The sequence below is a fragment of the Mus caroli genome, unplaced genomic scaffold, assembly GCF_978045245.1.
Source record: "Mus caroli unplaced genomic scaffold, Mus_caroli_1 scaffold_6, whole genome shotgun sequence".
In the NCBI taxonomy this organism is placed as follows: domain Eukaryota; kingdom Metazoa; phylum Chordata; class Mammalia; order Rodentia; family Muridae; genus Mus; species Mus caroli.
In genome coordinates, this window is record NW_028227261.1 from 50,086,348 (window position 1) to 50,158,436 (window position 72,089).

Here is a 72,089-nt window from a genome sequence, read left to right on the forward strand (position 1 = left end):
CTTGGCTGGTTTTTGTTTCTTTTAGCTAGTTGGTCTGGTCTCAGAGCTTGGTTTGTCTGGGAATCTTCTTTAGAGTCAAACTCTAGTTTTTGCTTTTGTTCATTTGTTTATTTGTTTGTTGTTTTTGTTTGGGGTTTTTGTTTTGTTTTGTTTCTGTTTGGGTGATGGTGGTTTTTTTTCCCAGTTGGTTGTTTAGATTGTTTTGTTTGCTTATTTGTTTGTTTTGTAGTTTTTATTGTTTACTCTATCCCAGAGGGCTAGAGAATCTGGTCAGTTTTAGGGACTTGAAGCTATTTCAAGTTTTTTTTTATCTCTCTGTTTAAGGGGCTTTGTGTAGGATGAAATGTTCTCATCTCTACAGAAGTTGTTACACAGGAAACGGTCAGATCTCTTCCAGTTCAGAGCCAAAGCCTGGAGAGTTTACACTGGGATGATCATTATCAACTAGGCTGTGTGGAAGAATCTCCTAAAAGTACAAAGCTTATTCCCCAACAACCTTTGGGAAGGTTCATGAGAGGTTTTTTCTGTCCTATAACTCACCATGTAGACCAGGCTGTCCTCAGATTCAGAGCCCCATCTGCCTTTGCCTCCTGAGTGCTGGAATTAAAAGCATATATCGGCACCACCCAGTTTTTTAGCAACAATCCTAATTCAACAAATCTCTGTCTCCTCCAAAAGTATCTCCTGCAGGGTCAGGGTCAGGGTCAGGGTCAGGGTCAGGGTCAGGGTCAGGGTCAGGGTCAGTGATTGATTAGGACTGTTGCCCTGCCCTAATTAAGGAGGCAGCAACAAAACTGGTCAGTCTTGTGAAACTGAGTATATTAGCTTCAGTAATCTCTCCACAGCTTTTCTCCTTGTCCATCTCTCTGTTGATAAGATAACTCAAAGGGCCATAGTCTTTATCTTGACCCATGGGAATTGCTTTCCTTGAGGATTCTCTGCATCTGAGCCTATGCCTTCCCATTTATATTCTTAAATGCTATCAACTTATTCTTCTCAGCTGGTCATGGGCTTCCTTTAAATATTTCTGATGCGCTGGGCGGTGGTGGCGCACACCTTTAATCCCAGCACTTGGGAGGCAGAGGCAGGCGGATTTCTGAGTTCGAGGCCAGCCTGGTCTACAAAGTGAGTTCCAAGACAGCCAGGGCTATACAGAGAAACCCTGTCTCGAAAAGAAAAAAAAAGAAAAAGAAAAAATAAAAAAAATTCTGGTGCGGTTTTGGCTTGAGGTTAAAACTCAAAGTCATGTTGCCATGGTCCCCAAGAGCTGTTCTGCATGTGAGTGGATAGATGGAAGGCTGTGGGTAGAAGGTCCACCTGTTGAGCCACACAGAGAATGAGCCACAAAGCAGGGCGATATGATCTCCAATGGTTGAGTTTCTAAGTGTCATCAGAACTTGAGGGATTTTCACCTTTAGAAGTGTAAGGAATCAATTCCCAGTTGATTCCTGCTCATCCCGTGGACTGGACTGGAACGGATATGGAAAGTAAAGCTTATGATTGCTCTTCTCACCCTTGTCTTCAGTGTCTTAACCTGTATCTCAGTCTCACTAGGAAATGGCATTTCCTTACATGTCCCAGGTTTCTGCAGGTACTATTTCCTGCCTTGGACTTCCTCATTTTTCTCCTTTATTTTACTAGCTAGTTTCTTCTTGTTCTTTACTATGTGTGACATTGCTTCCTTCCGATGTGACTCACCTCCACCTTCTCAAATCCCACCCCGCCTGGATCAGGACCTGTCATGCAACATGTACTTCCCTCAACAGATCCCTTACCATAAGACACAGCAATTGTCACTTAAATATGTCTGTGTTTCCAGGCAACCTGCCAGGACCATCATAGAAGTAAAGCCACGTCAAACTATTTTGTTAAATATCAGTGATGTGAATTCATTCTGGAAGACAAGCTGAAATGTCTACAACAAATGCTCAGATTTCACAGGTATAGAATTGTCTCCTGAGATGTGATGGCCCCAGGACACTTAATATTACTTCTGTCTTGCTGCGTCCCACCCCCACTACTGGACATGTGCTTCGTATTGGCCTTGGTGACTGCAATTTATGATTCACGCTGAAAGCACATTTGACTCGCTCATCTTTATAGCTCTTCTCTGAGAAAATTACCCAATCTGGCAATCCTTTTGGCCCCAAGGCTACTTGACAGATCACAATGAACCAGGCCAGATGGGAGGAGAAAATGAACTCCACCATCAAATTGTCCAATGCCTGAAAAATGTTGGCTTTGAGATAGTGCCATTCTTTGTATTGCCTATAATCAGAGGGCTGCACTCTCCTGTGCATTGCCTATAATCAGAGGGCTGAGCTCTTCACTGGGCCAAGGCAGTCAGGTCTTGGTGTTCCTGGCTGAGCTCAGTCAGTGTCCCACAGTGGAGCTCCCTGCCAGGTGGGCTGTCACAGCTGCGGAATCAGAGAAGTTGTGCAAGAGGAAAAAGAGATTTTTTCCAACTCAGCAGAAGGAAAAGCCTTAGAGAATGAGCTCAGTGCAAGTGGGAGTCGAAAACCAAGGCCAAAGGTCCAGAACTGAAGTGCGCATGGCAAGAAGGAGGATCATGGTGAATACAAACTACAGAAAGAACATGAGCAGCAAGGGAGAGACAGGGATGACTGTGGTGTGGGACACATGAAGACTCCCAGTGCTTTTCCACAGCCTGCCACTTCCCACAAAGCTTTCTTCAGAGTCAAACTGTACATTGATTTCTTTACAAAGCATTTATCCAGCATTTGTGCTAAGCATAACTCTTATTTTATTTTTTTTTTGTTTTTATCTGCTTATATATGTGCACACGTGTGCATCCATGTGTGTGGCCTTGTATATGTGTGCATTTGTGTTCATGAATCTGGACACATGTGTACCATGATGTACATGAGGACGTCATAGGACAACCTCAGGCTTTATCTTCCACTTTTTTTTTTATACAGACTCTCTCTTGGGTGTTTTTTGTTTTGGTTTGTTGTTTGTTTCCTGATGGATATACCAGACTACCTGGTCCATAAACTTTAGTGTAGTCTCCTGTTTCTACCTCCCAACTCCCCTCAGGAGCACTGTGACAGGATGTGTGCATGCCCAGTATCTAGCTTTATTTATGGGAATTAGAACTCAGTTCCTCAAACACGTGTAGCCAGTGCTTTTCCTGGTGTACCATCTCCCCAACCTCTAGTACAACTACCCCACATCCTACAGTTATTCTCATTCTAGAAATGAGGAAACTGAATTTCAAAGAGACTCACAAGGGGTCAAGGTAGCAGTGGTGCCTAGGACCATCTTATCTGAAGGCTCTGGTATGAGTTCCCTAAGTATAAACAAGCCGACCTGCTGAAAGTCACTCCCAGAAAGGGCGAATTCCAAAGAAGACACTGAGTCCAGACAAGCTGTTTGGAAAAAGTAGAAACCAGCAAAGCTAAGAGATGTTAAGGTCAACTGAGTCCCTTGGAAAGGACATTCTCTAGCCTTTTGAGCTGCCTACAGGCTATGTGGTGAGCTCCAGATCCCCAGCTTTTGTGAAGGGTCAGAGGTACTGACCTCGGGAAGACTGTGCCCCTCCAGCAACACTGGGAGGAAAGAGGGTCTGCGATGGGAGAGATAGAAACCTTAATTACTTCCTGGTGCAAATCTGAAGAGGATGAAGTCTTGGGCACTAGTTGAGGGTTTTAAATATATGGAATCGATAGAAATGTAGCTATAGTAGTAGTAAGTGACCAAAGCAAGCAGAAAAAGCAGAAAGGGCGGGCTTTCAGGTTACAGTTGTCTTTGAGTCATCTCTGCTCCCGTAAGTAACCCCTCACCTATATCGCTGTAAGTAACCCCAACGAAACTCATTGGTTCACCAAGTTGGACTTTGGTGTAATTCACACTTTGATCTGTAGTTGGCTTTTTTATCTGGGATGAATATGTTTTGCATCTCTCTAAGAGTAGTCTTGTCCAACAACACATGGCACCATCCTGGAATGCACTAAAAGGTGCCGGAGTCTTCTGGAATCAAGAATGGCCTGACTCACTTGGAATATCAGCTTCAACAGTGGGAAAATCTGATATCCTCATATGTTAAAAAAAAAGATATTTAAAGTACCTACCATATAAGATTTGGAGAGAAAATTATATGAGATAATACAGGGCCTGGGGAAATAACTAAGTGGGCAATAGTAGTTCTTGTGCAAATATAAGAACCTCCATCTGCAGGGTAAAGATAAGTCAAACCTGGCCCTGGCTGCATGTACCTATAACCTTTACACTGAGAGAGACACAGGCAGATCACTCGTGACCAACTATTCCAATCAGAGTGGTGAGCTAAAGGGTCAGTTAGAGAGCCCGTCTCGAATAAGGGGGATAACAACACAGCATGACCTCTGGTCTGAGTATGCACGCGTGCACACGCACACAGAGAGAGAGAGAGAGAAAGAGAGAGAGAGAGAATACATATAAAGGGAAACAAGCCTTATGCAACAATTATTCAGTATTATTATTATCATTACTATGATTGTCTGGGTACCAGCTTCTAGAATTCCATATACTATTATTAATTATTATTACTGTTATTATTATTATTTCTGTCAGCTGACAAGGAGAAAATTTTGCCTGGTATGAGAATGAACCAGCTATTATGACTCAAAGTCTTTAATCCAAGCTCTTGAGAGGCTGAAGCCTGGCTATCCTGTCTCATGTCTCATGCAACAAAAATGATAAATAATATACTAATGAATAACATAAAAAACAAAACCAAGAGTGTAAGTGAGAAGCTGCCCATATCAACTATTGATTAATGTTAAAGAGGAACCTCGAGTAGCCATTTGTCCTGGGTTTCTGTGGCAGATGCCAGCAGAAACAAATGACTCATACACACACACTGTAGGCAAGTCAAATCAGCTGCATGGTTGGGAGAGGCTGGGTCTCTTGAAAGGGTGATCCCTATATGTCATTCCTGGGTTTCAGCAGCAGATGAATGAAGATCAGAGCATGACCATTCCTGGGTATCGTAAATATGAGGGAGGGTTCAGCCAGAGGCATCTGGAATGTTTCAGACTGAACGAGGCCATGAGAGGAGAGAACCAAGAACCAAGAGGACACATAGACAAAATGGCTGAGGTTGTATAGGAAAGAGAAGCTGGGGGAGAGGAGGCTAAGCTCAGGAGCTGGAGGACTTGGGTAAGGTGGGAGGTGCCGAGGAGCCAGCACTCTCCTGCAGGTACCCACGGAGAGCTTGGTGGCCAGCGTCTGCTATGAGATGTTAAACAGTCACCTCAGTTAGCCTTTCATCCCAGCCACAGAAAGCATAAAGAGCACAACCTTTCAGTCAATAACCTGCAGTGTGGTTACTTGTCACACAAGCTATCAACCTTTCGCATCTGAGTAGACTCTGAGGTGCCCAAGCCAGGTGAACGAATGGAGCAGCCAGCAAAGACTGAGGCCATTGAGGGTGTGGCACCTGATTTGTGCTTTCCTGGCAGCTACAATATAAAGGAGCACCAGTCCGTGGTTTTCTCTTACGATAGCTCTAAGTGGGTTTATGCTGTGGACTCGGTCCCTCACAGGAGACATCCTGTGAGGTAGTGAACCATGCAAGGCAGTGCCTCTACAACCTGACAGAATAGACTGATCACCTTCCCAAGGTCCCTCCGGAAGACTGTGCCCCTCAGGCAACACCAGGAGGGAAGAGGGTCTGGGATGGGAGGTATGGAAGTCTGAAGAGGATGGAGTCTTGGGCATTAGTTGAGGGTTTTAAATATATAGAATTGGTAGAAATGTCTGGTAGAAATGTCACTGTAGTAGTAGTGAGTGACCAAAACAAGCAGAAATGGCAGTTAGCAGTATGGTGTGATTACCCAGGTAGACAACAGAGTACTGCAGTCAGGCTCCCCTCAGGCAACCAGCTTTGTAGTGACAGTCCACCAAGGTCTCTAATGGGCTTCCCATTGCAAATGGGCTAGTGAAGACAGTGAATGGTCAGGCTTGGCAAAGACTCCAGTTTTCAGTCTACAAGAGCCTGAGTGAAAGCTTCTGAAGACAAGTGTCCTGCTGGTCAGTCGCATGACACTGCCCACCTCACCTATATTCCTAAGTGCCAATTGCTTAGCTGGCGATGGGACAAACCTGCCTCAGTCATTTGCCACTTTTGCTTTCTACTTCATTCCCAAATAGCCCACTTAGTTTGACATTTTTATTCATATTTAAGGATAAGAAAATTAAAGATCCCTGGATAAATGGACTTTCTTAATTTTAAATGACTGATGGGTGAGGGAGGCAGAATCCAAATGGGGTTCCATGCTCTCAATGCATGCAAGCGTTACTGGTCCCTCCATTCACCTTGCTTAGGGACCTCAGAGTCTACTGAGATAGCAAAGGTTGATGGCTTCTTTGACAAGTAAAGACACTGCCAGTTATTGACAGAAAGATTATGATCTTGTGCTTGCTGCTACCTGGAAACAAACAAAACCCTGAAGCATAGTTTGGATTGATCAGTAGCTGCTGACATAAAGTTGTTCTTCCTCTGTTGATGATTAAAAACTTCGGAAACCACTGCCCCAAATGGATGCTCCAGGGTATAGCTTAACCAGCTTTCTATGAATACAAAGAAGGCAGAAAGTAGGGTCAGCTCTGAAGAACATGAAGACTTCATAGACTCTCTTCAGAGCCCAGACTCCTTTTAGGGGAAGAATCCAGTGTTTTGTTAATACCCAAGATAGAAAACTTTACAAGGGCCCAGAGTCAAAGGGCCCAGACCCAGAATTTTGGCAGCTTGGTCCTTCCCGGATTCTCACTTCCAGAGAAACATCTATCACATGCAGCTCTCAACATATAATACCTTACATGGAAAAATAGAGACTGATTCTGTCCTTATAATAGCCCTTAATATGTAATTCCTTACATGGAAGAAGAGACAGATTTGGGGTCACTGGAGCAACAGTGTCTCTAGCTGTGTTTCTCATGAAATAAGTAAAATGAGACATGGGCAAAATGTCTATTTCATACACTCAACACCTATGTGCAGAGCTACCCAAGGAATGTGCTTCAGAGGTAGGAAGGACAAGGACATCAGAATGAAGGCAGCCTGGGACAGTCGGGCGAACTCAACTTACTGATATCAGGGCAGCCTGGAGATCAGCGTGCTAAGGTGGCAGAAGGCAGGAAAACCAATTAGGGTTCAAGGCTCAGTTTCGCTGCTTACATCCTCCAGGTCCTTGAGTTTTTACTTAATTCTGCTGACTTCTCGTTGGCCCAGTATAAAATGAATTCAGGATTCCTGCTCTGAATCACTGCTGTGGGAGTGAGAAAACTTCTGCAAAGTTTCTGAAACCTAGCACATGCTCAAAAAGTAGTGACTGCTAATGTTTCCCAGATGCCTTGTTGGGCACTGGCCATGTACCCTACTGTCCGAGCTAACTAGTTTCATCTCTCTTTATGCCCCTTCCTTATCTACTACCTAGGGTATTAGAACCTTCCTGATTTATCCATAGGCACCATAATAAACTTATTAACAATGTAATAGCATCTATAATGGATAACGCTTAGTGAGGGGTTACAATGTAGTCAGGCATTGTGTACAATACTTGATATAATCTTAACGACTGTCAGAATAAGAACCCCAAGATCTCATATACTGATACCTAGAAGCATTGCCTTATTTGGCAAAAGAGACTTTGCAATGTGACTTGGTAAGAGTTTTGACACTCTGAATTACTGAGCAGGCTCAGTCTAACCTGCCCAAGACCTTAACTGTGAGAGGTTACTCTGATGAACAGCAGAAGAGATGAGTCAGAAGGCGATGTGACAGAGCTTACAGCATAGGAAAGGTGTGACATGTGGCTGACTTGGGAGATGGAAGCAGGGAGTCATGATTCAAGGAATAAAAGTGACTCTGGAAGCTGAGATAACCCTGGCCAATTGTAAAAAAGGAAACAGACACCCCAGTCCTACAACTACATAGGACTGAATTCCATTTCAGCAACAACTTGAACAAGCTTGGGAGCAGACTCGTCTGCAGAGGCTCCAAAGAGGAATCCAGAACTGCCAACACCTCGATTTCAGCCATGTGAACCTGAAGCAGAGACACGTTGGGATGCACACATGCGTGTGCCTTGTGCAGCATACCAGGGAGATAAAAATTGGGTGTTAACTTTAAGGTAGTAAAAGGAGTTATTAAAGTACCAGTCAATAAAAGAAATCCTTCATATAGCATTGTAGAATAATAGTCATTATAATTCCCTATTTGCTCATGAGAAACTGAGGCAAAGAAAGCTTAAGCTGTCCCCGGGCCCTGTAGCTCATATTGGAGGATAAACTTGATCAAAGTGACTCAAAAGTATATTCCCATAAACAGCCCCTGACTCATAGGATATGAGTAATACTAACATATGACAGTAATGAATGGATAGATGGACAGCAATCCTGGGTATGCAGATGTGCAGGATATGGAAGAATGTTGCTGCTTGTGCTACATTAAATGGATCCAATCAGTCATTTCAAGACGGATCTGAGCCACACACCTGAAGTCCTCAACTGAAGAGGCAAACACAGGAGGGTGGCTGTAAGCCTGATGCCATCCTGGTCTACCTAGATGCTTCCCAGTCATCCAGCAATATCCCTCTTCAAAAATAAAGTCCAATAAATGAGGTGGCTAGTCAAGAGCAGCATAAAAGGAGTCGCGTGACCCATGGTCTCTTTTGTGGTATGGTTTCTGTAGGACAAGCCTAGCTCTGCACTTAACTTGCTTTCAAAATGGAAGTGGTCCTCCTTTCTCGAGTCAGGAGATTCATCAAGACATGGAAATGATCAGAGTAAAAGGCCTACATGGTCCATTGCCATGAAACCCTTACTGAATGCTACTATGCCAGACAGTACGAGAAATTCTCAGGGATAGGGCAACAGCTGAGGTGAGGAAACTGTTGTAGACATTTGTGAGGATGCTTCACTGGGGGCATGCATGGGAGGACCCAAGGTCAGATTAGCCCACGGGAACAATCTAATCGGACCCATACCCTGTGTGTTGGCTGAGAGAGTGGGACTCCGGGAAAACTTCTGATAAAGGTTATGTCTGTGTGGTCACAGGCAGGAAAAATAAGCCTGGCCACAGGCAGTGGGAAGAAAGCATCTTTCTAAGATAAATTGCCTGTAGAATTGCCTGTCAGCATCCTTGTGCCTGATTCAGAGAATCACTAGGAACCCAGAGAGTAATCACTGGAGCTGGTAAGCAATACTCAGCTCTCCAGGACTGCCCTGAATCTCCAAAATTAGATTTAGATAGTACTCTGAGCAATGAGAAGTGACTGCTGTCATTCCTGCAAGGAAGAATTTAAAAATCAGTGTCCACTCTCTGTGTGACCAGAGACTCTACAGACTAGTGTTGTCCTGTGGAAATAAAAGGCCATCGTGTGTCTAATTTTCTAGTAGGCATATTAAAATAAAAAGCAAGTGCATGGGGCAAATTATTTTTTATAAATGTATATAAAACATATTAACATGGTATATTTTAAGTATTTCAGCATGTTATCAATAGAAATTAGTGAGATGTTTGAAATTGTCATTTGGCTTAAATCTGTGATGTGCTCCAACTGTGTATTTTATGCCCATAGATACAGCTTGGGACGGGCCACTTTAACTTTTTAGTGGCCACATGTGGCTGCAGTTACTAATCTGAACGGTGCAAATGAAGTGGCAGAAGTCCCAAGGCTTTTGGCTTGTGAGTGGCAGGGACTCCGGCCAACACAGGGAACGCACAGCAGAGGAAGATGCAAAAGCCAAGCAGCCTCCACCCCACCCGCCCCCCAGCCCCCTGCAAGCCGCTATGCTTCTGTGTTTGTTATTGCAGCCCGGCTCTCTTGAGCTATACAGACTTGTAGAAGAGAAAGCAAACTCCAGCAAGCCTGCAAAGCAAAGCAGGAGCAATAATGAGAGGCCTTTTATGAGATACTCAGGCACTGGATCTCATCCCGGAGGAATGTTAATGGGTTTTATGCCATGGTCAGGTTTAAGAGCTCACACTGGAGGCAAGGAAAATAAGAAGGGAGCTGGTACAATGGCCGAGCAATGAGGCTCACTACAGGAACAGAAGTGGGGGGGGGAGCTCATCTAAAGCTGTAGGTAGGGTTCCACATCAATCTGCATCGCAAGCCACTTGTTTGTGGGCCAGCCAATAAGGGTGATGTCCATGCGGTCACCTTCAGTTTTCTGGGGCATCATTATCACTTTCACCGCTGGCTGCAAGGCATTGTTACACAGATCCATCCTGGCAACAGGTTTTGCCTTCAAAAAGGTATGCTGGCTCCACTTCAAGGTCACTTTCCCAATTTAACACCATGTTTTCAATTATTTTACTCTTATTCCAGGATGTACTTCAAGCCTTGTAGCTTTGCAAAGCCCCTCAGCTGGAAGATAGATTTTGTTTTTCTTCCTACATTTCTTCCCACAAATGATGTAGCATTAAAAAAAGAGAGATGTAAAGGAAAAGCCAACGATTTCATTCTTTCTTCTTTTCCTTCCTTCCTTCCTTCTTTCTCTTTCTTTCTTTCTTTCTTTCTTTCTTTCTTTCTTTCTTTCTTTCTTTCTTTCTTCCCTCCTCCCTCCCTGCCTTTCTCCATCCCTTCTTCCTGCTCCTCCTCTTCTTTCTTCTTCTTCTTCTTCTTCTTCTTCTTCTTCTTCTTCTTCTTCTTCTTCTTCTTCTTCTTTCTCTCTCTCTCTCTCTCTCTCTCTCTCTCTCTCTCTCTCTCTCTCTCTCTCTCTCTCCCCCCCCCACCTTGCTTTCTCATAACACTGTAGCTTCTTCTCCTGAGAAGTTAGCAGAGACTGGGATGGGCAGAGTAGGCCACTCCCCTTGTCATGACAACATCCTATCCAGCATATCCTATGGGACTGATCAATTATACTTTAAGAATGTCATTTGCTTATCTTTTTAACACCTGGGGATGAAAGTGAGGTCAATTTGAGTCTGTTTCAAGCTTTCTAGTGAAGAATTTCATAAGCTTTTCAGCAAATGGAGACGATATCAGTGAGAAGCTACTTCAATAACTGATTTTGAGACGTTTTGTCCAGAGTACTCTCAACTTCGGTGGCTTTTAGATGATGTAATGAACCACGGCCTAGAGCAAGTCTTCCTAATATAGAGTCAGTCCTTGCATAGAAGGTAGGCATCTGAATGGGTTGGTAACTCTCATACAATGATGCAGAACACAGATTGGTCCAAGTTCTATCATCTACTTGCTGTATGATCTTATGAAAAGTCAGCAGGTTTCTGAGCCTTGGCTTCCTCATCTCCAACGTCAGGGTGATAATCCTAGTGTCTCTAGGGGAGCTGAGGGGATTGACTGGGGAAGCTGGCATCTTAGCCAGTGGTCCATAAAGCTCAGTTGAATATTGAGTAATGAACTGCGTGGATTTGAAGCCAGTATCCTTAGGATAACGACTCAGCTCCTGCATTTGCTAATTGCACGGGAATGGACAACTCTCACATGGCATCAGCCTGGAGTCTATAAAGTAGGATGAGGCCACTTACCCAAATTACACTCGGTGGCATATTCCACAGTTGATTTAGAATTCATATTCTAGACAGCAGTCTGAGTCAAGGATGAAGGTGCTGGTGGTTTGTTTTGGAAGTGACTGTGTGTGAGGTCATTGTGAGGGAGAAAAGAAGCCTTGTTGTGGTAAGTGCATATTGTGGTGGTGCTCTTCATGATGGCTTGCAAAGAACACCTAGTTGCATAATTCTCATCCCTTCAGTGGGTCAGACTTCTGGGAGAGGGGTTCATTCAGGCACTACACCTCAGGGCACCCCAGAGAAGAGGGAAAAGAGATGAGGAGCTTCCTCATCTACTTTTACTCTCTGACTGGTGCTTGACTAGTGGAAGCTAACTCTTCTTAGACGCATTCACCCCAGATTTTGATGTGTTCCCTAATATTACCGGATGATCTTGCCAATAAGAAAACCTTGTTAGCATTTCCTTGGGGTTCTGCCCAACAGTTTCCTAGCAAAACTCAGGTAGGTAGGAGCCTGGCTCAGTGCAAAAGGACTGTTTGGGTTCTCTCCTCTCTCTCTCTCTCTCTCTCTCTCTCTCTCTCTCTCTCTCTCTCTCTCTCTCTCTCTCTCTCTCTCTCTCTCTCCCTCCCTCCCTCCCTCCCTCCCTCCCTCCCTCTCCCTCCCTCCCTCTCCCTCCCTCCCTCTCTCTCTCACTGCTCTCCCTCTCTTTCTCTCCCTCCCTATATCCCCAGCTCCCTAACTCCCTATCTCCCTCTCCCTTCTGCTTTCTCTCCTATCATGTGTCCCTGACTGGCTTCTTCCCTTCTTTTTCTCTTCCTCTCTGCTCTCTCTTTCTGTCCTTCTCTGTCCCCTCCCTCTTTACCTCTACTCCCTTCTCCAGGTCCAAAATAAACATCTTTTTTAAGAGTTTCTTCTCTGATCCATCCAATAGCTGACTGTGAGCATCCACTTCTGTGTTTGCTAGGCCCTGGCATAGTCTCACAAGAGACAGCTATATCTGGGTCCTTTCAGCAAAATATTGCTAGTGTATGCAATGGTATCAGTGTTTGGAAGCTGAATATGGTATGGATCCCCGGATATGGCCATCTCTAGATGGTCCATCCTTTCATCTCAGATCCAAACTTTGTCTCTGTAACTCCCTCCATGGGTGTTTTGTTCCCAATTCTAAGAAGGGGCAAAGTGTCTACACTTTGGTCTTCGTTCTTCTTGAGTTTCATGTGTTTCGCAAAATGTATCTTATATCTTGGGTATTCTAAGTTTCTGGGCTAATATCCACTCATCAGTGAGTACATATTGTGTGAATTCTTTTGTGATTGGGTTACTTCACTCAGGATGATGCCCTCCAGGTCCATCCATTTGCCTAGGAATTTCATAAATTCATTCTTTTTAATAGCTGAGTAGTACTCCATTGTGTAAACGTACCACATTTTCTGTATCCATTCCTCTGTTGAGGGGCATCTGGGTTCTTTCCAGCTTCTGGCTATTATAACTAAGGCTGCTATGAACATAGTGGAGCATGTGTGCTTCTTATCAGTCAGAACATCTTCTGGATATATGCCCAGGAGAGGTATTGCAGGATCCTCCGGTAATACTATGTCCAATTTTCTGAGGAAGCACTAGACTGATTTCCAGAGTGGTTGTACAAGCTTGCAATCCCACCAACAATGGAGGAGTGTTCCTCTTTCTCCACATCCTCACCAGCATCTCCTGTCACTTGATTTTTTTATCTTAGCCATTCACAGTCAGCTATTGGATGGATCACAGGGCCCCCATTGGAGGAGCTAGAGAAAGTACCCGAGGAGCTGGGGGGATCTGCAACCCTATAGGTGGAACAACAATATGAACTAACCAGTACTCCCCAGAGCTCCTGTTTCTAGCTGCATATGGATCAGAAGATGGCCTAGTCGGCCGTCAGTGGAAAGAGAGGCCCATTGGTTGTGCAAACTTTATATGCCTCATTACAGGGGAATGCCAGGGCCAAGAAGTGGGAGTGGGTGGGTGGGGGAGTGGGTGGGGGAGTGTGTGAGGGACTTTTGGGATAGCATTGGAAATGTAAATGAAATAAATACCTAATTTTAAAAAAGAGTTTCTCCTCAATAGTGAAATACAAGGACAAAACAGAGTGGAGGAAATCAGCACTGAAGGAGGGGAGAGGAGAGCTTAGGTTGGAAACGTCAGATGTTCCCAATTTCTTTTGCTACTACAATTTGGAGCTGGTGGGTTTCGTTTCAAAAGCATCCCTTCATAATTACGAGTAGATCCTTGGCCTAACCCACTGGTTATAGCATCCAGCTTCACCATTTGCTGTCTGTGTGATCTTGAGAAAGTTGTTAAACTTAATGGTTGAGTGGCTTTCCCAACGGTGTCACGAGAATAATAAAAGTACTCATCACATAGGTTGGGAGCAAAGATTAAATAAGTCAAACACTTAGGCAGAAGCCATTTACATTTTAATTGTTTAATAAGTACCTGACTAGCATTAGCGAAAACCATGCCAGATGAAAGGTTACTTCTTCGACACCCACTCAAGGTGTTACATTGGCATGCCAGTGAGAACACAATGAGAACAAGAATGCATCATGGATATGGAGAGCAGGTACTAATTTGATCATCTGAGTTTCAGTTTAGGGGCAAGGAAACAGGAGTATAAACTCAACAGAATTGAATTAAACCCTTTGCTGCTATATTGGGGTCAGAAATGATACGTTTAAAGGAGTGTTTGTTTAAAAAGTAAGTATTTTGTAGCCCTGCCCACTAGAATAGCCTCACAGCAATTACAACTCCAGGACAGTGCACATGCCTAGCACCTAAACTATGGTTTACACATTCCACCCCCGCCACACACACACAGAGGAACCCAGGGGGGGCGCCTCCTGGAAATGGTTGGTGATTAAAGTCTGGAGCAAGAAAGTTCCAAGGACTCTCTGTTCCACAACAGAAGTAGAAAGGAAATCAACTGAGGGTACAATAATAAAAGGACTCAGGACCAAGACAAGGCTGTCTGCAATACGCCATTCCATTCTTAGTGTGGAACCCAACGCTCATGACCCAATAGGGAAAAGCAGTTCCGTGTCCCTGGGGTTCCCTGAAGTTCTATCTAGGCACCAACTGTGAAATTAGCACTTAGGAGCAAATACACAAGTGGGTTTTGTTTTATTTTGACTTAATTTGATTTTCCCCTCTACTATGAAATATATCTCAAGGTAATCAGATTTCTATAACTTGGGAACACAATAGCTTTTGGCTGAAGAACTCTGGGCAATAAATGGAGAAGATAAGAGAATGACAGGAAATGCCAATCAATGACAATTTTCTGACCTTGATGATACAAGCTGACTAGTAAGCACAGCCACAGATAAGACCATTAGAAGAAAGGTCAAGAGGCTTTTAACCTGGAGCTATCAGATGGTTGCCAACAGCACCCTTGATAGATTAACATCTCTCAAAACAGGACAAACATATTTTATGTGCCCTGAATTATCGCACCAACAGTGAAAAGGAAATACTCCTGGAAAAAATTGAAACAGAACCTGGCCTTGAATCCATTCAAAGCTTTTGAATTAAAGTTCCCTTTAACTAAGCAAGACAGAGCATACGTTTGAAAAGGGGGAAGGGAGAAACCAGCTAAATGACAATGAAGCAAACCGAGAAATCCAGAATGTGAGATAGTCCGTGTGGCCTGATCCCTTTAATAGGAAAACAGAATTAAAAGGAGGAAACCCAGAAAGACAGCAGGAAGGGAAACCTGCTCCAGATCACCAGAGCTTTAAGAAACACAATAACCAGATACCACATGTGTGGATGTCATTTAGGTCTTAATCTGAACAAACCAACAATCACATCCTATTCCTGGGATAATTGGAGGAATCTGTGTATGCTATTGAGGCATTAGGGGGACTTTCTTTCGGTGTGATGATAATCTTCTGGTTACTTAAGACACTGCCCATGCTCCTGTGAGTGAAATGGCGTGAGATCTGGGACTTGCAGAAGCAAACTACTGGAAAGAATTGGGGGAAGGGGATGGATATTGATGAACCAAGGGAGACAAAGTCTTGATGGGCGCAGTGACTGAGGCTGATGCTACTGCTGTATCTGAGTAACCCAGCACTGTCCTTCACAACGTTATGTTTCCACCACAGTGTGCATGTTTGGAAGTTTAAATACTAAATGTATGTTTTATTAAAATCATTTAAAGACGTTGAATTAATACAAGTGAAGCTCCTGTTTCATGGCCCGTCACTGTGCCATCACATTGTTAACCTGATGTGTTTCATCCCAGAAATGGTCACTGTGCTAATCTGTCATTCCTAAGGACATGGCTTGAGAGGGGAAATAAAGGTATTGCAATCAAGTTGGCCACTGGCAGGTGGTGTTCGATGTTGATTTACATCCTGAGTGAATCAACCAGGGGCTCCTAGAAAAGCAGATGTAATTGACATCAAATACTGCATTCTGGGCCGCTCCATGCCTCTGCCATTTGTGAAACAATTCATTCTCATTACTTGATTTCTGGGATGAAACACATCAGGTTAACAATGTTACGGCACAGTGACGGGCCATGAAACAGGAGCTTCACTTGTATTAATTCAATGTCTTCAAATGATTTTAATAAAACATACATTTAGTATTTAAACTTCCAAACAAAGTTATCCAACGATTTTAATGCAGAGAGTCTGTGTGGAGTCTGGGAGATCTTCATATTTGGTAGAGTTTTGAGTGGATTTGATGTGCGTGGTTTGGGCTCTCCACTTGAAGAAACACTTGTTTCACTGGGCCAGATGATATCATCATGGGTGGTGGTTTCATGGGACACCCAGGGAATAAGCACATTCTAGAGACAAATGGGTGGCATGTACGCGACCACATTCTTCCATCTCGGACGCTCTGATTTCTGAGGTCAAGTAATGAGAATGAATGGTTTCACAAATGGCAGAGGCATGGAGCGGCCCAGAATGCAGTATTTGATGTCAATTGTATTTTCATTTAAATGAAAACTGCTGTGGGAGTCAAAATGAAAGCTTTCTTGTTACAGACAGTGCAGCCATGGATAAATATAAATCCTAGGTTTTCAGGCAGCTTTGTGACTGGAATAAGGCACACACGGCAGTAACTGGTCTGATTATATAAGACATGTGCTTATAATAAGACTTAAACCAATATGGGCTCCCTCAGAGTCCATTTTGTAAAATGGTTCTTTCTTTCTTATCAACCCTATAGGAATATGTGCCTCTGCAGATGACTGGTTGGGGCAATACTCATCTCATGTGGATATACTTCTGGGGGGGGGGTCAAGTTTGTTGCCTCATGAGCCCAGAGCTGCCCATCCTCTGAAGAGTCCAAGGACATAACAGATAGAGAACTGCTAATGACACACCGCCTAAGAGGTCTTGGAAAGAAAGGTTGACTCCCATCAATTCTGTGCCTCAATTGCACATTTGCCTTGATGCAAACATTCCAGACAAATATCTTGCCTCTGCCTAAAATACTTTTTGTCCATTAGTCTGTCTAACCAAGTTCCCTCTAGCAATTAAGCTGCAGTTCAATGACCAGTACCCAAAAGACATAGATTACACAGAAGGCCCTCTGTGTCTTCCTGTAAATAGCCTGAGCTATCTCCAACATAATTTAATAAACCATTTAATTTTATTATCTACCCCATCATCATCCATGGTTGTATCACAATTATCTTACATAAAACCTGACAAAGGCAGTAAACTAAGGCAGTAAGCTAAATGGGTGGATGGATGGATGGATGGATGGATGGATAGATGGATAGATGGATAGATAAATAGATTCTTAGCTAGTGGATCTAAGTTTTGTTGTTGTTGTTGTTGTTTTTTAGAAATTACTTAATAAGAGTGAAATTTGTACCTGGGTTGAAATATTAGAATCATCTTGAGGAATCTCTAAAATATCTAAGGACTTGAAAAATGCCCTAAGGCAAGAGATGCTTTTAAAAGTCAGCGTTAGAAGTCTGAGAGATGCCCAGTACTTAAGAGCGCTCTCTGCTCTTACAGAGGAGCCTGGCTCCGTTCCCAGAACATACACAGCAGCTCACCATCATCTGCAACGCCATTATCTGAAGCCCTCTTCTGGCTGCCATGTGCTTATATACATAAAACACGCAGGAAAACACTCATGTACATAAAATAAAAATAAAGAAACCATCTGTAAAGTTAGTTTTTATATTAAGCAACTAATTATGAAACTCTAGACAAAATAACTTGTAACTCATTGCTACACAATTTAGGAAGAATTTTTTGAAAAATGGATTAAACACGATATGCATAGACTTTTCAAATCACAGATGCTCCCAGACTTTCCTACTCAAGCATTTGACAAATTCTATATAATGTCCATGAGACAGGGAAATATTGGCATGAGTACAATCCCAGCTAGGCACATTTAAGTTGATCGGATTTTTGTATAGAAAAATGTTTCAGTGGATGAATCAAGATCAATTCTTTGCTTCCTGCCTTTCCTCTTTATCAACTGAACAAACTGATCAGTTAAAAATTTACTATTTAGTTCATTCATTCATTCATTCATTCAGCAAGTGACTGCGGAGTACTTTTCTTTGTCCTTTTTCTGTACAAGATCAGTATAGAGAAAAGAGTAACGATGCAAGCAGCCCAACCTGTGAACAGGCTATAAAGCAGAATTTCCAGTGATAGACCTAGAAAATATTAGCAATCTGTGCTGGCAGGAGAGATTTTAGAAACTGTGGTGGGTGATAGAATCAAGGTGAAGATATCTCTATCCAAAAACATTAAGGGGAAAATGGAGAATGGTGCATTATTTTTTAAACATCCCCACTGGCAATTTAAAAAAAAAAGTGTTGAAGACCAGTAGAAAAAAATATAAATATTAGTGCTCTTGAAATACTGTAAAACAGACTAGGCAAGGGGCGCAGGGCTTGCTCAAAGGCACAAAGTACTAGATCAATCACTAGCATAGAAAAATATGGCAATAATTGAGGTTTATATGTTTTACAATAGAGCAATAGATGTGAGCTGGTTTGATAGGTCAGCTGGAAGAAAGACACATCCATAGAATCACCCACTTATCATCATTACAACAGTAGTAGATATAAATATACTATGGCAGCAGCATTGTGAACCTTATGGGAGTCTCAGCTTCACTGTTTATTCAATGTGCACAGTAGGACCTACCATAGTGTGGTTAAGGGTCTCCAGTTGTAAGGCTACACAGCAGAAAACAAAATGAGATTGTTGGTTCATCAAGTTTATTGAGAAGCTAATATATTCCTGTAACATATTCTGTTATAGAAAGCACTCCATACATGCATAATATACACAGGAAAGGGCAGCTCCTATTGCTATTTAACCAGCATAACTATCACAGTTATCAACCCTGACTCCAACAACAGAAACTATACCTTTTTAAAGCCCTCCACGGGGAGAGCTAAGCATGGGTTATTATAGTCAGCGCACTGTAAAGCCCTTCAGAGCTCTTTCCTTATCGAGGGTTGCGGAGATTTCCAGTCACAAACAAACTCTTAGGGTCTTGTCTGATGCTGGACTCAGAAGAATCAAGTATTTTCAACATCAAGTCAGATTAATCTCTGACTAGTCTGGCTTCTATTGAAATTCCTCACCTCTGAACTTCTAAGTGTCATTTGTCTACAACATTCAACATAGCACTTAGTCTTACCATCTTGGAGTTGACAGGTCTCTTAGGAGGATCTGAAAAAGCCCTGCTTGCAAGCACGGACTCTTTTGGAGTCAGACAGCCATGTGTTCAGAACTCTAGTTGCCTGAGCTTGAGGACTTTGTTCTTCATAAATTAAATACAATCAGGTGATGAACTAAGAAGACCGTGTTCCACTAAGCGGTGGTGAGCAACAGCATCCTCAGAAGCAGCATGCTCACTGGCTCACAGCTGACTGTTGGAAGGTCTGGCATGTGCAGAGGCAAACTCTTCCTTCCACTCCTTAATTCTTCTCTTCCCAGAAGTCTCAAGTGTTCCCTCTGGAGGCTCAAGATGTCTGTTTGCTTCTTCTTTCCTGTCAGATCCCTTCAGATTACTGCAGAGAGTAATCTTGTCCCAACATTAACCAACCATCAGAATTTGGAGTCTTAAAATCAGTCAAGAGCCAGGGTAACCAAAATAGTGGGTGATGACCTTATCTCCATCTCTGGTCCCTGAATACTCCCCAAGGCCCTCAGTCACTGTTTATCTAACACGTTACATGACCCCCTTGTCATTCTGAGTTCTTTCCTCATAGACACTGTCCTTCAGCAAATGGCACAAAAATATTAATACTGTGTCACGGATGTGGTGGAAGAAGCTCTTAGAGATGTTTTTCTCTCCTGAAGGGGCACGGGTTGTTCCAACATCACGCATCTCTGTGTGCTAGCCATCTCTGCAGTCATTCCCCAAAGCTCATGGGACTCAATGCATGAGGCCCACTTGTTTATTTATCTGCATTCTCTGCTTTTAATCCTCTTTCTCAACTAGGCTCTCATTTCAATGTCTAAATATTAAATGAGAGTTTTATCATTATTAAACACATGGCTGGTTCTTTTATGAATTGCTGATAGTTCCTTGAGAATTTCCTACATGGTTTGATCACATTCACATGCTCTGAGATCTTCCCAGAACCATACCCCTTGTTCTCTCCACCCAACTCTGTGTACTTGAGTCGTTTGTTTTTTGTGGTTTTGTTTGTTTGTTTGCTTGTTTGTTTGTTTGTTTGTTTGTTTAATCTACAAAGACCAATTTCTGAATACTTTTGGAAATGTGGCTTTCCACTGGACTATGATCAACTTTGCCATTGTACATTCTTAGAGAAAACTCTCTCACCTCAGTGAGGAGTGGAAATTTATGCCCAAGTCCCCTCGCTATGCTTGGATTTGGACTGGCTTGGTCTTGTAGAGGTCTTGTGCACGTTGTCAGAACCACTGAGTTCATCCTTGCAGCTTGCCTTGCTGAGTCCAGAGAACAGTTTCCTTGTCATCATCCACTGAGTCTGGCTCTTCTGCTCTTTCCACCTACTCTTCTGAAATGATCCCTGAGCTCTGTAAGAGGGGATGTGATGTAGATGTTCCATTTGGGAATGAGCATTCTGCAGTTTCTTATTCTCTGTATCTTGACCACTTGTGAGTATTTGCTAACCAGTGTCTACTACAAATAGAAGTTTCTCTGCTAAGAGTTGAAAGATGAACTAGTCTTTAAGTATAGTAAAAGGTCACAAGGAATCAGTGTAATATTATCTCTTTTTAGCAGAATAATAGTAACCGGTCTCCCCTAGGGCCTATGACCTACCTAGCTACAGTAGCTACCTACTACTATTCATGGTCCCAGGTTAGGGTTTCCTCTTGTGCCTTAGATCCAATCAGAAAATAGTGGTGCATGATACATGCACCACTATTGCACCAGAAGACATGTCTTGCCTTGTGTAGATGATATTACACATGTTCTTCAAGATTTACATAAATCATTTATTCGGTAAACTTTACAATAACCTCCCTTCAAACTAAATATTACTATTAAGATCTGTCTACCATGTGACCACCTAATTCGGTGGTTCTCACCTTCCCAATGCTTCCTAATCCTCATTCCTTAATACAGTTCCTCGTGTTACGGTGACCCCCAGCCATAAAATTATTCTCATTGCTACTCCATAATTATAATTTTGCTACCATTATGAGCCACAATGTAAATATCTGTTGCACAGAGTATCTGATAGGCAACCTCCATGAAAGGGTTCTGTGACCCCCCAAAGGGCTCAGCACCCACAGGCCGAAAACAACTAATCTAGTTCCTTGTTTTTAGAAGCCATGCAGCACATCCCTAAGATTACATCTTGTTCATCTCAGAAGCCTACCTTCTCAGTGATGTCAAATCGACAAGTTTTAAACCTCTGGCTTGCTGCACAAAGAATTGTAATGAGGTTCTTCACGTGCCTTCTTCATGAAATATATTCTGACATCAGTTGAACTTGTCAGACTTTCCTAACCAATTAAGCCAAAATGTGCCCAATGAAAGTCACTTCTTATGTTTAAACCATTAGAAGGAAGAAGGGTCCAGATTGATTGTCTAACACCAATTCGTAGAACCACACAAGGCCAAGTAGTCTCCGTCTCTGCCACCAGAAGGGGCTGAGGAGATCTAGAAATCAACAATCCCTCTCTCATAATCATAAATAGCAAAGAGATGCCTGATTACCAGCTTCTTGGCACTCTTCTGACGTAGATCCAGATATCAGGACCCTCTGATACATCTTCTGAAAAGTAAATTGCAGAATTATAAGTCTTTATGATCATGTACAGTAGCAAAGACAACAGAAACAGTAAAGAAAAGCTCTTGGTCTTGTGATAAACACTTCTACCTCCCAATGATCACTGCCGTGCATTTAGAGAGAGGAAAGCAGGGCATCCATGGAGCCCAAGAAACAAGGAAACATCTGGAAATTACAGATGTTTACATATTATCTCCTGTGGAGCAGTTGGACAGAAGGAAGCCGGGTGAACCCGCTGTATTATATTACCACAAAGCAGGGTGGGACTAGGGAAATATGAACATATACAAACTTAAGTGGTCCAAGAAATGCCAGCTTGCTCTTCAGAATAACCATACAAGTCAATTCCCCCCAATGGAGGTGGGCCCCTTCTCCACCTTCCTTTCCAATCTTACACAGATACTGTGGTTTGCTCAAGTATCCCCCACAGTCGCATGTTAATGAGTCAGTTTTTCCAGAGTGATGCTATTTGGAGATGATGTAACCTCTAAGAGGTGGGGCTAATGAGAGGTCCTTGTGACACGGTCCCCGCCTCATTCCATTTTGTTTCCTGGCTGAAAATGAAGTGCACAGTGTTGCTTTACTGGATGTTTCCAGTATGATTTGAGGCCTCATCACAGGTGCAAAGCAGCATGCCCAACTGGTCCTGGGCTGAAATCTCCAAAACTGTGGCCCAGCGTAAATATCTTCTCATTATCAGTTAATCGTCTCTCAGTTTCGCCATATCGATAGAGATCTAACACAACATAGTACCACCTCGCTTTGTAAAATTTCCAGCTTAGTCACAGGAAAGCTGATTGAACTTGACTTCTAACAGCTTTTTTTGGAGATTTTGACCCTACCTTCTGCCAAACCAATTCTCCTCAAGACGGTCTTTCCATTGCACTCATGAACTCTGGACTCAGCATTTGTCTCTGTCGTAGATCACCCGACGATCCCATCTGTCTAGTGTATTTTGAAGTCTGTATTGTGCTTACTTTTTAGATTTTTTTTTCCTTTGAACTCTGGAAGGACAGAAACAAGAAAAGTCTCTGAACTTTTTGGTTTTATACTCAGAAAGCTGAAACTGATTGAAGGTACGTGACTCACTCAAAGACCCGAACAGCAGGTGGAAGAGGCCTGATTACAGAAACATCTGAAACAGACGGGAACACATCACACGCTGCAAAGTTGCTGAGTGCTGGGTACCAGATCTCAGCCAGGTGCCTTCTGGTTTCATGATAAAATGTTCAGAATCAGAACTGTCCCTCTTCTAATCTTCCATACAAAGCTTAATGAAAAGATATGTGATGGGCTAAAGATATTTTAAAACCTCTGCTTACATCATTAAAAAGACGATTTTTTTTTCTTGTTAAAAATGGTTTCAGGATCTAGAGAAACTACTCAGTAGAGTGAACCTTTCGATCTAAGCATAGGGATCAAAGCTCGGATGTCCATATAAAGGCCAGGTATGTGTAGTAACCTGCCTGTAATCCCAGTGTAGGGACTCTCTGGAACAAGCTGGCTGGTCACACTAGCCAAGATGGCAGTATCCAGGTTCAGCAAGAGTCCCTGCTTCGATATATAAAGTGGAGAGCAATGAAGGAAGACACACAGGCACACCACACATGTGAATATGTAAAGATACACACAATCACACACACACACACATGCAAGCAAATAAATAAACATAAAGAGCAGCTTGCTGCAGGAAGAAACCTGCCATGACTTCTACAGCTTTGCAGCCGCTCCTCTCGGGAGGAGTCTCTGTGTGTTCTTCCAGCTTCCTATCAGTGTGTTTTATAGATCCTGTCCTGAAAAGAGAGACCACAGTGTGTGTTTTGTGGTTTCTTGTGACCCCTGGTCCCATAGATTAGAAACACAAACCAACCATATAATATCATCAATAGAATAGTCATAGGATGACTGTGTCACAAAGGTGCAAAGGAAACCGAGGTGGCGGGGGGGGGGGGGGGGGGAACAAACACACAAAACAAAACCACCCGGAAGAATCTGGAAAGGTTTGCTGAAAGAGAGGTCTGGGATTGACTCTAGGAAAAGGAGCATAGGTTGCCAGAGGGGACCAGTGTAGGCAAGGGTCCAGTAGAGAAGGCAGAAGGTCAATGGTGGAAAGGAGCAGGTTCTTTAATCTAGAACCATAACCCATGGTCTTTGAAGATATCAGTCAAATAAGAGACTTTAAAACAAAAACAAACAAACAAACAAACAAACAAAAAACTTTGGTCTCCAAGTTCCTCTCTCTACAATGTTCTTGTTTGGCCCCCTTGTTATCGGTAACCACTCAGGAGTGCTGCAATGATTAACCAATGTTTGTTTTTTGCAGACTCCGTGATGATTAGATTTGTCCGAGGCTTTTGTTTGAGATGCAGAGCCCCTAGTGCTGCATATTCAGTGGGACTTGGACAGAAGACAGAAACTCATCATTTAATAAGGGCCCCCCAGGAGAATCGCCTCTTTGGAAAATTCGGACAAAGGCAGGGCTAGCTAGCTCAGACCCTGAGGTCCAACACTCATCCCAAGCCCTATGCCGAGGAGGTAGATTCCAAGCCCTGGTTGGGCTGACCTCCTGATCCATTCACTATTAAACTGAGTGAGCTGCTACTCTGTTGCTTAGAGAATGTGACTTTTCCGATGCAGGTCCCTACCCAGTATTCCTATCTGCCCTCTCGAACAAGAAAGATGGATATTTTCTATGCACTACAGTTACAGGAACCAATGAGCAAGGGGGTTGGAAAAGTTGCATACCTAGTTTGTAAACAACAGGGTTGGAATTTGAATCAAATACCCTGGAATCCAAGCACTTGCCATCTCAGAAAGAGTCTGAACAATGTCTGTAGTTGACTTCTGCAAACCCCTGCCCAGGAGCGTGCCCATTTTACAGTGACCTTGCTGTGACCTCTGGCACCCCCCACCCCACCTGCTTCACCCTAAGCAGCGGTCCACAAACACCCTGTTTGGGTCTTGCCACTCTGTTGCAATTTTCCACCGGGATTATTTGTGGCTATAACAAGCAAGGCCACGCCAACCTCTGGCATTAAAAGAAGCATGAGCCTTCATTCCTGAGGTAATGAGACCATTTTTTCCAGGTTCCTTCCTCTAAAGTTCATGAACTTAATGAAAAAAAAAAAAAAAGTAAAATAAGACCGGCTCTATTACAGCCCAGATCAGTGCAGCAGGAAGCCAGGGCTGATTGGGGAAAAGGCAGTGCCTGGTGGGAGAAGGAAGACAAGGGCCATGCCTTAACCTTCCACCCATTCCTGAGACAGCTTCTGCAGGAGACCTGAGCAGCTTCCAAGCATCCTAAGTAGCATCTCCCAGGAGACCATCAATAAGGTCCCAGGAGCAAGGTAGACCTTAAGATGCAGCCAATTACATTCTGTCTGTCTCAAAAATGGACTTTTGGGAAAGGCTGACAACTAGCTCTTCAAAGCAATGAGGAATTCAGGTACACCAAATCCTGCATCCTAAGCATCCTGCAGAGAACAAACGACCCAGGAGATGTGCGAACACAGGCAGTGCCATTTCTGCTTCGTCATTCTCTTGCTTCTGGAAGCTTCTCCATGCCAACTCCGTCAGCTGTCCAGTGTACAGATTGTCTTACAATAGTTCTTGTCCCCACTCCAAATTATTCCTCCTTGGAGACATTTCCCCAAGTCCATTATTCCACCCTAACACTCCAACTTTGGGCAGTTCCCATCTGATGGAAGTCCTTAGTACTTCATTGCCGAGAGTACAATGGCTAATGCAACAAAAATTTGCAGTGGAGGGCACAGAAGGACTCAACTACAGATACAGCACGGGTGTGTAGGGGTGGTACCTGAGGAGCAAAGTGACAGTTGGTGATTGGAAAATGATTAAGAATAAATACTATGAGTGAAGAGAGACTCCAGCTCACTGGATATTCTTCTTAGTCAGACATTGCGGGGGAGAGGGAGGCACGTCTGGTGGAATAAAAATTAATAAGATGTTGAAGGTGATCAGAATTGGAGGACTTGAGGGTAGTTCTTGCTAAGCTAACTCAGGGGGTATACAGACAGGTTGAGAGAAAGTTCACGAGCAGGGTTGAAGTTAAGTCAAGCAAAGATTCTTTGTTACTCCTTCTGGGCTCCTCCAGGGCAGCGGCTCTCAACCTTCCCAATGCTGTGACCCTTGCATACAGTTCCTTGTGTTGTGATGACCTCCTACCATAAAATTATTTTCATAGCTACTTCATATCTATACTTTTGTCACTGTAATGAATCACAATGTAAATATCCCATTTGCAGGATATCTGATTTGTAGGATATCTGATATGCAGGATATCTGATATGCAGGATATCTGATATTCAATTCCCCTAGGGTTCTTGACCCACAGGTTGGGAACCACTGCGCCGGAGACAGGATTTCCCAGTGTTGTCTTTATTCACAAGACACATTCTGTTGAGCAGACCTCAAGACTCCTGCCTGTTTTCTTTCATAGGCTGTCTCCCTTCCTTCCCTGGCCAATCTAAATGGTCCTCTCACCAATCTGCAGAACTTCGGGTTTTCACCACCTCTCCTTTGGTCCTACTGTCAAGAAAACAAAAGCCACTTAGCAGTCTGTCTTAGCTTCAGTCTACATCTCAAGGTCAAAACGAGGACCACACGCCAAAGGAATCTCAAACCTCTGGATAGCTGCGTAACACACCTGGGCATTCTGTAGACACTCTGACCAGCCAAGCCCATGTTTGCCATCAACCAGGCCTGCTGTGTTTGAATCCCAGCAATAGCTGTGTGCCCTGAGCCAAGTCTGGCATCCCTGCAATAAAGTCATAAAAACAGGAAACTTTTCTGGTCATAGAGAAGATTTAGAAACGAACATGTCAACAGCCTATTAGAGGCATTGTGCTTGCTTTAAATGAAAATGGTTTGTCTGGGCTGCAGGGCCTCCTCTCCTTGCCCACAGTCTAGGTGGGTTTGAATCAGAAACTTCACTCAATGGAATCAGAGGAACTCCCCTGATGACAGGTTTAAGACCTGCTAGGCTCCCAAAACCTGGTCAATTGCCTCCTGATTCTCAGCTAAGACCACTGAGAAGACTGCAGAGAGATTCAGGAAATAACAATCAGGTGCTCTGAAAGCCTGGGAGGTTTTGTGCAAGGGAGAAACATCGTGCGGAAGGCCCCCCAGTTCCGTGCCCTAAGCCCAAGAACCCTGCCCAGATGTGGTGGGCAGTGCCCATGAGAAGTACACTGCATTTCCTATGAATGAACCCATGGGGCCCAGAGAACAATGTCCTCATTGATGAAGAAAGGTCGCTGGAATTCCAAGGACACTTGGAGCCTTTCACTGGGCTGAGCAGAGATGTCTAATATTAATCCTATGTAATATGAGTTGTTGACAACTCTGTCTCTTATGTGCCTGATGGTGGCTCCATTGCTCATTCACTGTGACTCAGAGGGGAGAAAGTGCTCCATCTCCATCTCCCTCCACCCTGTCCCTCTCTCTAATCCAAAGATCTTCTAAACATATTAACACGAATCATTATAAACCTGGGGAAAGGTGCTTGGATCCACTGAAGGCTTAATTTTTGAGTAGTCCCAGTCTAAGCCCAATGAAAGCTTCCTTTATTTATCACACAGTCATGGAGCAGAATGTATCAGTCAGCACAACTATTTCTGCTGCCCTACCCAATGGTGGTTCTGGCCTAGGCATGGAATACCCACCCCTTTCATGGTCACTCTAGAGTGGTTCCCTTGAAGTCTGTTCATTTATTCAGCAAATAATAAATTTTAAGTGAGTATTTCTCCTATTCCAGGTGCTGCAATAAAGGATAAAAAGATAGAGTCTGTCTCATCCCTTAAACAGCTAATCCCATGAGAAAGCCAAACTGTGACCTGATGACCTCTAAGTGTAATGAATACTTTGATGAAGGGCAGTCAATACCCTATGGAAGCTCACAGCCAGCCTTCTCACCTATCAGGAGGATTTGAAGCAGTTTTTTGAAGGCATTGCCATTTCTGCTCAGGTTGGACAAATAGTTAAGTGTTAGAGGGGGGGAAAAGAAGGGACTTGACAGGACCTCAATCAAAATGGGCCACAAAAGGGGAAAGACTAAAAAATAGTTGCTCTAGAACCTGGTTATAGAGGCAAGGGCCTCCCACTTCCACTCACTTGCATCTTCTATATACATGGTTTCCAGATCCTACTCAATTCTGTGATAGGCTACCTGCAGAGCTCAGGGAGGTGACAGCCCCCTTTCCAGCTCCTATGGCCCCAGTGGAGGCAAAGTTTTCCAGGGGTCTTCTTGTTAAGAATGGAATCCAGAGCAATTCACTCACCAGTCTATGACTGTGAGCAGAGGAATCACAGTGAATGGTAAGTGGTGGTGATCCACTCTTTCGGTCCTATGGTCCAACAGCAATGATAAAGTGATCAAGGGAAGCTGGACCATGCAGCAGCTCCTCTCTTCATTCTCATTGGCAGAGAAGTTATCTTCAAGACATCAGAATGAGTTCTCATCTCTGGCTTGGATTAGATCCCATCCCAGAAGTGAGAATTTCATCCGATTGAGCTCAGTAAAAGCTTGGCAAGTGAGAACGAGGTAGAAGGAAAGATGTCGAATCAACAGTAGTGAGAGTACAAGTTGGTGGAGTCTAGTCGTACTGCAACCTGTTATGCCTGGGCAGGTTAATATCGTTGGGAGGCCTCCTCTTGTCTGAAACAAAAAGGAGAAGAGTGGCTGGTGGGGGAGCGGAGAGAAGGACTAGGAGGAAAGGCGAGAAGGGATAGTTGGACCTGCTATCAGGATGTAAAGTAAATAAATTCATTAACTTTTTTAAAAGGCTTATCCCCATTATGGTGCTAGAGAAGTAGGGACTACAGAACTCTGAGAGGTAGGGCCTAGTAAGAGGAACTCTGGTAACTGGAGGTATGTCCCCAAATTTCTGTAGGACCCCGGTCTCTTCCACATCTTGTTTTGCTCCTTGACCATGAAGGAAAGGCTTTTTCTGTGCTGTGTATCCCTGTCAGGATACTGCCACCTCACTGTCATTCCAAGGGGCTAGCAGACTGTATGATACAACAGGAATGACTGTGAGCAAGAAGGAAATGTCTCTCTGCATCCGTTAACTCAGGGGTCTGTCAAGGTGACATATGTGTCTCAGGGTGACAGACAGTTGACCAGCAAAGGACCTTACATCCTGGTGTCAACTCTGGAGCCAAACTGCCTGGGGCCAAATCAGGCCCTGCTGCTATGCTGTGTGGCACAGGGGAAATTCACCTACCTCGCTGAGTTTCATTCCCCTGTCAATGGTGTGAGGCCAGTGTGACTGTGCTTGTGTCATGGGCTTGGTTTGAGAACATCTGTAGTGCTTTGATAGTGCAAATTGCTTAGGACAGTACCTGCGTGTGGCATGTCATGTAAATGTATGATATGAATGTAAATGTTAGGCATGATCAGGGAAGTATTTCTTTTTTTTTCTATAAATAAAATTGCTTTTCTTTTTTGAGAAGCTGCAGACTTACTGACAAAATTATCAAAAGCTAAGGAATTGCCAAGGATCTCTCCCCCGCCCCCGAGCCACATTATCTCCCCTGTTATCAGCATCCTGCATTGATACAGCATATATGTTACAGCTAACGCTGAGCCAGCATTGACACACTTCCTGACTGAAGTCTGTTCCTCACGTTAGGATTGTATTGTGCACTCTGTGGATTTTTGACAACTAGGTGTCAGGCATCCACCATTGCAATGTCTTCTAGAATAGTTTTATTGTCCCTTATTCTGGCCTCTTCACCCCTCACCCAACCACAGTCTGTCACCGACATTCGTACTGTCTTTATTGTATGTCTACCAAGACATATGTCATCTTGTGAGAAACATATGGCATGGCATGCAGCATTACAGATCGGCTTCTTTCTCTTAGCCGTATGCATTTACATTCCACCCCCACCCCGTCTCCCATTGCTTAAGTTTTGATGAGGAGTAGAGGTCTTCACTCAAAGCTGAATGAGGGTTCTCTAAGGAAGCTGAGCGAAGAATCTTTGGCCTTTGTTCTTGTGCTCTGGAGAACTCTGCACCTTTGCCCTTAAAACTTGATTTCCTGCTCTAGAAAATGTCCCACCCCTAAGGCATCTGGCCTCTCAACCGTGACCCTTTTAAAATGCAAATATTCTGAGATCCCTGCAGGAGTTTCAGGACTGGACCCAGGGCATTTTCCTGCAGGAGGAGGCCATCATCTATTCCCATAGCCCCTTGCCTAGAGATGGGAATCTGGAGAGCGGAAAGCAGAAAGGTAGATTCAGAAGCCATGACAAGGAATTCCTTACCCACGTCTTCTAGCTGGAGGTTCAAGTAGTTTCAGTGGTCACACTTCATGAAGCAAGAACAAGCACAAAAATCAGAACACAACAAAAGATCTTGTAAATTTCATCCATGAACATACATGACTTGACCATATTTAATTTTTAGTGATAACTTTTACCAAAAATTAGCAGTTAAAGATCCTCAGAACTTTTAATTTATCAGCACTTATTTATTTACTGAGCACCTAAGAATTTATGATCCTGTGCAAGTACAAAGTAGTGTGATCTCAAGATAAAGCAGATGGATACGTGTTTCTGCCCTGCTCCATCAAGGAAGGCTTGCCGGAACAATGGAACTTGATCATGGAGGTGGAGGATGACCTAGATGGGAACATGACACACATGGGTTGCTGACAGTGGGACTCTGTTCTAGAAAGAGTGAGCAGCTCTGTCGGGCTCAGAAGAGGGCATTCTTTAGGGCAGAAGTGGGGCCTGGGCACTCCCAGTTCTATGGCAGGAAGTATAGCCTGCAAGAACATGGAGCTGGGCACTCCAGTTCTGTAGCTAGGAACCATCGCCTGCGAAGATGTGGGCTGGGCACCCAACAGGACAGATTTCAGTTACCGCTCTTCCCAGGCCCAGCCTTTCCTGAAGTATAGTCCCTGAACCCTTGTCCCAAACCCCTGTTGTAAGTTCTTAGAGCATTTAAGGACTTCCTTCTTCCGGCCCGAGTCCTTGGCTGCTGTGATCTTCATTGTGCCCCTTAAGGAACAACTTTACTCTCATTTCTGAAGGTCAGACAATAGAATTCTTGTGAGAGGTCCTTCTCTGGAACCAGACAACAAGGCAACCTTGCCTCAGCCTGAGGAGGAGTGGGTGGGGCAGCATTTCCTTCCTGGAAATCAGCTTGCCTGCACTCTGGTTCCCCACCCTGCTGCTCTGACCACTGCCTTGTCCTGCCAGGACCCTATCCCCCCACCCCTACCCCCCACCCCCATCCATGATTAGCCAGCAGCTACTCCTCAGCCCTGTCCTTGGTGATGGTTTCCACATTAAAGCTCAGACTCTTGGGTGACTCAGCTGTTTTGTCAAAGAGCTCCCCCATGCTTTCCAAGTCAGGGAAGGCTCGGGTCTGCAGAGACTACATAGGAATAAATACCCTGTCAGCAAACAGGTGCCTGCCAGCATAGTCTTTTAATCTGTCTTTCTCCTGACTGCCTTCATGTGTCTATGAACACACCTCACACACACACACACACACACACACACACACACACACACACACACACGGGAGGGGGGAAGAGGGTACTTGGTCCTCTTATCACTTGTGCTCACCCCACTACCTTCCCATTACTCATCATTCCTGACCCTGCTCCACCCCCACCCCCACCCCATGCCCCAGCCAGTTTTCACACCATCAGGGACCTGAAGGCTACCTGTGGTAGTATGAAAACACCAACACCTTGAAATCAGAAAGGGTTCAAATGACAGCTATAGCAACTGTTGTACCAATCTGTGTAAAGTACCACTCTCTCGCCACTTCTCCCTCAGCCCAAGTCCAGAGATTTAAAGAAAAAGGAAAGACTTTCCCTGTGGATTGAACTACTCAGCTCATAAGTAACTTAGAACAGTGGCTGCAACCAAGTGTTATCATAGTGTATATCTTGGGTCGTCCCTTAAAGCCAGACTGCCCACGAAGACCTTAAAGAGGCAGAGGGAAGAGAAAGGGCTCCTGCTTCAGTGCGAAGATAAAGAGAATGCATGGGTTTGACAAAAATCTAGTCACTACACTCCTATAAATCAATCTATCCTCCCTCTCTTCCTTTAATTAGCAAATTTCTCCACATGAACCAAATGGGAGAGTCCTGTCTTCCATGCACACTATGGGCTGAATTTCCCAGCCTTCGTTGAATCTAGCAGTGGCCACACAGTGGAACATAAATAAAGTAGGGGAAGACAGTCTCGGTCTCGGGTCACTTTCTAAACAGAGAAGCAGAGGAGGAGGAAGACGAGGAAGACAAGGAGGGGGAGAGGAAAAAGTTGTTCCCCTTGCTTTCTTTTGCTCTTCCCTTTAACTAAGGATGGGTTGATAATTTCCTTGAAAGTAGACAGGGAAGCCACGTTTCATATGACAAACTTCTAGAGTGTTACATGAGGGCAAATGCACATCTGTTTGATTTAGGTCCTGTCGTTGAATGAGCCCAAAATAGCAGCGTAGTTAGCCTACGACTCATTTCCAGTGAGACCTCCCCCCAGTGGTTTTCAACAGATCAGCAAAGCTCTGGTTTCCTTCGTTGCCTCTGGCCCACTTCTGACAATGTCTATCTTACCTAAGACTAACTGTGCCCCTTCCCACCTGGCCCCGGATCTCCAGTCAGTCCTCACCCCAGCCCAGGACAATTTCAGGAGCAGTAACAAAACTTTCTACAGTAGGTACATGTTTCAAATTGTTCACTCCTAGCACAGTATGCTGTCACTTCTATTAGCATGGGAAATTACCACTAAGGAGACCTAGATAACAAGAGTGCCCATCAGGGTAGCTTTTGTTCATTTTCTTCTTCAAATGTCTCATTTAGTTTTTGACACTTGGTTGCAAATCATGCTCTAGTACCCAGAGAGTGTTCTTCTGGGACCATTTCAGGATCTTTTATGAGAGGCAGGAACCTGTTTCACAATGTCCCATCAAGACACACAATAGAGTAAGAGAGTCCCCCCAAAATGAAACTGAATCCCCTTAGGAAGTAAGAAATCAATACAGGGAAACTAAACAATGGCAAATACCTACTCTACCATCTATGTATCCAGACTTGTAACTCCAGCCAAAAATGCTGTACTCTGCCCCGAACAGGATTGAGACTCGAGAAGTAAGCAAGCTGCCTAAGGTATAAAATTTAAGGAAACAGGGTCTCATGTGCTGACCCTGTACTAAAGGGACCCTGAAAGAATCATTAAATTTAGTTCACTATGTGACTGCTCGCCTTCCCCTGATCCTGACCCTTGACCCGAAGCCTATGTATCATCCTTGAATCAACTGGAAAAGTTGATAGGCTTTGAAAATTCATCATGATTAAAACCCAACTAATTATCCTCCTGTCCCTAATCTCATCCTTTTATGCTTCCTGTCACAGTGACTGCTCAGGCCAGAATCCTGGGATCACCTTTGACATGGTCCCCTGTTCCCTCTGTGTCCTATTTACTCTGCAGCACCCCAATACTTAAGACAATAAACCACCAGCATCTTTCCTTTGACATCAGCGACAGCCCAAAACTCATCTTCCTAGTTCCAATCTTTCTACCTGCTGTTTTAGCCTTAACATAGCCAGAATGGACTTCCCAAGCATGATTTACAACCCTCCATAATGTGCCCACCTTGCTCAGACCTTGGTTATTACAACCAGCCCACTATAGCACACTCCAGCTATGGAGATCTTCTGTGCCACACTCTGGCTGTATGCAGTTCTCACTGCTCCTCCAGTGTTTCCAGGCCTTCTTCACATGCTTTCCCCAGATCCATAACCAATGCATTCTTCTCATAACCATTTAAGCTTCATTTCTTCCAAAAAGAACCTGCAGCCTATGTCTCCACTACACAGAATTCTACTTTCATAATACTTATCAGGGACTGGGACCGTGGTTCATCAGACACAAGTATTTGCTATGGAAGCTTGGGAACTTGAGTTCAAATCCTTGGATCCCTTTAAAAAGTCAGGCACAGCCACAAGCCCTTCTATAAACCCAGAGCTCAGGCCAGAGTAGACAAGATCACTGGGATTTCAGCTTCAGTGAGAGATACTGTGTCAAGATAATAGAACAGTGAGTGGTAGAGTGGTACACCCTACCCAATGTCTTCTTTTGGCTTTTACATGTGCTCATGCACCAACATATAAAACACACACACACACACACACACACACCACTAATCAGAAAATGTTAAATGTTTGCCTATTGTCTGTGTTTGTTAATGGTAACTTGGTGAGATCTAGAGTCATCTGGGAGGGGAACCACTGGGCATGCCTAGGACAGATTAGGTTGACTGAGGTGGAAGAGCTGCTTCTGTGGCCAGCACCAGCCCCTGTGCTGGGATCCTAGACTGTAGAAACAGTAGAAAGTGATAAACCAGACTGGTGGTGTAGTTCAAGGATAGGGTGTTTGCCCAGTGTATGTGAGGCCTTGGGTTAGTTCTGAACACTGCAAGAATAACAACTTAACAATATTTTATCAGTCACTGGGTGATTTTGAGTCAAATAAATTATGTTAAAATGATTATTGAACTTATTTCTATTTTAAGTAGCAAAGCATAAACATAAATTTGAGTAATGAATTTAATGAAAGTGTGTGTGACGGGGGGAGTTAAGCATAAAACACTCATCGTGTTCTGCTTCTTGACTATGGATCTAATGTGACCAGCTGTCTCAAGCTATGACACCTGGCTATGATGGATTGAAACATCCAACTATGAGTATATATATATATATATATATATATATATATATATATATATGTGTGTGTGTGTGTGTGTGTGTGTGTGTGTATGTATATATATATGCATGCACATATATATGTGTATGTGTGTGTGTGTACATATTACATATATAGTGTGTCGTCTCTATATGTTTGTACATATATGAGTGTAAGTGTCCTCAGAGGACAAAGGTGTCAGATCTCCTGGATCTAGAGTTACAGGAAGTTGTGAGCTGCCTAACATGGATGCTAGGAACCAAACATAGTTCGTCTGCCGCTGGAGCAGTATGCACTCTTAAGTACTGTGCTTTCTTCAGGGTACTTTCACAGAGAAACAGGACAAGTAACCAAACACTGTCTTCCCTTAGTGGTTACAAGCTCCTGATGCTGTTCCTCATAAAGTTGATGAACATTTGGAGTAAAAAACAAATCAACACTACAGCTCACTCCTATAATACTCTCTCTCATCCACTCATTCAGCTGCTGTCTACTGAGCATGTGCCAGAACTTTGATAAGCTTTGAAACTGCAGAGACAATGAAGGAATCCAGCATGCTAAGTTAGCCCTCAGCTTCCGATAGAGACCCGGACCTCTCACCCATAAAAGGAGTACTTCTGTTACAACCCGTGTCTCTGCCACCTTCATCCCACCTTGCTGACACATCCAGATTTCAGCTACTGCTTGGATGGTTCATCCACACCAGGCCAGAATCACCACATTCTGCTGTCAGTGACCCCCAGCATGCAGATCTTCTCTTTCAGCATCCTGCCCAGGACTTTCTCCAGCATTGTCAGAGCATGCTTGTCACCTGTGGCAAGCTCAGCCTGGACATGCAGGGGCACTAACAGGCCCAGCCTCAGCCCAGCTCTGTATCAGCAGGCTATGAAGCTGACGAGCTAAAGCTTGGATTACCACTCTATCGAGAGACAGAACTGAACTCCCATTGCCACAGCAATGACCTCAAAACCCCACTCCTTTTGTGTTGTTCTTGACTTCCACATCCTCATCTCCACCTTTAATTGGAGAGGACTCTGAGTCAAGTCACCAAACTCACAAGGTTATTGCAGAGACCACGACAACATAAGCACAGTTCTGAACACATTTTCCAGCACACCCTGTAGTTAGTGGTGCCTGTTAGATTCTTGGTGGAAATGGCAGGTATAGCCTAGAAAGATGAGTGCTGTCCTAGAAGTACAAGAGATCATAAGTGCAGAATGAAAAAAAATGGGGCTCTTTAGTTGGGGGATGCTTTGGGGATGCTGTGTCAAGGAAGAAACTCTAAATCCAAGCCTTCTTAAAGGCCTACAAGTCAGAAGAGAGCATCTCCAGCAAGGGACATAGCTGGAACAGAAGCATGGAGAGAGCGGCAGTATGGCACGCTGTAGCAAGCAGGAACAGATATGCTTTGCAGCAGAGGAAGGAGGGGGACAGAGAACGGTAGTCCTGGGTAAGTGGCTAAGGAGAGAGGCAGTCTGAGCAACTGGAGAGGACCCTAGAGACTGTCCTACAGCAGACAGGCACACAGGGCAAGGGCTTCTCTGCTTTTGTGTGCCTTCCCTTAGCCTGTCTATTTGCTCTCTGCCTGGCCTTGTAGAGTTGAGACCTCATTCATGGTCTGCTCCCTTCCACACCCTACAGAGATGGAAGAGGAGGGAACATCTCTGCCAAGTGTCCGGTGTTTCACAGGGCCCAAAGGAGCTGAGGGAGCCTTTGGAGATGAAACAGGAGACTCCTCTGAGATGGAGAGCCTGGAGGAGAAAGTTTGCTGAATGCAAGGAAAGTGGTAGAAGATAGATGGGGTGGAGGTGCCAGGCCTATGGGACATTCAGCGAGCCATTTCCTGACCAGTACCCTTCAAATGCTGATGCTCAAGAATTCTGGGGCAGCACATGAAGCTCATCTGGAAAGCTGAGAGGAATTTTGCTAACCCAGAAGCCCTTTCTTCCTTAGAGAGGAGAAGTAATAAATAAAAGGGAAGGCAATGGTAGGAGAAAAAGGAGATGGGAGGGGAGGGGAAGGGAGAGGAGAGGAAGGGAAGGGAAAGGAGGAGAGTGGAGGGGAAGGGAAGGGGACAGGCGGGTAGAGATGGAGTTTATTCAGTCTCAGGACCTCTTCCAACCACATTGAATAAAATGGTTGGTGTTCCACAAAATGCCCTTTCTTCTTTCCTGTCTCTGGTCTGTGCTGTTCATCTAGCCAGCAAGCACATGCTCAGCTACCTTCTCACCTGGGGTCTGGTTAATGAGAGAAGCATGCCTTTGCTCTTTACCCTCAGGCTGGCATTGGCTATACCAACTTCACTGACATTAGCTAGAAAATTGGAGAAAGCAATGGAAACTTAGAGGGGCTGACCTTTCCACCGAGGGAGAAGTGTCATCCATGAGAACAACAGCAAAAGATATTGATATCGCTCTGGAATTGAAGAAGGGTTCTTGCAATGAGCAACACATGTCTTTCGCTTTAAGGAGAAAGTCCTACTAAGCATCCCGGAACTCAATGGTAACTGTGAAGCCCTCTACAACTCCCCAAATAAGACCATCATGGAGACTAACAGTTCCAGGGAAAATAACCACTACCTTCCACTGGACCATAGTCAGTCTTCCTGCAAACTGGATTCTCCTAGATCTATTACTCTTTTTTATGGCTCCAAGGTTCTGCTAGGTACAGAAAGATGCTTGGGAAAGTTGGGTGAATTCAAATGTAAATCTACTTTAAAATCTAAAAAAAAATTTAACTGGGAATGGTGGCATGCTCTTGCAATCCCAGCATTCCAAGGCTCAAGTAGGGAGATGCCCCCCGCCCCCCCCCCCCCGCCCTAGTGCAAGGTCACAGTCATTTCAACCTCTTCAAGGCCCAGGAAACATCACAGAAGAGGAGGCAGAGGAACATAAGAGTCAGCAATAGGGAGATGTGTAACAGAAAGATGCTTTTGGACATGATACAGTCATTGCCCCCATGGAGTCACTGCAGCTGTAGTAGTATGCGTAGGGCTTGTGCAAGAATAAGCCTGTCGACACCTCCTTGTGGCTGGCAAAGGTTCCCATGAGCCTTGCCTCTCCCTGAAGGTTTATTGGCAATTGGCAGTTGCTGGGAAAGAGGTCATTTTTCTCAGTGGTGTAGCCTTTGCTCCAGTAAATAATATCCCAGCCTCTCTCAGGCAAGAAAACCTAAACTCAGAGGTTCTGAAGCAAAAGAAGACATCAAAGCAGAAGGGGCTTGTTGAGAAATATTCCAGCGGGAGAGGGAGGAGATGAGGGAGAAAATCTAAGGTGAAAACAACCACAATTCACTATATACACATGTTAGACGATCAAACAAGGTTTTCACTGTGCTCTCAAAAAAAAAAAAGCAACAGAAAAAATATGACAAAGAAAATGGATACTTATTAGCCATTCAAGTGTGTTACGGCTCCTCCTGGTTTTTGTTTGTTTTAAAACAAATTAATTTAATTTCTGATTAATTTCCATGCATTTATTATATTATTAATAAAAAGAAACCTGTAGGAACATTCTAGAGCTGCCATGGAAGTAACTTCATAAAAAGTCCTTCCTTGCATTTTAAGACACACCTGTAATTTCTGGCTGTGAAACCTGGCTGTCATAGAGACTGAAGCACTGTGGTTTCTCACTTCAAATTCACTTTCTCATGGCATGGTCTACCTCTGCGGGCTACAACACTTAGGGGATGGCAGGTGGAGTTCTGAATCCTGAAACAGGAGTAGAGAGAAGTTGATGAAACTCCATCTCTCAGAAATAAGCACACCTCTTCCTTTTTCTCCTCCCAAAGTAGGCTGGTAATGAAATGGGTCCAGACTATGACTCTCTGTAGGAAGTGCCTTGACTCCACCTTATTCAGTTGCCTCCATCTGGAACATTCCCCCAGCTGATGTGTATTCCTTGTACACAGTGAAGGGTTTCATAAAGACACATCCACACCAGTGTATCAAGTCAGTGAATCCTATCACGTTCGCTCTCACTCCCTCCTCTTCCTCTCACTTTCTCTCCACCTCTGCTAGTCAGCTTCATTCCTAAAGGTACAGATATACATACACTTTTGTAAGTTATCTCTACCTATAAAATCTATGATCTTCAAGTGAAAGAAAACATATTTGTCTTCCAAAGTCACACTTATTTTGCTTACTGTGACAGTCTCCAGTTGCAAACATCCTCCTAAGAGTGAAATCATTCGCTGTTTTTATGGCTGAATAAAACCCCACTGTGTGCATTCTACTGTCTGTCTACCTGTTCATTGGTTGTGGTGCTATCTGACTGATTCTAACTTGGCTATTATAAGCACTGCTGCAATAACATGAGCGTACAAGTACAGTGAATTAAAGATCTTCTAAGTCCTTAGAAATACATACTCCAGAGTAGTATAGCTGACACATATGGTAGTTCATATCCCTATTCATCCCCCACCCCACCCCCGTGCATCCTTTAAGCCATATCTCAGACATATCCTCATTTATTTTAACAATGGTGGATTGTTGGAATTTTCCAGAGGCCATAAACTATAACAGCGTCAAATTCGGAGAAAAGCAGGACCTCTGGGCCCCTCTCCTAAATGTTTGTCCTCCACACTAGGCTTGTCCAAAGTGCGTGAGTACTTGGTGTTTGGAAAATGTTATATCTAGCTCTCTTCTGCTTCTGCTTAGTAGATAAAATCTTAATGCTTTGACACCAAATGGCTATAGAAAAATCCTACAGTTCAGCTGCAGCTTAGAAACCAGTTTACTTTTGCTTTATAAATCATTTGCAACTAGGTTGAGCCTTCCCTCCTGAACATCCATGCATTCTTGTTCTCATAAAAGACCAGACAAAAGCAAACTGGAGAAGAAAAGTTGATTGGGCTCACAGTTTAGAAAATACAGTCTGCTGTAGGAGGAAAGCACAGTAGCAGGAGTGTGAGCCGTGCATGCCACCTCAGCTCCACAATCAGGAAGCAGAGGGAGACGAATGTCACACTCCTCTTGCTTTCTCCTTTTTATTCAGCCAGAGCACCAGCCCAAAGAATGGGGCCACCCACCTTTGGAACGGTGGGATAAGCTCTCTGGAGAGGCCCTCATTGTCACAACCACAGGGCTGCCTGCTAGGTAACTGTAAATCCTAACAAGCTGATGATCAGAATTAACCAGGACAACATGACCTGCTGTGCACTGGGACTGCACACACTGTTTTCTCCTGACACTTTACCCAGGGAGCACAAAGCCCTTGGTTTGTCACATTTTTTTCATAGTTTGAAAGACAGCTCTGTTTCCAACCTAAAGAAGAATCTTTTGCCTTACAGAAGCTTTGCAATTTTATGAGGTCCCATTTGTCAATTCTTGATCTTACAGCACAAGCCATTGCTGTTCTGTTCAGGAATTTTCCCCCTATGACCATATGTTCAAGCTTCTTCCCCACTTTCTCCTCTATAAGTTTCAGTGTATCAGGTTTTATGTGGAGGCCCTTGATCCACTTGGACTTGAGCTTTGTACAAGGAGATAAGACTGGGTCAATTTGCATTCTTCTACATGGTAACCGCCAGTTATGCCAGCACCATTTGTTAAAAATGCTGTCTTTTTTCCACGGGATGGTTTTAGCTCCTTTGCCAAAGATCAAGTGACCATATGTGTGTGGATTCATTTCTGGGTCTTCAGTTCTATTCCATTGATCTCCCTGTCTGTCTCTGTACAAATACCATGCAGTTTTTATCATTATTGCTCTGTAATACAGCTTGATTTCAGGGATGGTGATTCCCCCAGAAGTTCTTTTATTGTTGAGAATAGTTTTTGCTAACCTGGGTTTTTTGTTATTCCAATTGAATTTGCAAATTGCTCTTTCTAACTCTATGAAGAATTGATTTGGAATTTTGATGGGGATAGCATTGAATCTGTAGATTGCTTTCAGCAAGATGGCCATTCTTACTATATTAATTCTGCTAATCCATGAGCATGAGAGATCTTTCCATCTTCTGAGATCTTCTTCAGAGACTTGAAGCTCTTGTCATAGATCTTTCATTTGCTTGGTTAGAGTCACACCAAGGTATTTTATATTATTTGTGACTATTGTGAAGGGTGTCATTGCCCTAACTTCTTCCTAGGTCTGTTTATCCTTTGAGTAGAGGAAGGCTACTGATTTGTTTGAGTTAATTTTATATCCAGTCACTTTGCTGAAGTTGTTTATCAGCTTTAGGAGTTCTCTGGTGGCATTTTTGGGATCACTTAAGTATACGATCCTGTCATCTGCAAATAGTGATATTTTGACTTCTTCCTTTCCAATTTGTATCCCCTAAAGGCAACCAACAGATTGAGAAAAGATCTTTACCAATCGTACATCTGATAGATGGCTATTACCCAATATATACATAGAACTCAAGAAATTAGACTCCAGAAAACAAAATGACCCTATTAAAAAATGGGTACAGAGTTAAACAAAGAATTCCCAACTGAGGAATCATGAATGGCCGAGAAGCACCTAAAGAAATGTTTAACATCCTTAGTCATCAGGGAAATGCAAATTAAAACAACCCTGAGATTCCACCTCATACCAGTCAGAATGGCTAAAAATCAAAAACTCAGGTGGCAGCAGATGCTGGCGAGGATGTGGAGAAAGAGGAACACTCCTCCATTTCTGGTGGGAATGCAAGCTCGTACAACCCCTCTGGAAATCAGTTTGGTGGTTCCTCAGAAAACTGAACATAGTACTACCTGAGGACCCAGCTATACCACTCCTGGGCATATACCCAGAAGATGCTCCAACATGTAATAAGGACACATGTTCCACTATGTTCACAGCAGTCTTATTTATAATAGCCAGGAGCTGGAAAGAGCCCAGATGTCCTTCAACAGAGGAATGGATACAGAAAATGTAGTACTTTTACACAATGGAGTACTGCTCAACTATTAAAAATGATGAATTTATGAAATTCTTAGGCAAATGAATAGAACTAGAAAATATTATCCTGAGTGAGGTAACCCAATCGCAAAAGAAAACACATGGTATGCACTCACTGATAAGTGGATACCAGCCCAAAAGTTCCAAATAACCAGGATACAATACACAGATCACATGAAGCTAAAAAACAAGGAAGGCCAAAGTGTGAATACTTCAGTCCTTCTTTGAAAGAGAACAAACACTCACAGGAACAAATATGGAGACAAAGTATAGAGCAGAGACTAAAGGAAAGGCCACCCAGAGACTGTCCCACCTGAGGATTCATCCCATAGACAGTTACCGAACCCAGACACTATTGTGGATGCCAAGAAGTGCATGCTGACAGGAGCCTTATATGGATGTCTCCTGAGAGGCCCCTGCCACAGCCTTACAAATACAGAGGCAGATAATTAGCAGCCAACCATTGGACTGAGCACAGGGTCCCTAATAGAAGAGTTAGAGAAATGACTGAAGGAGTTGAAGGGGTTTGCAACTCCATAGGCAGAACAATACCAACCAACCAGTCCCCCAAGAGCTCCCAGGGACTAAGCAGTCAACAAAGGAATACACATGGCTCCAACTGCATATGTAGCAGAGGATGGCCTTGTCATGCATCAATGGGAGGAGAGGTCCTTGGTCCTATGAAGGCTCGAGGTCCTATGAAGGCTCGATAGATGCCCCAATATAGGAGAATCAAGGGTAGGGAGGTGGGAGTGAGTAGGTGGGTGGGTGAAGGAACACCCTCATAAAATCACAGGGAGGGAGGATGGGATAGGTGTTTCCCGGAGGGAGGGAAACCGGGAAAGGGGATAACATTTGAAATGTAAATAAAGAAAATATCCAATAAAAAAAAGCCACAGATTGAAAAACAAACAAAGAGCCTGGCGTGGTGGCGCACGCCTTTAATCCTAGCACTCGGGAGGCAGAGGCAGGCAGATTTCTGAGTTCTAGGCCAGCCTGGTCTACAAAGTGAGTTCCAGGACAGCCAGGGGTATACAGAGAAACCCTGTCTCGAAAAAACAAAACAAAACAAAAACAAAAACAAACAAACAAAGAAGAATACTATAAAAGAGAAGAGGCAACTAAAATGAAAGTAAAATGGTTTATTAATGAGAACCAAATGGTGAGGGAAGGAATGGCTTTCACTGAGAAAAAAAAAAAAAAAAGCAATGCAAAGACCATAATTATCAAAGATAGCTTAGTACTGCTAAAATTCCTTGAGATTGGGTGCCTTAATCTCTTTTTGTATTTTCTAGAGAGTGACCAATTAACAGGTGGAACTTTTAAATTTAAAAAACAACAACAAAAAACATTTCCAAACTCACAAGAATTTCTTTACGAGGCCACCATATATCTTGCTTGAGATTTGCATGTTGAAAACAAAATGTAATTTTTATATATTTTTTAAGACTAGGAAAGTGTTGTTTCAAAAATCTTTACCATGGAGGAGGACAGGCGAGGAATAAGGCTCATTTTAAGAAAGAAAGAAAGAAAGAAAGAAAGAAAGAAAGAAAGAAAGAAAGAAAGAAAGAAAGAAAGAAAGAAATTTAAAAAGAAAGAGAAAAGAATATTTACCATACTCCAGGCAGTTGCCTTTCTCTTTTGTTTAACTTGGGTAAGTCCACCCAAGCCACTAATTACTGTCAAAGCTGACCAGGGCCCTGAGACCTAAGCTTTCCCAGCACCTGATAGCGCAGAGTCAAAACTTGTGAAGCTCTGGGATCCTCGGAAAGATCCAAAAGAGGAAAGAGACCAGGAGAGGGGAGACAGCGGCCAGCCCTGAAAGGACCCTGGGGCTTGGCTTGGAAGCTTAGCTGTTCCCACCACTGCCATGGGCATGAAGAGTCTGTACTGTCTCTGAATCACTTCTTCTTTTGAAAGGGAATGGACAAAATGAGAATTTCAAGGCTAGCGGAACATTTACACCAGATGAAATGGCTAACTCTGGTGTTATGGGGCACGGGGCCTTTATTCCTGGAAAGATCTGGATAGAGCCCATAATCTCAGACTATGGAAGCCTCCTACACATGCCTGCAAACTAAACAGGGAAAGCCTCCCACCCAGATGTGTGTGATTCTCAACATTTATTCTCAGACGACTAATTCTATTTAGTATGGCATTGACCCATACATGAAATTCAGAACTTTGGTTTCTTTCACTGGTAGGAATGAAGCCCAGGGCCATGTGCATGCGGAGGCATGTGTTCTACCACTGAGCTGCAGTCCTGACCCCTCAGAACCTTTAACAATTTCAAGTACTGGTAACATCAGTAGTGGCAGCAGTGTAGGTCATTGTGCATTGGCCACACTAGTACTTTCTGACATCATCATAGACGGAGTTTATCTCAAAGACAAGCAACTTCTCATTGAAGGTGTGACGGGTTTCCTGATGCCCTGTGGACTCCCTCAATCCCATGACAGTGCACCATGTTAACCCTGCTGGCTTTTCTACCCATTATTCATGCAGCACTGTTTTCTTTTCTAGAACTTCTTCTCACTTCAGCCAGCAAGGAGTCAGAACTATTCCTTTCTGTCAGCGCTCTCACGAGCACCTGTATTCCGAAACTGTTTATCAGGTGTTTCCCTAAAGCAAAATCGTTCTCTCCTGAGATTTATGGTGCTGCCACGGAGGCGACGTTGGGGTTTTGTTTTTGTTTGGCTTTGTTTTCATTTTATCATGAACACAAACAGAGGCTACATACATGGCACAGCAGTAAGGGATGAGGTGGTGATACATACCATATTTGCTTTAGAATTGTTTTTTAAATCCAATGCTTTTCTATATGAAAACTGATGGTTATAATGTTATTAGGCTTACAGCATGTTAAAAGAATTAAGTTAGCTAAAGCTAGGCTTAGTGGAACACACCTATAATCCCCATACTCGGGGGCATGATTCTAGGAGGAACAAGAGTTCAAAGCTAGCCTGAGCTACCTGGGAAGATCTGTTTCCAAAAGCAAAGCAAAACAACAAAACAAACAAACAACAACAAAACCCAAGGAATGAAGTTAGTTAATAGATGTAATAAACTTAGGAATTTTTTTCACATTGGACAAGACTCTGCCAATATTATTTACCACTCATACTTAGTAAACAAGGTTTTGCTGCACTCACTGTGCTGGAGTCTCCTAACCACAGGATTCATTCCACTCGAGTCACCTGATCAACACATAGTCCATAAGAGACGGCCAAGAGGACTTAATTTTGACCATGGAGCTCTTTTTCCGGGAAGCTCCCAGGTGGTGATATTTAACTAGAGACTGGATACAATTATACAGTAGCATCAAGCTGGAAGTCTGAGACCACAGCATGAAACACATATCTGAGTCCGGATCCAGCCCTGAAACCCATTTGCAGTGTGATCTTGGACAGATTTCTCTAGTTCTCTAAACTGTGGCTTTCCTCCACTTATAAATGTGATTGAAACTAAAGTCTGCTTATGAACTAATTCAATAATGTCTCTAGTGATGGCTACAAACAGTCAAACACAGGCACTTATGTGTAGGAGTCCAGATTAACATCTTTCATTCATAACGCTGAGTCCTTATAGTATCCAGTGATACTGCCAGCCCCTGATTCTGTGGCAATGATCTCTATAACAGTCTGGCCATTCCAGTCACCAGGAAACATATCAGGAGCAATAATCGCAAGTAAGACTCTGACATTTATGTTTAGTTCGGACTCTTTTATGTCACTGAGATCATTTCTGTTCATTTTATATCTTACTTTTCCACTTGTCATGATATTACAAGTATGTTCTCACACCCTTAAAGTTTTTATACTTCAGTAACCACAGAATATTCTATTGTAAAGGTCTGCTGTAATCTCTTTCACCACCCTCTTGGTACTGAGCATTTAGCTTGCTTCTAACTCTTGATTATTACGAGTAACAGAGTAATGAATGTTTTTTTGTCCAGAGGGTTCTGTCCTCATTTTGGATTATTTCCTTGAGCTGAATCCCTAGACAGGATTACTGAGCCAAAAACTATGAGCTCACAATACATACTGCCATATTGCTCTCCACATCCTTCACGTATCTGAGGCAATGGCTGTACCCTCAAGTCTTCTCTCCAAGCTAAATGCCTTCAGATCCTCCCAGCCTCCAGTCTCCCATGCTGGACATCATCTTTGAACCTGTCCTATAGAGTCCAACAGAGACTCATAAGCAGGTATCACAACTCAACCTGAGCTCATCTTTATGGCCCTCTCTCCTGCTTCTCTTCACCTCACTCGCCAGCCACCCTCTCTCCTCTCAGCGGCTGCTCCCTGCAGGCACACTGAAGTTCCACTCAGCCACTCATTCGGACATTCTGCAACTTCAGTGTGAGATATCTGTATTAGTTGGTTTTCTGCCTCTGTGGCAAAATGCCCGAGACAATCAGCCTTAAAAAGAGGAGAGATTTATTTGGACTTACGGTTGTGAAAGTTTGGATCAATCCATAGTTGGCTCCCTGCCTTGAGGCTTATGAGGAGGCAGCACGTCATGGTAGAAGTGTGTGGCAGAGGCTGCTTGACAAGTGGCCACTGGCAAGCAGAGAGAAAGGAAGGAAGAAAGGAAGGAAAGAAGAAAAGAAGGGAGGGAGGGAGGGAGGGAGGGAGGGAGGGAGGGAGGGAGGGAGGGAGGGAAGGAAGGAAGGAAGGAAGAGAGGGAGGAAGGGAGGAAGGAAGGAAGGAGTCTCAGTCTCTCATTCAAGCTCAAATGGCCACTGGTCTAAATTCTTCCAACTAGGCCCCAGTTCCTAAGGGTTCCAATACCACCCCCAAAGCACTATAGGTGGCCATCTTAGCCTTAAATGTCAGCTCTTGAACATGCATGCTACACCTATGTTCAGAACATTCTTGGTCATAAGGACCTTGGTCACCTTTTCAAATACAGGTCTCAAGTGCTGACATTTCTCCTTTATTCCTTCCTAAGACATAACTAGCAACTGCTATGCACACTTGGCTTCTGTGCCTCCTTATATAGTAGCGGTCAGGAAGGCACTGAATGGTGGCTCACTTGTGTTTGAAGAACTCCAGGAGGATGGATCCATGGCAGTGTTTGAGAGCTAGCAAAGCTCTTACCACCCTGTGCCTGGGAGTGGGGTTAGGAGGAGGGCTGAAACTCAGAAGGAGGGAGTCTGGTAGAGAGACCCACCTGGAAAGGCCTGTGACTCTCATCACGGGACAAAATGAACCCAACGAATCCCACAGAGAAGAACTGAGGAGAGTAAATACCTTGACATCATGTTCCTCTCTCCTCTCCATCTCCTACCTAGTCTTTCCTCAGTAGAACCCATTTGTTTTCCAGACAGAGCCACGGGTGTCTTCCACTCCAGGGACAGAGTCTGGTAGGGAAGGGTTGCAGGTAAATATGGTGGGGAGAGGAAGAGTCTGTTCACAATAGGAAAGCTTAGTGCTTTTGGTTATCAGCTGGGAGGCCTCGCTGTCTGAGCTGGGTATTGTCTCACTCGAAGCTATCCTCTACGCAAGGCATCACCATCACATCTTCCTACTTTGCCCCATGCACTACCCACAAACACAAACTGAATGCACTAGAGATATGAGCACCTCCAGACCTTTCTTAGACATGCATACTTTGTTGTAGCTCCCCACCCTTTTCTCCTCGAAATCCAGCCCCGAGAACAGCTTGCTCTTACCCCTGACAGCACATTCTCTTGAAAAGCCGTATACTTCAGCCCTGAGCATTCTGCACGCGCATGTGTGCATATGCGCACACACACACACACACACACACACACAAGCACTCACACTCGCACATGCACCCTGAAATCTTCCTCCTCTGTTTCATTGGCTCCCAGTCTGCTTCCACTATGAAACTTTCCCTGCTTCCCCCAGACAGAGCCCAGCCTCTTTCTTCAAAGCCTCTTCTGCAGCTTCTATTTTATGACATTTTATATTACAGATGTTTATAAGTCTGTCTCCACAAATAAACCATAAGCTTCTTTACAGCAGAGACTGTGTCTTACTTCATCTATTTCCCCAGAGCCCAGCAGAGCTTTTGGCACATCACAGAAATGCAGCATTACGTGAAAGGATGAATCACTGAATTGAATAGATATTTGCAGCTAATACGGGTTTCTTCTTGTGCATAGTTTTGCTTTTAGTCTATCATTATTCTTTGTGCACTTCCAACTCACGGTTTTATAGCAGAGACATCTTATGTCCTGAGTATTCCAGCGAGGCTGGCACTGGACACCATCTTCCTGAGGCAGGACCTCTGCCTGAAGGCAGACATCTTTGGAAGGTCAAGCGTGAGATGATCTGTTCAGAGCCTGCCCATCCTACATCCATTTGACAGATGGACCTTGTTAACCGGTAACTTGCCAACAAGCCCTTAGAAGCCCTTGTGCCTGCTTCCTAAATCCATTTTGGAGCAAAATCTATTTTATTAGCTGAAGACAGAAGAGACCAATTCCAAATATTTAGAAAGGCTTAATCTTGCAAATTAGCTAGCTGTCCTCTGGCCACATGGTGGCCACTTGTGTGGGAGGGAAGCAGGCCCATTTCAGGACAGACCCTTCTCTGTTTCTTGAAAAAACACAATAAAACACCCTTCCCCTTTCATCCACATCTGGCGGCTGCAAAAACAGTGACCCGTGGAATTCACATTTTCATAGTTGACTATGGCAGGCCAGCGTCCAGAGGTTGTTCTTGCTGCACTCATGAAAGCCTGTCAGAGTAAGCGGGCTTCTGACGGAGTGCTTATTGAAAAAACATACAGGGACTTCAGTTTTCCCAAATTAGAGAGGGCGCTTATGATAAGAATTCCTTTCATTGATTTCTCCTCCTCGGCTTCCCTGCTGTCCGGTGGTGTAATTAATGGCCCTGACTTTCCAATTTGTGAAGAACGTTCTAGGGAAAATTCCCTAAGGTTAAATAGATCAGGAGATCCTAACTCTCAAATGTCCAGAGTTACGAAGAAATCACATTGTACCCTATTTGGGCCACTGGTGCTAACTGAGCTGACAAAGGACTTTTCTTTGTTACCATTTTAGGCTGAAGATTTCTCGCTGTGCCCTATTCGTACTACAAGCTGTGGGCTGACTGTGTGATCATCCTCCTAGAACACATAACAATGGCCCAAGCAGGTAGAAGGCACCTTCAAAGAGTATCAAATTGGGGCCAGATGGGTCCCGTGATAAAACATGGGTCATTAGTTCAAATCGGACATAGCAAAAAGGTCATGAGACAAGACAGAACATTGAGAACGATACAGTGGACACTGGAAGGGACACTTAGGGAAATAATGTCATGGATGCACTAAGATCTCAGAGAAAAAAGTGGAAGGCCAAGAAGGTACTAGCAAAAAAAGAGAAGTATGCTACAGTGAGCCCAAGTAAAGCCCCAAGCAAATGCCTGGAAGCAGAGATCTCTAGGTGGGATGAGATAAGAGGGCACAAAGAGGCTGAGAGGCAGAAAGGAGGCTTTGTGCCAGGTGAGGAGTCGGCCTAGTCTCCCTTCAAAAGCAAGATGCATCCCAGTGTTGAGTCTGGGGCTGGATGACCTGCCTGTTTTGTAAAGTCTCCAGAGGAATGAGGCTCTCAGAGCACAAGAGGTCAGGCTGAGATGACTGAGCCAGGCATTCTTCCTGTCCACAAGCTGTGTGAGGACACAGAGAATGTTTTATTTGCCCCTTTAAATCCAAGTCCTCCAGCCAGCACCATTATGGAGCTTGATAAGGCATTTGTTGAATGAATTAGTAAGACATCTGCTGAATGCGTTGATGACTCAACAAACCAGTTTCCACCAACTTCATATTAACTCGGGCTAAAATTAGTGTTGAACATAGTTTCTGAGAGACATCCACTCTGTGCTTGACTCTTCGGTAAACATGCAAACAGATAAAGGTGATTTTCCAAACCCACTTTTAGTTTGCCAACCACGAGTCATCTGAAGCACTTTCCTCAGTCCAGTGAGGCACTGACGGGCAAGCTTGAGGACCAACCATATCCAAGACTTATCCAGAAAGGAAGAAGAAGAAGAAGAAGAAGAAGAAGAAGAAGAAGAAGAAGAAGAAGAAGAAGAAGAAGAAGAAGAAGAAGAAGAAGAAGAAGAAGAAGAAGAAAGATTGTCACTTCCTCTACATAGTAGGGCAAGTCTGTTGTTAAACTCAGCACATGTGTCCCACCTTGGTGGAAGGCATGAGCTGTGTCTCATGCCCCGAGTGTCTCACTTAGTCAATGACTAAAGTCACAACATACATTCAAAGAAAATGGTTTTTGGAAGAAAATTCTATGAACAATTTATGTAAGGACTTAAGTGACTTTTAGCATCCGCTGTTCAGGGCAGCATCTTTTGTTTTGCCTTTTATTAAACTACCTTTGACCTAAGGAAGAATGGCTTGCCAGCGTCCTGAGATTGAGAACATAGCAAGCCTGCATTCATTTTGCTCTTACTTTATTTATTTGGTGCTAATAGGGTTGAGAAAATGACTTTTACAATTTCAAAAAGAAATACAGGGTCAATCCTATCTAGCTAAGGATGAGTTATGAGCTACATATCTGACTTATTAGATGTTAAATGGTTCAATTAGTATGACTGTACAGAAAACTCTCCCCCACACCGCTGGACTGAACTAAGTTGAAGATACATTAAAACTGTAAGTTTTGAGCTTTGGATCTTTGTTTTATCGTCTCTTCTAGCCTGTCATTGCCAAAAACTATGCAATTTGTGGTTGCAGATTTTCACATCACCACAGCATTTAGGTAATCTGACTTACCCTCTTTATGTGCCTCCAGATGAGCTTCTCATAATTTCAATCATATGGAGAATTCATACATCAAATCTATTTACTGCCTCATCCTCATCCTGTTCTATTAATCATAGCTTTACTTTGAACCTCATTGTGAGACCATCATGTCTATAAAATACAGTTTCTCTCATCAGACAGTTCATATCTAAATTTAATAGACCACTTTGATTATTTAGTCATGGTTTTGTTTTGGTCTTGCGTTTTTTTTTCTTTTTTGGGTTGTTCGTTTGTTTGTTTGTTTGTTTTCAAAAGAGCAGTGAATAGGAAAGACTGGCAGTGCAGTTTGGATCACTGGCAGTTTCCTTTTGTCGTAGTGGCTCATCTACATTCAAGCGACCGACCCTAAGGAGATTTCACCATTTCCAATTATATCAGGGTGTCATGATGGCCATACTTACAACCAAATTAAAAATAAGATGGCCTAAATCAGTTTTTTAAATCTATCTTAACAAAAAAGACTAAAGGAAGGGGAATGGACTATTGCTGGAGCAGACTGTGGTATAGGGAGAGTCCCCAGACACAAGAGGGAACACTGGAAATTTTTGTTGAATCATGAGGAGGGGGCCGATGTGTGGAGTGTTTTGAATGCTATCCACACAAGGTAAAAAGGCAGCAGCCATTGCAGGACAATCCCTCTGTCTTCTAGTGCTTCTACCCCCTGCTCAGCAGTTTCTTGGCTCCTGGGGACCTGGGGGCTAGCTGGTGGTAAGAATACTGGTGACGAAGGAGACAGACTAGAATTGGTTTTAGAGCTATCCTGAAGAGCCAGCTTGTATATATTCTGCATCCTTTCTTAGAAGCCTGCCTCAGATTGAGGCAGAAACTGACCAAGACAAGAAAGGGATGTTGTCCAGGCATTGCCAGGTCCCAGGTTGAAATGAAGTCACTATATCCTTATGCACTTGCCTGGCTTCCTGCTGTATGCTTGCCCTAGCATCCTGAGTGTGTTACTTAACCTGTCTGAGAATCCATTTCCTCCTGTATTAAAAAAAAAAAAAAAAAAAAAAAAAACATTGAACATTGGCAAGAAATCCTGAAGATAGCCTTATTCACTTAGTGTTCGTCATTGGCCAGGCATCCCAAGTACTCAAAGAAATAAACAGATTTATTCCAGGTAACAACCCAAGCCTGGGGGTGCCTTTTATACAGAGGACAGAAGTTACTCACTTTAGAGAAGTGAGTAACTGCAAGCAAAGACACCCCCCTTTCTGATCCCATCACCTCCACCTTCCACCTTCATCCCCAACCCTCCTCCACCACCACCTCTACCCTTCACCCCCATCCCCACCACCCTGCACCCCACTCCCATCTGCCATGCCCCACACCACTTAATCACATGAGCTAGACAGCTGGAGTATTTAACACAGAGCCTAGAGCAGCACGCAAAAGCCTGCAAAAGTCCCTGGCTAGAGGGCCGAGCACCTATCTGGCATAAATGAATGTTGCTTTAGAAATGTCAGGAATGTGCCCTAAAGTTGGACCTGAGTCACCCTCCCTGACATGTGGGAAGTTAGGATTAAAAAATAACCAAGGCTATAGATTACAGAGCAGGAACGGCCTGGGTGCATCCATTGGCCCAGCCAACTGTCAGTCACTTAAGGAACATGAGATCCTCTGGAGGGAAGGATTTGGGATAGCCCAAAATCTGAGAGCAAATTAGAATTCAATACTGGTCCCCATATACCATGTTAGGGTTTGAATGCGGCATGTTCTCCTAGGGGTCATGCACTGGGGTTTGGAGAAGTGGTTGGATTTTTAGAGTCCTGACATGTTCAAAGGGTTAATCCCTCTGGATATTCATGATAATGTGGAGTTGTTAGGGGGTGGTGAAATGTAAGACCTGTGACTCAGTTAGAGGATGAAGGTCACTAGGAGTGTGCCATAGAAAAATATGTCTCAACAGCCTCTTTCTCTTTTTCCCTCCTCCCTCTCCTTACTACGCCCCACCCCACTTCCTGTTCACCCAAACAGTACAGCAATTTACTCTGGCCATAATCTTCAGTCTCATCTCAGGCCCATGCACGGAACCAGCAGACTTTCTGAAACCTCTAAAAACCGTAAGCCAAAAAGAATTATTCCTCTTTTCAAATCAGTTTTTTTTTCAGTTATTTGTTATGGTAACAAAAGAAAAATCTAATTAGTATATGCTTATAATTCCAGCTCATGAGATGTGAAAGTTGAAGACTCAGGCATTCAAGGCCAACTTCACATGTTTGAGGTCAGTCTAGCCTACATGAGACACTATAGACTACAAGCTGCTACCTAAGATCCAAACCTGTATTCCACCACTACCACCATTATCACCATAACCACCACCACCACAACCACCATCACCACCACCACCACCACCACCACCACCACCACCACTACCCTGCGCTGTTCTGACACACCAGCTGTCCAGTAAAGAATCAAAAATGGGAGCTAGGCACTGCAATCCTATTGAGCCCATGGACACATGTCTTCCTTCTGTCTTCTGCCTGCCCTCTTGGATTTCTTTGGAAATAACAGTCTTCTAATTGACCTCACCAGTTTCTAGCAGTCACCCCTGGCCTTTTCCTTGGAACAGAGGTCCTCTGGGGATATCTGCTTTGAATGCCCAGATAAGAGACATTTGAATGGTGTTTGTTGAGGGCTGAGAGCTCCAGACTTTCTTCTGACAGTTTTAAATACCTGTTCAGCTCAGGCCTAGAGCCCTAAAACTAACCAAAGGACCCCATCTCATTCTCCTCTCCATTTCATCTTCACCAGTCAGACCTAGAACACCAGGGCTTTGGAAATTCCTGAGTTTGTCTGGAATCAACACTTTTCGATTCAGTGATTGGACAGTCGTTACCAAAAGGTTACTTAACTTAAAAAACTTATCTGAACTTCCATTTCCAAATCTAGAAACTAGACCTGTTATTATCTTCTTCACAGGCCTCAGTGAAACAGTGTGGGGAGCCCTGGCTTGTACAATAATTATACATTGTCCACCTGTCCTCATTGGTGACAAAGGGGAGGGGGACTAAAATGTAACCTTATCTTTTTATAGCACTTGAAGCCTACAAATTACTTCTGCTTAATATCACTTTTGATTCAATTTACCTATAGGTTAGTGGTATTCCACTTCCCACGTACTTATTAAAACTTGAGAGTGCCTCCTACATATGGGGTATTCTAAGGATTAAGAAAATTAGCACATCCAACCCTTTAGAAGAGAGTCTTGTGATTCACATCATTAGTACTCCCGAAAGCCAAATGTTCTAACAGATGTCAAAAACATAGATAAGAAAAAGACACACCTTCTTCAAGACGGGTCTGGGCATCTTGTTAACTTAATTGGATGCAAATGAAAAGCAGGGTTGAGAGGTCATTGGCATGCAAAGGGTGTCAGATGGTGTATGTCACAACAGGGCTCAAACACAAATTCTCTCACCAAGCTCAGCACCGCAACTCAGATAATGTTGCTTTATTTCAGTGCCTGTGAACAGGAGTGCATATCTGAGATCTTTGAAATTAAATATTTCTGGGCTGCCACTCTCAGGTGGCGCTTGGTGGGTCCCAAGTATGGAAAATGGGAAGGAAAGTGTGTGTGTGTGTGTGTGTGTGTGTAGAGATGGCAAGGGTAAGAGTAAGAGACACAGAGAGAGAGAGAGAGAGAGAGAGAGAGAGAAAGGCTAATTTAAGGTACCTTTTCTAGAATCTTGGTAACATTTTTTTCTTTTTCTTGTACAGTGTACATATGTTTGTGCTGTATCTATACTGTGCAAATGTGTGTGTGTGTGTGTGTGTGTGTGTGTGTGTGTGTGTGTGTGAAGGTCATGTGTGTGGGAGTGTGTGTGAAGGTCCAAGGCTGACATCTGAAGTCTTCCTTAGTTCTCCATTTCATTCTTTCTGCTAAACAGAGTTCCCTGATAAGCTGCATGCAGCTCTGTATCTTATTCCAAGGTCTCCTGACTCCACCTTTCACGCGAGAACTACCTGTGGGGTTATCATGCCCATTCTGCTTTGCTGTGGATTCTGGAGACCTGGACTCCTGTTGTCAAACCTGCTGCCTGTACAGCCAGGACTTTAGCTGCTGGGCTATCTCCCCAGCCCTCAGACAGCATTTGATATCATGGTCCTCATCATTAGTCTTTAAAAACCAAGTCTTAGAAAAAGAATTATATACTTCAAAAGTCGTTACAGAATCTAGGATTTGGGCTCTTCACTTTTTATTCCTAGTCTACAAATTCATAGATTTTTACTCATAATCTAAAATTCACATAAAAATGGCTTCTTATGACCATGATAATCTCCCTTAGCAAGAAATTGCTAATTCAAAAGTAGATAGATATAGAATCTTTTTCTCCTCTTTCTAAAGGAGAGGCTTTCCATGTGTTTACATGCAGCTAACTCAGGGACCTACCTCAGCAGCTCCCCAGTGACCTAAAAGCCTCTGATTAAGTCCCATCTCTTGGAGGTTGTATTAACTTGCACAGCTTCACACCAAGACCAAGGTTCTAATATATAAAACTTTGAGAAACATACTTTAACTGTGTCTCAACCATGGCAGAGACTAATGGGTTGTAACAACAACAACAACAAAAAAAAAATAGCCAACTCAGTGAGAATCTAAATTAGCTCAACCATGAATTGTGGAAAGGACCATGGATGTTCAACAGAAGTTCAAACCCATGACTGCTGCACATCGCAGCCGTCCTATTCCTGGATACATACAAGGGGCATGGAGTCAGTATGTTGATCTCCTCCAGGTTCATCAGAGCATTGCTCATGAGAGCCAAGATACTGGATCAGGGGACCGAAGAGATGGCTCAGTGGTCGAGAGCACTTACTGCTTGCAGAGGATCTGAGTTCAGTTCCGAGCAACCTTGTAGAGTGGCTTACAACTGCCTGTGACCCAAGGCATCCGATTCCCTCTGCCTTCCCTCTGGGCACCAGCATTCACATGCATGTAACCCCAACAAAGACAGACAGACAGACTGACTGACTGACTGACACACACACACACACATACTTAAAAGTAGAAATAAATAAAAATACTGAATCCAGCTTTATTTGGGACTCTATTCAACAAATGCGTGGATAAAGAAATATATATCATATGTATAATATGTATAAAATATAATATACATATAATTATATATGTGTATAAAGTGTGTGTGTATATATATATATATATGTATGTATGTACACACACACATAATTGTGTGTATATAGCCACAATACAACACTATTCTTCCTTCAAAGACAAAGAGACCCTGCCAGGATAAAAGCCATGCCTCTCCCTCTCTGTTGTCACTCTGCCAAGCTCTAAGCTCTTGGCTGCTCAACCAGGCAGTCCTCTATGTCACCCTCACTTCAGAGGCCATTATTGACCTCTGGCTCTATGGAGGCCCTTACTCTTGTTTTGAAGAAATGAGAGCATGGCTTGACCCCAGGTCTTCCCCTTGAAGGAGGGATTCTAACTGCTCCTCATGCCAGAGACACAGTCTTTATAAGTCCTATTTTCAAAAAGATTTTATTGCATTTTTATTTATGTGTGTACACTTGCCATAGTGACTCTCTATCTCTCTGTCTCTGTCTCTCGCCCCCACACCTCCTACTGTGTGTGTGTGTGTGTGTGTGTGTGTGTAGGAAAGAGGGCAACTTTTGGGAGGCAGCTCTATTCTTCCACCATGTGGTTGCATATATGTGTATGCAGTTGCTGTAGTCAGTCTGTGGGAGGGAGGGGATGTGGTTGTATGTGTGTAGGAAAGAGAACAATGTCTGAAAGCCAGTTCTGTCCTTCCACCATTGATCTCTGGTCATCAGGTTTGGTAGCTGGCACCTCTACCCACTGAGCCATATCACCACCCTAAAAATCTCCTGTTATCTTTTTGTTGCTTGGTCAGTCTCTCCAATATTTCATCTCCTGGATGTGGATATAGCACCCAAAAACTACCGAACCAATTTAAAGCCATCTCTTCTTTATGGTAGTCTTGGCCAACGCTTCCTTTTAAATATCTTGTCATATAAACAAGATGAAGAATTTAAGAGTGGTCCCATTTCCCAAATGATCCAGCATGCAATGCAGAAATAATTCCTCACATCTCTCCTCTGTGAAGGACTCTTCTGAGATGTTGTCCTACTTCATTCTGTTCCCTTCCCAGTTGGCCTCAGTGAAAGCTAACATCACTCTGTTCTGCCCTCCTGAATCCTCTGTGCTCTGATCCATGTAGGAAACATAAGGTTTACCTCGTACATAGTAGGTCCTCTTTGATTTACTTGTGGTCTGTGTATTTGAAAAACCTGTCAAATATAGCTGCATCACACCACACAACAGCTCCATTGTATCTACTGCTGATCTTCCTCCAGAGCTTGCAGCATGCATTCATGCATGGAATTATGGGCATTCATGAAAGAGACCATTGCTGGTGGAAAATAAGGTATTTCTATGCTCTTTTTAGATAACAATCTTTTCTGAACCTCTACATGCCATATGCCAAACCCGATAGCATCAGTTTTCTAAATAGCCATAAGGAATATGTATTCATTTGCCACTTTGCCAGATAAAAAAGCTGGCTTCCGAACAGGATAAGTAGACCTCAAAGACCCCAGCATCTCAATGGTGAAGTTAGACTTAAGTCCCTTTGATTCCCCAATCCATGCTGCCATTGATGGATGTAATGACAGGAGACATTGGTTACTAGGCAGGAGACATGGTTTTTATTCAGCTCTGCTGTAATTTGACTATGGCCTTAGATAATTTCCTGCTTCTCCCCGAGTCTCCTCATCTGTCCATGAAGGTATTGGCTGCAGAGACCGCTCCTGCCCTTCTGCAGAGTTCAGACCTACTGAAAGGTGCTTATGTTAAAGCCTGCTTCACTTTGACCTGCCCAGATGTTTTAATCCAGAATATCCCATGTGGTAATCAGGCCCATCATGTTATTTCCTGTCTGCACTTCTAACCTCCCTCATTTTGGATCATTTATATCAGGTTTTTAAATGTTGCTCATGTTTACCGAGGACCCAATTTAGAACCATCTGTAAATTTCATCAAAGGACAATTATTCACCACCTACCTAGGGAAATGCTATGCGCCAAGTGAAATACCAACGGCAGAGCCTGCTTCCAAATAGCTGGTCTTAAAGTGTTAGTGCTGTCCTGAAAAAGCCATGGCTCTGGGACAGGCAGACCCGCGTAGAAACCTTTATAATCACCTCTTCTGAAATTCAGATTAGCCATTTAGGAAGCAGAAATAGTCACACCCAACCAAACTGTTGGCTGAAGTAAATTGATTTTACCCAACATATCATAAGGAGCCTGGCTAGCTTCTGCCTTCCTAGTGGCCACGTCCATAGGTCCTCACATAAACAGGGAACTTTGCTGCTACACTTTAAAAATATTCAAATAGCATCCAGTAGGGTTTTTCAACAACAATCTATAATATCTTAAACTTCTTAGCACTTCCTAATGAATATAACAAAGGAAATAGCCGGGCGTTGGTGGCGCACGCCTTTAATCCCAGCACTCGGGAGGCAGAGGCAGGCGGATTTCTGAGTTCTAGGCCAGCCTGGTCTACAGACAGCCAGGGCTACACAGAGAAACCCTGTCTCGAAAAACCAAAAAAAAAAAAAAGGAAATAAAGAAGAAAAAAGAACTTCAGGGTATCTATCTCTGGTGAGTGCTTGGTGGGAAGTTATTTCATCTTGCTAAGCCTCTTCTTGTTTATCTGATCTAAGCCTTTGTTTAGGGGATTAAATGAAACAACATAGGTATAGTGTCAGGTCATACATAGTAGGCACTCAATTCAATATCTAGGTCTGGATTTGAACCCACTACTTCAGTTTACTATATTAGAGACTCTTTTTGAAATGAGGTTCTGAATCTTTGAAAGAGATAATGATTCTTGCTCTTAATGTAGTAGTGAGAGTCAAGGCAGTAATTTTAGTGGAACATTCCTAACACAGAGAAGGTACTCAGATTAAGGACGAACCTATTCTCTTTTTCCGAGTGTGTGTGTGTGTGTGTGTGTGTGTGTGTGTGTGTGTGTGTGTGTGTAGAATCACAGATAGGTTAGGAACAGAAAGCAGAAAATCACCATGACAAAACAAATGAGATGTGAGCCTTGCTCTGAGGGCTCCTAAGAGTTAAAGTAAAATGGTTCTGCATAAATAAAAGCCACAAGATGATCACATTTGGTTCATATCAAAATCACTCACATCCAAAGATGCATTCCTAATGGTTGACATTCATTTCAGTTGGATGCTAATCCAATTTTTAAAAATTAATCCAAACATGACAAGAAGCTGATCTCATGTATCTTTCCAGAACATTCTACTCCCAGTTGATTTCCTGAGAAGGAAGTTGGTATCATGGCTCTCTGAAATGGAGCCAGTTTCACTCATGTCCTTTCATGCATTCATCAGATCCTAAAGCCCTGGCATGGGAAGGGACCTCAGCAAACTTTCTTTTTCCTTCCCTCCAAGAGGCTGCCATATTCTATCTGTTCATTTTGCCATTTGCCAAGTTCTTCTGTTCTATGTTGCTTTCTACTACTGTGGTAAACACCCTGACCAAAAGCAGATTGGGAAAGAAAAGGTTTATTTGGCTTACACTTTCACATTACAGTTCATCTAAGGGAAACTGAGGCAGGAGCTGAAGCAGAGACCAGAGGAGTACTGTTTACTGGCTTGCTCCCCATGGCTTTGCTCAGCCTGCTTTCTTCTACAATCCAGGACTACCTAAGCAGGGATGGCACCATTTAGAGTGGTCTGGACACTCCCATATCAATCATCAGTCAAGAAAGTGCCCTATAGAGTTGCCTATAGGCCATCTGATTGAGGAATTTTCTCAGTTGAGGCTTCTCTTCCCAGATGACGCTAGCTTGTGTCAGCTTCACCAAAAAATAAAAATAAACATCACCACAATATCTTTTCACTGCAGCTTTTGTTCCTATTGAATCTTCATCGTAATGCCTTAGCATATTATACTCATGTCTCAAATTTCCAGGACTTTGCCTTCTCTAATATATCCAAGATCTGTAGACTTCCCATTAGACCCAGAACTCAATGCTTCAACCAATCTTCTTTCATCTCAGAAAGAAATGCAAAATGCTTCACCAGGCTGGTACTCAGCATGTGTCCTAGCCCCTCCCTTTCTCCCGGCATCCTGCTTTTGTTACTGTCTTTTCTTTCTGGAAAGCTCTTATATGTCAGGCACTTCCTGAGAGCACCTATTTGCCCTTCAAGACTGTCATAAATATAATCACCCCTTAAGTACAATGTTTCCAGGTTCTGTATCCATTCTGTTTATATCCTTCTAGAAATATCTACCTGTATGTCTGTACGTCTGTTCTCATCATCATGCTTTAATTCCCAGAAAGCTAAAGTTGCATCATGTCCCCTTGGATTCCAATGGTCCCTGGGTGGGCATGCATACATGCAGTTTTTGATAGTCACTGCTTGGAGTGCCATGGTCCCTGAGTGGATGTGCATGCATACATAGTCTTGGATAGATTCCCATGGTCCCTGAGTAGGTATGGGTGCATATATAGTCTGGGGTAATCACTGTGCATCTCTTACAGTTACAGCTCAAAGACCAGAGAACTGAGAAGTTACACAAGGAGGAAGGTGACAGTGCATAGGATACCTTTACTGGAGTCCTAAGGAGAGGCCCCCACCAACATGAATGGGCAAGAAAAAGGAAAACAAGCTTCCAAACAGAGTAGGTGCGCAAATCTCTTTTAAATTTAATAAGGTTAATCTAGGAACTTCAGGGTTGTAGTTTGAAGTGGCAGACAGTGCATCCTAAATTGTGGTAAGATCCTAAAACAGACTACATAAATCTTGGATGTTGTCGTTTTCAGGAAGGAGAGTTATTGCCACACAGTAGAGAGACTTACAGAGGTTCCTGAAAAATAAAAGCAAATGGTGTTGTAAGGCACAGGTAGGGCACGGAACCACACAGGTTATTGTCTTCCCCAATTTGGTCTTGATTCCCTCACCATGCTCATCCAGAGGCTTTCCCTGGGCTGTCTCTCCATCAAGCGATACTGCTTACAAACTTGCCGCCTCCTTCTGCTGACGCCCTGCACTGAGTTCTCAGGCCCTACCTAAACCTCACTTGCTTTTCACTCGTCAGGAATGTCTATAATTATATCATACATTATATATTTTATATATTTATAAATTAGCATATAAACATATAAACTCATAATTATACATTATAAGTACACATATAATTATATAATCCCCCATTCCAATGGTCTATTCACTGCAGAGACTGAGCTCATAGGTAAACTTATGCTCCCACCATCCATAGTAAAGGCAAACTTATCACTCAACAAGACCCATTCCTCGAAACAGACCTCCCCAGTGGCTCTCCCATCTGGGGAACAGGCTTGCTGGGAAAGTCAACCTTCTGAGTTACCAGGGAAACCCATGCCTGCTGCCTCTGCTATTGCACAAGAGTGTTTAATAACAGTAACATTTGGTCAACATTTGAGGAAAGCTGAGGAGAAAGAAATAGAAACAGAATAAAAGCCAACTAAAACTTAACAAAGATTAAGAACTGAGCAAAGTTTAAGAAGGAATAAAAATAAGCAAGAAAAAGAGTAGAAATTTTCAAACTATATTCAATCAGCCTCTCTAAGAAATTCAAGAAGTGCTCTGAAAAACCAATAGTCTAGGGTCATTGGAAATGCAAATGACTATATTTGTCAAAAAAAATTTAAATTAATGTAAGGGACAAATAATACATGGGTGGGGGGGGAATCAAGTCAGTAACCTAGAAGATTAAAGAAAAAAATGTCATGGTGTGGTAATTTGAATGAGAACACCCTCCTAAACCAGATATTTGAGTGTTCCATCTGCAATAGTAGGAACTGTTTGGGAAGGATTTAGAAGTGAGGCTTGTTGGAGAAGGTGTTTCACCAGGGGTGAGCTTCGAGGTTCAAAAGCCCACACTATTTCAAGTTAGTGCTCTCTCTCTCTCTCTCTCTCTCTCTCTCTCTCTCTCTCTCTCTCTCTCTCTTCCCCTGCTGTTGGTAGATCAGATGTAATCTCTCAGCTATTGCTACAAACACTGTGACTGCCTGTACATTGCCATGTTCCCCATCGTGACTCTAACCCTCTGGAACTATGAATTTCTAAATTAAATGCTTTCATTTATAAGTTGCCTTGGACATGTGTCTTGTCATGACAATAGAAAAGTAAGTAAGAAATTTGATATGCAGAAAAATCAGATGGAAATACTGAGTAGCTTTCATAGCACTGGATGGTGCTGTGTAAGCATCTGGCAGATGGAGGAGAGACTCATCAATCGTCTTACCCGGCTTTGAACATTATGAACTACAAACTATAACAATGACTGGTGTGGCAAGATTTGTCCATGGAAGCAATAACGGCATGAATGTAAATGAGGTTACCAACTCCTTTCTAGTTGAACTGAAGACCTGCTCCATAGAAGCAAATACATGTTGGTACTATAAACCTCTCCAAGAACCATGTCTGGAAGCAAAGGTCCCAGGGATGGATAATTATTTAATTAAGTGAACATAGTGTCAAATCAACTATTGACTGTGTATTTTGATATCCATAGTGCAGCTTTCAGACCCCATTAGAGAACTTTTATATGCAGTGGATAGTGGTTAATGTAGAAACTCATCACAGATCAAGTGCTGAGAAGTAGTGTCAGTAGAGTACTCAGCCACAAATGGGACATCCCTACAGCACACATACTCCCCACAAGGCTCAGGACCATCACAGAATAGGGAGCAGAAAGGCCCAGCAGTCAAGGAAGATGTGTCTTTTTGACACTGTAGGACTACTACCATCATAAACTCACAGCACAACCCTCTTCCGGTCAGAAAAGCACCTGGGCAGCTGGGGCGCAGGGTCTGCTGACACTCGCCAGCTACCCACAACACCCGCCACAGGATCTTAAGACTTCTGGTGAGTGGAGCACAGCTTCTGCTCCAATCCAATTGCGCGGGACCTGAGACTGCATTAGTTAGGGAAGCAGAAACCGGCCTGAGTAGGACCACAGGCCTCATCCAGCCGGATCAGCGCCAGGGTAGCGGGAGCGCAGGGTTGCCTGACACCCGCCAGCTACCCACGACCCCCGCCGCAGGATTTTGGGACTGCTGGTGAGTGGAACACAGCTTCTGCTCCAATCCAATTGCGCGGGACCTGAGACTGCACTAGTTAGGGAAGCAGAAACCGGCCTGAGTAGGGCCACAGGCCTCACCCGGCCGGATCAGCGCCAGGGTAGCGGGAGCGCAGGGTTGCCTGACACCCGCCAGCTACCCACGACCCCCGCCGCAGGATTTTGGGACTACTGGTGAGTGGAGCACAGCTTCTGCTCCAATCCAATTGCGCGGGACCTGAGACTGCATTAGTTAGGGAAGCAGAAACCGGCCTGAGTAGGACCACAGGCCTCATCCGGCCGGATCAGCGCCGGGGTAGCGGGAGCGCAGGGTTGCCTGACACCCGCCAGCTACCCACGACCCCCGCCGCAGGATTTTGGGACTGCTGGTGAGTGGAACACAGCTTCTGCTCCAGTCCAATCACGTGGGACCTGAGACTGCTCTGGTTGGGGAGAGAGAAATCCGGCCTACATAGGGCCACAACCCTCTTCCGGTCAGAAAAGCACCTGGGCAGCTGGGGCGCAGGGTCTGCTGACACTCGCCAGCTACCCACAACACCCGCCACAGGATCTTAAGACTTCTGGTGAGTGGAGCACAGCTTCTGCTCCAATCCAATTGCGCGGGACCTGAGACTGCATTAGTTAGGGAAGCAGAAACCGGCCTGAGTAGGACCACAGGCCTCATCCGGCTGGATCAGCGCCGGGGTAGCGGGAGCGCAGGGTTGCCTGACACCCGCCAGCTACCCACGACCCCGCCGCAGGATTTTGGGACTGCTGGTGAGTGGAACACAGCTTCTGCTCCAATCCAATTGCGCGGGACCCGAGACTGCACTAGTTAGGGAAGCAGAAACCGGCCTGAGTAGGGCCACAGGCCTCACCCGGCCGGATCAGCGCCAGGGTAGCGGGAGCGCAGGGTTGCCTGACACCCGCCAGCTACCCACGACCCCCACCGCAGGATTTTGGGACTGCTGGTGAGTGGAACACAGCTTCTGCTCCAATCCAATTGCACGCGGGACCAGAGACTGCATTAGTTAGGGAAGCAGAAAAACGGCCTGAGTAGGACCACAGGCCTCTTCCGGCTGGACCAGCACCGGAGTACCATCAGCTACCCACGACCCCCGCCTCAGGATTTAGAGACTGCTGGTGAGTGGAACACAGCTTCTGCTCCAATCTTTAAATAGTGACAACGATAACAACTAACCCCAGAGATTACCAGATGGCGAAAGGTAAACGTAATAATCTTACTAACAGGAACCAAGACCACTCACCATCATCAGAACCCAGCACCCCCACTTCGCCCAGTCCAGGGCACCCCAACACACCGGAAAAGCTAGACACGGATTTAAAAGCATATCTCCTGATGATGATAGAGGACTTCAAGAAGGACTTTAATAACACACTTAAAGAAATGCAGGAGAACACTGATAAAAAGGCAGAAGACAATAAAGAGGAAGCACAAAAATCCCTTAAAGAATTGCAGGAGAACACTGCTAAAGAGTTACAAATCCTTAAAGAAAAACATGATAACATAATCAAACAGGTAGAAGTCCTTACAGAAAAACAGGAAAACACATCCAAACAGATGATGGAAATGAACAAAACCATACTAGACCTAAAAAGGGAAGTAGACACAATAAAGAAAACCCAAAATGAGGCAACACTGGAGATAGAAACCCTAGGAAAGAAATCTGGAACCATAGATACGAGTATCAGCAACAGAATACAAGAGATGGAAGAGAGAATCTCAGGTGCAGAAGATTCCATAGAGAACATCGGCACAACAATCAAGGAAAATGTAAAATGCAAAAAGATCCTAACTCAAAACATCCAAGAAATACAGGACATAATGAGAAGACCAAACCTACAGATAATAGGAGTGGATGAGAATGAAGATTTTCAACTCAAAGGACCAGCAAACATCTTCAACAAAATTATAGAAGAAAACTTCCCAAATCTAAAGAAAGAGATGCCCATGAACATACAAGAAGCCTACAGAACTCCAAATAGACTGGATCAGAAAAGAAATACCTCCCGACACATAATAATCAGAGCAACTAATGCTCTAAATAAAGATAGAATACTAAAAGCAGTAAGAGAAAAAGGCCAAGTAACATATAAAGGCAAGCCTATCAGAATTACACCAGACTTTTCACCAGAGACTATGAAAGCCAGAAGATCCTGGACGGATGTTATACAGACACTAAAAGAACACAAATTCCAGCCCAGGCTACTATACCCAGCCAAACTCTCAATTAACATAGATGGAGAAACCAAAGTATTCCACGACAAAACCAAATTCACACATTATCTCTCCACGAATCCAGCCCTTCAAAGGATAATAACAGAAAAAAACCAATACAAGGACAGGAACCACGCCCTAGAAACAACAAGAAGGTAATCCCTCAACAAACCTAAAAGAAGACAGCCACAAGAACAAAATGCCAACTTTAACATCAAAAATAACAGGAAACAACAATTACTTTTCCTTAATATCTCTTAATATCAATGGACTCAACTCCCCGATAAAAAGACATAGACTAACAAACTGGCTACACAAACAAGACCCAACATTTTGCTGCTTACAGGAAACTCATCTCAGAGAAAAGGATAGACACTACCTCAGAATGAAAGGCTGGAAAACAATTTTCCAAGCAAATGGCATGAAGAAAAAAGCTGGAGTAGCCATTCTAATATCTGATAAGATTGACTTCCAACCCAAAGTCATTAAAAAAGACAGGGAGGGACACTTCATACTCATCAAAGGTAAAATCCTCCAAGAGGAACTATCAATCCTGAATATCTATGCTCCAAATACAAAGGCAGCCACATTCATTAAAGAAACTTTAGTAAAGCTCAAAGCACACATTGCACCTCATACAATAATAGTGGGAGACTTCAACACACCACTTTCACCAATGGACAGATCATGGAAACAGAAACTAAACAGGGACACAGTGAAACTAAGAGAAATTATGAATCAAATGGATCTGGCAGATATCTACAGAACATTCTATCCTAAAACAAAAGGATATAACTTCTTCTCAGCACCTCATGGTACCTTCTCCAAAATTGACCACATAATTGGTCACAAAGCAGGCCTCAACAGATATAAAAATATTGAAATTGTCCCATGCATCCTATCAGATCACCATGGACTAAGGCTGATCTTCAATAACAAAATAAATAATAGAAAGCCAACCTTCACGTGGAAACTGAACAACACTCTTCTCAATGATACCTTGGTCAAGGAAGGAATAAAGAAAGAAATTAAGGACTTTTTAGAGTTCAATGAAAATGAAGCCACAACATACCCAAACTTATGGGACGCAATGAAAGCATTTCTAAGAGGAAAACTCATAGCTCTGAGTGCCTCCAAAAGGAAACTAGAGAGAGCACACATTAGCAGCTTGACAACACACCTAAAAGCACTAGAACAAAAGGAAGAAAATTCACCCAAGAGGAGTAGACGGCAGGAAATAATCAAACTCAGGGGTGAAATCAACCAAGTGGAAACAAGAAAAACTATTCAAAGAATCAACCAATCAAGGAGCTGGTTCTTTGAGAAAATCAACAAGATAGATAAACCCTTAGCCAGACTCACTAGAGGGCACAGGGAAAGCATCCTAATTAACAAAATCAGAAATGAAAAAGGAGACATAACAACAGATCCTGAAGACATCCAAAACACCATCAGATCCTTCTACCAAAGGCTATACTCAACAAAACTGGAGAACCTGGATGAAATGGACAAGTTCCTAGACAGATACCAGGTACCAAAGCTGAATCAAGATCAGGTTAATGATCTAAACAGCCCTATATCCCCCAAAGAAATAGAAGCAGTCATTAATAGTCTCCCAACTAAAAAAAGCCCAGGACCAGATGGGTTTAGTGCAGAGTTCTATCAGACCTTCAAAGAAGATCTAATCCCAGTTCTTCACAAACTATTCCACAAAATAGAAACAGAAGGTACTCTACCCAACTCATTCTATGAAGCCACAATTACTCTGATACCTAAACCACAAAAAGACCCAACAAAGATAGAAAACTTCAGACCAATATCCCTTATGAATATTGATGCAAAAATCCTCAATAAAGTTCTTGCTAACCGAATCCAAGAACACATCAAAACAATCATCCATCCTGACCAAGTAGGTTTCATCCCAGGGATGCAGGGATGGTTCAATATACGGAAATCCATCAACGTAATCCAGTATATAAACAAACTCAAAGACAAAAACCACATGGTCATCTCCTTAGATGCGGAAAAAGCATTTGACAAGATCCAACACCCATTCATGATAAAAGTCTTGGAAAGATCAGGAATTCAAGGCCCATACCTAAACATGATAAAAACAATCTACAGCAAACCAGTAGCCAACATCAAAGTAAATGGTGAGAAGCTTGAAGCAATCCCTCTAAAATCAGGGACTAGACAAGGCTGTCCACTTTCTCCATACCTATTCAACATTGTACTTGAAGTCCTAGCCAGAGCAATTCGACAACAAAAGGAGATCAAAGGGATACAAATTGGAAAAGATGAAGTCAAAATATCACTTTTTGCAGATGATATGATAGTATATATAAGTGACCCTAAAAATTCCACCAGAGAACGCCTAAGCCTGATAAACAGCTTCGGTGAAGTAGCTGGATATAAAATTAACTCAAACAAATCAATGGCCTTTCTCTACACAAAGAATAAACAGGCTGAGAAAGAAATTAGGGAAACAACACCCTTCTCAATAGTCACAAATAATATAAAATATCTTGGCGTGACTCTAACTAAGGAAGTGAAAGATCTGTATAATAAAAACTTCAAGTCTCTGAAGAAAGAAATTATAGAAGATCTCAGAAGATGGAAAGATCTCCCATGCTCATGGATTGGCAGGATCAACATTGTAAAAATGGCTATCTTGCCAAAAGCAATCTACAGATTCAATGCAATCCCCATCAAAATTCCAAATCAATTCTTCAACGAATTAGAAAGTGCAATCTGCAAATTCATCTGGAATAACAAAAAACCTAGGATAGCAAAAACTCTCCTCAAGGATAAAAGAACCTCTGGTGGAATCACCATGCCGGACCTAAAGCTCTACTACAGAGCAATTGTGATAAAAACTGCATGGTACTGGTATAGTGACAGACAAATAGACCAATGGAATAGAATTGAAGACCCAGAAATGAATCCACACACCTATGGTCACTTGATCTTCGACAAGGGAGCTAAAAACATCCAGTGGAAGAAAGACAGCATTTTCAACAAATGGTGCTGGCACAACTGGTTGTTAACATGTAGAAGAATGCGAATCGATCCATTCCTATCTCCTTGTACTAAGGTCAAGTCTAAGTGGATCAAGGAACTTCACATAAAACCAGAGACACTGAAACTTATAGAGGAGAAAGTGGGGAAAAGCCTTGAAGATATGGGCACAGGGGAAAAATTCCTGAATCGAACAGTAATGGCTTGTGCTGTAAGATCGAGAATTGACAAGTGGGACCTCATGAAACTACAAAGCTTCTGCAAGGCTAAAGACACCATCAATAAGACAAAAAAACCACCAACAGATTGGGAAAGGATCTTCACCTATCCTAAATCAGATAAGGGACTAATATCCAATATATATAAAGAACTCAAGAAGGTGGACTCCAGAAAGTCAAATAACCCCATTAAAAAATGGGGCTCAGAACTGAACAAAGAATTCTCACCTGAGGAATACCGAATGGCAGAGAAGCACCTGAAAAAATGTTCAACATCCTTAATCATCAGGGAAATGCAAATCAAAACAACCCTGAGATTCCACCTCACACCAGTCAGAATGGCTAAGATCAAAAATTCAGGTGACAGCAGATGCTGGCGAGGATGTGGAGCAAGAGGAACACTCCTCCATTGTTGGTGGGATTGCAAGCTTGTACAACCACTCTGGAAATCAGTCTGGCGGTTCCTCAGAAAATTGGACATAGTACTACCGGAGGATCCAGCAATACCTCTCCTGGGCATATATCCAGAAGATGTCCCAACCGGTAAAAAGGACACATGCTCCACTATGTTCATAGCAGCCCTATTTATAATAGCCAGAAGCTGGAAAGAACCCAGATGTCCCTCAACAGAGGAATGGATACAGAAATTATGGTACATTTACACAATGGAGTACTACTCAGCTATTAAAAAGAATGAATTTATGAAATTCCTAGCCAAATGGATGGACCTGGAGGGCATCATCTTGAGTGAAGTAACACAATCACAAAAGATCTCACACAATATGTATTCATTGATAAGTGGATATTAGCCCAAAACTTAGGATACCCAAGATATAAGATACAATTTGATAAACGCATGAAACTCAAGAAGAATGAAGACCAAAGTGTGGACATTGTGCACCTTCTTAGAATTGGGAACAAAACACCCAGGGAAGGAGTTACAGAGACAAAGTTCGTAGCTGTGATGAAAGGATGGACCATTTAGAGACTGCTGTATCCAGGGATCCGTCCCATAATCAGCTTCTAAACGCTGACACCATTGCATACACTAGTAAGATCTTGCTGAAAGGACCCAAATATAGCTGTCTCTTGTGAGACGATGCCGGGGCCTAGCAAACACAGGAGTGGATGCTCACAGTCAGCTATTGGATGTATCACAGGGCTCCCAATGGAGAAGCTAGAGAAAGTACCCAAGGAGCTAAAGGGATCTGCAACCCTATTGTTGGAACAACATGATGTACTAACCAGAACCCTGGAGCTCTTGTCTCTAGCTGCATATGTATCGAAAGATGGCCTAGTCGGCCATCAATGGAAAGAGAGGCCCATTGGACTTGCAAACTTTATATGCCCCAATATAGGGGAATGCCAGGGCCAAAAGAATGGGAATGGGTGGGTAGGGAAGTGGGGGGCGCTATGGGGGACTTTTGGGATAGTATTGGAAATGTAATTGAGGAAAATATGTAATAAAAATATTAAAAAAAATAAATAAATAAACTCACAGCACTTTTGGTTGCTTATGTGAGACCTGCACAAGATCAAGCCAGTCAACAGTCCAGCATGGAGGGTGTGGCTCTGCAGCCACTGGTAGGTGCACCATGTTCCAGTGCATGGCCTTACACCCATGGATATTTGGGATATATGAGTTGGCCTCCATGGGTTATTTTTTTTTTTCAAGACGACATAAAGTTGGGGGTGGGAGTGGGCAGATGGGATGGATCAAATAGAAGTTAAGAGTTGGGAATGTGTCAGAAGGCATTGTATGAAGTTCTCCAAGAACTGATTCAAAATGCTGTCTTCTCTAAAGGTGAAAGGAGGGAAAGTATGAGAATATTGAGTTAAACTAAATGGAGAATACAGATAGAAGATTAATTGTTGCTCTAGTGGGAGCTTCTGATATAAAGAAAATAGATGCAGATGTTTGAAAAGGCAACAAGGGCGTGCATACAGTTGAAAAAGAAAAGGGAAAGGGGTGGGGGATCCTCGGGAATATCCTAAATAGAGGTGCTGTGGTGTAGGTCAGAGGAGCCATTTCAGGGTGACTCATGTCAGATGCAAGCAAACAAAGTCAGAAAGTCCCAGCCGTACTCCAGTAAAGTTTCAAGGAAGCAGACCTGAAAGTGCCAGAGGACTATGGCAGAGCACGGACCTATACAGATAAAGCTCAGCACTCAGACCTCGGCTCCAGGCGACAGTGGGCAAAGATCTCCTGAGTGAGTGGCACTGAGTCTAAACGTCTATGAGCAGCTGTTGGGGTTTATGTTTGTTTCTTTCGTTTTGTTTTATTTTGTTTTGTTTTGTTTGAGACAGGTTTCTTCATATGTAGCACTAGTTGTCTTGAAACTTGCTCTGTAGACCAGATTAGTCTCAAACTCACATAGATATGCCTGGCTCTGCCTCCCAAGTACTTGGATTAAAGGTGTGCACCATCACCATCTCATTGCACACACATTTCAAAGCATGCTATACATCACAAATATATACAAACTGGGTCATTTAAAAACTCAAAAACATCTTTTTTCTTTAAAAAGTGGGCCAGTTTCCCACTCTGGTAAGAAGGAGCTGTTTCCGCAAGTGAATAGAGTGATGTAAATTCTGAATTTAAAAGTGGATGAGTGAGGCCATTAGCCAAAAGCTGTGAACGGTCTCCAGAAGCTAGAAGACACAGGCAGAGAGACTTTCCTAAGAGCGGCTGAGAAAGGAGCCAGCCCTGCTGCTGCCCCAGCTTCAGCCTGTGTGGGGCATCTCACCTACCTAGAGAACTTTAAGGTAAGCAATCTATGTTGACCTAAGCTACTAATTTGGTGGTTTTATGTTACAGCAAAAACCAGAGACAAGACAGTGAGGTCCTATACCTTCTGAAAACAATCACTTGAGGCTACAGACCAGCAAAATGAAGGCAGATACTAAGAAAGAGAAACATCTAGATACAAGGGAAGCCAGGCAGAAACAAAATGTGAGCACTGGTTGGCCACCTTGCAAAGCATCCAGCATGCACCCTGCTAAGATTCAACTTAAAGGACGAAATAATTCCTATTGCAAAATTTCCCAGGATTGAGAAGCTCGGTGACCTTAAGCGTTGGCTGAAGGCAAAGCCCAGTGTACTTTTAAGAGGCTACCCTTAAGAACTTGGAGAGAAACTGAAACTATGTACAAGTCAACTTGCTGCTCATAGGAAGGGCTCTTTCTCTCTATGACCCATACTTGAGATCACTGGAAACATTATTACACTCTTAAAATATCTTAAATGCCTTCTTATGGATGTTAGACCATTTTCTGAATTAACTTGTAGACAGAGCAATTAATACTAACAGAATGTCAGTGGTATCGACACTGACAACAGGGTACATCAGGAAATGTAAACACCCACGCTGAGTAAGCATTGGGAAAGCTGGGGGGACCAACAGAGTCTTCGGAAGGGACAAAAAGTACACAGAATTCGTTTACACATGTAACAAGGTGAAATCGTAAACATGAATATTTTTATTTAGCAAATATCAATTAGATGACTATGCTTAGCATCCTTGTACGTATTGGAAATATAAAATGAATGAAGGGGGAAAGCTTTTAATCCCAGAATCTTATGGTGCAAATGATGCAAAAAGAGACTAAAATACAGAAGCAAGCCTTTTCCTTACCTGGGAAGTTAGGCAGGAAGCCACACTGCATAGCAGAGATCAGAACACTGTGCTGTGGAGAGTACATCGTTAGATTTTGCAGGCCATGGGAGTCTGTCTTGATATTTAACTGTGTCGTTGTAACAGGAGTGTAGTAATAAGGAACACATAAAATGAGTACATGTGACTTTGTTTGAATAAAACTTTATTTACAAAATCAGGTGGGCTGCCCAAACTGACCTGAGATTCATAGAGAAGAATTGCCACTTAGAACAAGGGAAGAGAGGTGGCCTTGGGAGGGACCAACTTTGGCAGGTGGTTGAGGAAGCAGGAGTGAGTCTTAGAAACCTTAGATCTTAGAGATGAATGCAGGGAGCAGGAACAGCAAGAGGGACAGCCTGCAGAAAAAGATGGTAGGGCTGGAGCAGGCAGCCAGAGGAACCGAGGGATAGGTGGCAGTCCCAGGGCAAGGTGAGTCTGAAGATGTGAGTCTGGAGAGGAGAGCTGTTCTCTAGCCAGTGGAGTTAGAAGCCCCAGGGTCAGGATATGCAATCCAAACAAGATCCCAAAGTGGATCCTGTGCAGATTAAAGTTTGAAAGTGACATGGTGTCTGCTGGGCATCTGAAAGCCTTTGACCTCTTGTCTGGAGCTGGTGGAAAGCTGATTTGATTGAATGGCTGACTGATTTGAAAGGATAGCTTGGATCACTGTTTAATGATTACTCTGCGAGAGAGCAAGGAGAGTGCAATGA